The sequence below is a fragment of the Meles meles genome, chromosome 6 (assembly GCF_922984935.1).
Source record: "Meles meles chromosome 6, mMelMel3.1 paternal haplotype, whole genome shotgun sequence".
Taxonomy (NCBI): Eukaryota; Metazoa; Chordata; class Mammalia; order Carnivora; family Mustelidae; genus Meles; species Meles meles.
In genome coordinates this window covers 87,569,735-87,641,263 of record NC_060071.1, presented here as the reverse complement: position 1 = coordinate 87,641,263, position 71,529 = coordinate 87,569,735, and the positions used below count along the sequence as shown (strand labels likewise).

Sequence of the window (71,529 nt, the reverse complement as noted above, 5' to 3'; positions counted from 1 at the left end):
GCGAAGTCACTCGACTTTTCTTTGCCTCAGTTTCCACAGCCGTAAAACTAGGATCATAATTTGTAACTTGGAAAACTGCCATGAAATGAAATGAGGCAAAAAAATGGAAAGCACTTCCGCAGTGTCCAACCTGCTCTCTCTTCCTCCTTGCCCACTCCCCTCCTGGTCCGCTGCACTTCCAGCAGTGTTCTGAGAAAAGTGCGCTCTGTCCTCTTTTCCTTATTTTCCTCCCACCTCAGTTTCGGGCCCATCTTGGCCTTTCTCCAGATCTAGGATCATGTGATATTGTCTGCCTCAAGTTTTGAAGGTGTTCCTTTGCCAACCATCCTATGGACGTAGGCTTTGTTTTCTTGTCCTTCTGCACCTTCTCAACTGCCTTCTGATGTACTGATCCCATCTTTAATTATGGCTTTGTCTCTTCTATAGGGAAGACTCTCAAATCTGTTTCCTGTAATGACCCCTCAGACCAGTTTTTGCCCTCAACTGTTCCTAGACCTGAATTGTTAAGAGGAAGCCATACTATCTGCAGTTAGCCATTTTGGAGACACGGCCCATGAATGCATAATAACATCACCTGCTTTTTGTAGACATGGTAGATTCATGTCTCTACGCCATAATACAATATAAGAAGGAAATGGTGTGGTTCCTGTCCTCGGGGACTCCTGGGGCAAAGAATGTTCCCATGTCAGTTACATGCATAGTGTCGCTATAAACACACGTCACTGAAAATAGAGAGTTTTTTCCACATAAATGCTGTCTCACCTTGTCCCTTAATGCTGTCAGTGGGGTCAGGAACAAAGCATTGGCTGTACTATCAAGTGAGAGAGGAGAAAGGAAAGGAAGGAAAGAAGGAAAGATGGAAGGATAAAAGATTTATGAACAGAAAAGGGGAGAGCCCATGAAGGAAGAGAAAAGTTGAGGAGGGGAGGAGAGTATAGATGATATACCACAGGAAATCTCAGAATCCCGGTATTCTTGGTAAAGAAAGAAATGTCACTGAGTCGAACTCCCACCAAATGCTTCAGTTTCCCCTAGTGTTTCCACCGAGCTGTGTTATCCTTCTGCCTGAAACTCACTGATGAATACTCCTGGAGCCCAATCCATGCTGCGCTGTGAGAATTATTAGAATAGTCATCTAATAATATGTAGAATCTAAAATGGCTTCCTATCATTTTTCCCCCCATTGATTTTGGTTCCCCTGTGGGGCCTTAAAGCTAACCTATAATCCTTTCCCTGACCTTCAGAACCTTTATGATTTGGGCCCTGTCTAGCTCTGGTACTTCTTGTTGCCTGTGTTTGCTAACACGCTGTGCACAGACCTTCCTGAGAGCCTTCTGAGGAGAGCGCCTGATTCCCGCTCTTTGCATGAGACCCCCAAACAAATAGATGTACATACGATCTTTGAGGGTTCGGGTCAAGGGCCACCCTTCTGGAGGAGCCTTCCCACAGGGCCAGAGCTAAAATAGCCCACGCCTGGGGTGCCTGAGGGCCTCAGTTGTTAAGCATCTGCCTTTAGCTCAGGTCATGATCCCAGCATCCTGGTCCTGGTATGGGTCCTGCATCAGGCTCTGTGCTCAGCAGGGAGTCTGCTACTCCCCCTGCTTGTGCGCTCTCTCCCAATCTCTCTCTCTCAAATAAATAAATAAAAATCTTAAAAAGAAAAATAGTTCACTCTTGGAAGTCTAAATTGGGTAACTTTTTTTTTAATGTGATGATAAAGTCCCTAGAAGCCAAGTCAAAAAACCAACAAAAAACTGGGAAAAATATTTGCATTTTACATATTACTGTGATAGTTTTCCTAAAATATGAAGTGTTTCTACAGTTCAGTAAGAAAAATACCAGTTAGGTTATTGGTCTACTGTAAACAAAACAAACAAAACCAGGCAAAGGATACAAACAATTCAAGTAAACAACCCACATATGCTGCCCAAATATATGAAAAAGTACTGAAAAAAAAAAGAGAGAGAGATACAGTTTTTCATCTATCACATTGGCAAAGATAAATCAATACTATTCTTATGCCAGCAAGGATGTGAGAAACAGGTACCCTAGTATCCTACTGGTAACAGTGTAAACTGGAACAATTTTTATAAAGGTGACTCCATAATATTTATCAAAATTAGAAATGCACAAATGCACTTTCCGCCCTGGGATTTTTAGTTCTAGAAATCTGCCCTACAGATACGTTCCTGAATGTGGGAATTGATGTATGTACACAGGTGCTCATAGCAGTGTTTTATATAAGAGCAAGAGGCTGGAAGCCACATATGGATCTATCAGTAGAGGAATGGATAAATAAATTGTGGTGCATTCATACAATAAAATAGTATGCAGTTATTAAGAAGAAGGAGGCAGATCTGTCTGTGGTACTGGAGTGCTTTGAGTGCATTTTATATTAGCTTACAGGCATTTTCTATCGGCTGTTATGTATTTTGTTTAAAGAGAGCCCCTAAAACTGTATCAGCTTCAGATCCCCCCAAATCTGGATACACTCTTGGCCCCAACCCACTTGGGAGACAGACTCATTCCTGTGAGTAACCGAGGTTCATTCTATAGTGGTAAGGGGGAAAAGGAGGATACGGAGGTATCGATATGGGGCTTGGGGGGCATGGTGGACAGGGTTGGATCAAATTGATGAGTTTGAAAAAGTTTCACAGGTGGTTCTGATATGCTTCCCTCTTTTGAGATGCATTCTTACTGCGTGTTCAACCCACAGACCCCCAATCCTGCACAGCCACGCCATCTTCCTCTGCTCCTTTAAGGCTCTAAAACCACTTTCACTCTCAAATGAGGACTAACCTCGCAGCGAAAGTCCAAATGTCCTTTGTCCATTTCACTGCACCTCCCTGCCTTTGTCAGCCTCATTCTCTGGGTCCTGGAGGTGCCCGAGGAAGGTGGACCAGCCATGCAAACTCCGGAATGGTTTCCTCTCTCTGGCTTTTCTGACCTCTGCCTTGAAACACAGCTACTATTGGCCTCATCTTTCTCGAAAACGTGGCAATGTACTGAAGTTCCCAGATCCTTCTGTAAGCCACTCACCTTTTTGGAAGCAGGCAGCCTCAGAATAGTTCTTTCTCTTTAAAATCACCTGGGTATTCACTTTCTGTTTGTCTCCGTTTCACCAGTTGTCAGACAAACACCTGCTGCTGGGGAGGTTTGGAGAGACTTTGAGGAGGGTGGGGAGTAAACCAGGCTGGCAGGAAAGACTATAGTCTCATAAATCAAGAAATGAAGTTATGTGGGGTGTTTTTTTTTAAACCACAATGTTTAAACTTTTTAAAAGACTTTATTAATTTATTTTTTAGAGAGAGAGCGAGCACAAGCAGGGGGAGCAGGAGGCAGAGGGAGAAGCAGGCTCCCTGCTGAGCAGGGAGCCCAATGCAGGGGCTCGATCCCAGGACCGTAAGATCATGACCTGAGCCAAAGGCAGAAGCTTAACCCACTGAGCCATCCAGGCACCCCACATTTTTTTTTTAAGTGAATGAGGCATAGAACTTTGAAAAATGAAGGGGCACTTAGGACTAACATGATTCCATGTAGTTTCCTAAATTTTTCCCTTTCCTCCTTTCCTCCCTTTCTGTCTTTTTAATGAACAAAATGAGCTAAGAACACTCTATAAAGGTTTATTTTTGTTGTTGTTGATATTATGTTGTGGTACCTCCCAGGCTCTGCGTTCATCTGATTTGCATTTGGACTTGATTTTGAAGATTCCAACTCAAATCTATAATAGTTTGAGAAAAACAATTTGTTTTTTAAAAATTGAATTGGGGTGCCTGGGTGGCTCAGTTAGGTGTCCGACTCTTGATTTCAACTCAGTTCATGATCTCAGGGTCTTGGATTGAGCCCCGCATGAAGCTGTGCACTCAGTGGGGAGCCTGCTTGAGTTTCTCTCCCTCTCCCTCTCCCTCTGCCCCTCCCCCCTCAAAATTAATAAATAAATAAAAATCTTTAAAAACTGAATTGGACCTGAATGCAGTTGAGAGTGAACAAATGAGATACGGCAGAAACCAGCCTCTCAATCAGTCCAGGAAGTTTTGTCAAAAACTTTAGCTTCCATCACCTTCCACAGCCTGCCCTTGCCAGGAAGAGCCAACACTCAGAAGAAAGCAGATCCAGAGAGCCCCCAGACAGGCAGCAGATGCAGAGTTCTCAAGTTAGAGAAAAGAGGACACATTGCTCTTTGTTTTCTTAGAGAAAGAAAGAGACGCGGGCCTGCATCTCAGCTCTTGAGAAGGGAAGCCCAGGCAGGTGGGCACATCAGCAGAGCCCCAGAGAACGCTGTGCCCTGTGAGAATGACCGGAGAGGAGGACACAGCATCAGGACTCTGTCATTAGGCTGCCCCAGTTCTCAGCAGCTTGTTTCCAGGAGAAGCTGGAGAGTGACACCAACGTCCACACTGTTTCCAATGGCTCAGGCAGCTGGCAGAGGCCCTGGGGGACTTCTGAGGCATCTGGGAATGAAATGGGAGGCCAGAATCCAGAGGTTCCTGTGAAGGCCTGAAATGGGCAGAAGTACATCAGAGGCCTCTCAAAGAGGATGAATCAAATGGGACGACTCGAAAGGCAACTTTTTCGACTGCTAAGAGCTACACTGGGAAGGATACATTGAGCCCTTTCCAGAGAAAAATAAGCCCATTTGTAGATACAGAAGGATTGGCGCTCCCGGAGACTTGATGCCTACCGTTCCTATGCAAGTCCCAGCCCCAGGGGACTTGACCCTCACCATGAGCCCCCCATCCCTGGGGACTCACCCCAACTGCTGCCAAAGCTTCTACCCAGTTCTGCCATGCCCAGCCTCCCGCTCACAGGTTCTGCAGAGTGGCTATCGTCGCCTTTTAAAAAAGGGAAAAGAAAATCATGCTCCCACTGCAACTGAAAATTCCCCACCAGTTCTTGATCTTATTTCATAAATTAAAAAAAAGAAGAAGAAAGAAAGAAAAAGAAAATCCATGGATCAGCAAACTTTTTTGGTAGCGGGCCCCTCAGTACTTCAGGTTTTATCTGACATGGTAGCTGTTGTATGCTGTCGTCCTGGGGTGGTGGGCCACACTAGGGGGAGCCAGACAAGTGGCCTAAGGGAAAGAACAAAGTTAAAGGAGATAGTCCCTCTTGGTGGCAGTAGACTCAGACAATGTACAAAGAATGTGCCAGTAAAACTGTATTCAGCCCACAGGCTGGATACACCAAGATCTCAATCAGTGGCTTTGTGGTCGCTCTCCCTTCGCCCTGGAATACTTTCTCCTCAGGTTTTTGCATAGATGGCCCTTGCTTGGTACTAGGTCACTCAGTAAACAGATTAAAAGTATACTTTGGAGACTCAGCCAAAAAAGAACCCTCACGGTGAGAAAATATTGTGGAATGAATTTGATTTTAGATATTTTCCCCAAAGTCTTCAAGTGGTTGTCATTGTTGGGGGGCAGGGGGCTGAGGGTGATCAGAACTTTGTTGACCTTCTCTGCACTTATTTTAAGCCTTGGTTGGCTTTTTAAATTTTTAATTACCTGGGAGTGGAAAGGAGAGAAGACACCATCATTTTGGTATGTTCAAGTCTCAGGGTAGCCTTGTGAGTGGGGCCTTCTTACGGAAGAGTTCTCCGACCAGAGACTCACTGGTGCCCCTCTACCATGTTTCACATTCTCCTGTTGTATTTTCCCATAGCACTTCATCACTACCTGAAATTATTTTGCTTTACTTACGTGTTTTCTTGTTGACTGGCTGTCTCCCTTTTGCATGTAGGCCTCCAAAGCCCAGGAGTCCCCTCTGTCTTGTTTACCTCTGTATCCTGCACCTACTAGAGTGTGTGGCACAGGGAAAGCAGTCAAGAATGTATTTGTTGACTGACTGACTGATTCAATGAATAAGCCCTGACTGAAGGATGTAAGAATGCAAGAGCTAAAAGCATTTTAAAAATGAGATCTGGGGGGCGCCTGGGTGGCTCAGTGGGTTAAAGCCTCTGCCTTCGGCTCAGGTCATGATCCCGGGGTGCTGGGATCAAGCCCCGCGTCGGGCTCTCTGCTCAGCGGGGAGCCTGCTTCCTCCTCTCTCTCTGCCTGCCTCTCTGCCTGCTTGTGATCTCTATCTGTCAAATAAATAAATCTTAAAAAAAAAAAATGAGATCTGGGGGCGCCTGGGAGGCTCTGTCATTAAGCATCTGCCTTTGGCTCAGCTCATGATCCCAGGGTCTTGGCATCGAGCCCCACATTGGGCTCCTTGCTTGGTGTTTGGTGGGGAGCCTGCTTCTCCCTCTCCCTCTGCTGCTCCCTCTGCTTGTGTTCCCTTTCTTGCTATCTCTCTGTCAAATAAATAAATACAGTCTTTAAAAAAAAGAATGAGCTCTGATCCTATGTGAAATTCTCTGCTCAACCTTCACATAGCCTTAAAAGAGACTCAGAACCCAGGCTGGATAACTGAATAAGCTTTAGCTAATGGGCTTAAATCAACTCAGGTAAAACCAAATTTGCCCACAGAAGAGTTTGGACCAAATCAGATTTGGTAGAATGTTTTGCAACTGCATCATGGGAAGATTTTTCAGCTCTATTTATCTTTTGTCAATTTGTGCTGTTTTTCCAAAAGTTTGTCAATTCGGCCTGTTTCCCCATTTTTTTTTCTTTCTACTTTTTAGATTTTCATTAACTTTTGGCTTATTCTCTATAGAAACATAAGGTAAACACTCAACAATGGAAAAAAATTTTTAGAAGATCAGATTTCCTTGAGTTCTGAGTGTGAATTTAGGACCACACTTAAAAATGCAGCACAGTCACTCAGTGGATAGCAGACATCTGATTTGTTTCAGGCACGGTGCTGGGCACTGGAAAACAGTGTGGTGAACATGTCCCTGCCTCCAGACTTGTTGGAGAAATAGATGTAAAACAGACCAAAAAAAAAAAAAAAAGTCAAGTTTTGACAGGCACTATTGAAGGAAATGAACAAGGAGACGAGATGGGCACAGTCTATTTTCATTAGGGTGATAAAGAAGGCCTTTCTGAAGAATGAAAATGTAGGATCATCAGAAGGAGCTACCTTTCGTAGGGTAGAGAGAAATGTATTTCAGAGTGAAGATATCACGTATGCAGTATCATGAGGTAGGAAAGAGTTCGGCTTGTTTTAGGAACTGAAAGAAAAGTGTGACTGGATCACAGTGAGTGAAAAAGACAAGGCACGATGACGACTTGGTCACCGGGGCCTCCTAGACCATGGTAATGAGTTTGGACTTGATTGTAAAGGCAAGGGCTTCACAAAGGGGAATGATGCCAACTTACTTATGCCTAAGGAAGATTTCTCTAGCTTCTGTGTAGAGTATGAATCTTTGGAGGGCAAGTGTAAAAGAAGGGAGAGCCGAGAGAAGGTTGTCATAATGTGCATAGGAGATGATGGTGGTCCAGACTGGTCTTGGCAATGGAGATAAGGAGCAGACGAGAGGTTGGAGTTATAGTTTGGCAGTAGAGGAGTTATCAGTGAATTTGAGGCAGGAACTGAGAGTTCGTAGGCATAACTGTGAAAACAGACGTCATTCTAGGTATTTCAAACAGGGAGTTTAGCTTAAGGAATCAGTTACAAGTAAATGTTGGCAAGATTAGAGGAAGAAAAAGGGGAAGGTATGGTAACCTGGAGGTAAGCATCTGCAGGAAGTCAGGACAAGTCCTAACACTGGAGGAGAGAAAGGGAGGTGGCCAGGGCCTCTGACGTTGTGAAGTTGCTGATGTTGTTGGAACTGGCCACTGCCCTGGCCATTGATGCTGTTGCTAGAGCCCCTAGCTGCCGGTCATGGCCACAGCCGCTGCCAGAAGCTTTTAACAAAGGGGGAGATGTCTCTCCATCATTTCATCCAGTTTCCCACCAGTGCTTCCCACTGGTAGGATCTAACTCAGCCAGCTGGCAAGGGAGTCTGGGAAATGCAATTTACAGGATTCCAGCCACCTCCAACAGAGCACAGCACAGAATGGTGGGAATGGTCCTTGGCACCAACAAGCCAATGACCAACATGTGGAAGAATTAAGGATTAGTTTTCTGTAGGAAAAACAATCCCTTATCCTTTACAAATATATATTATGTTGTTATTACAAAAACAATATGTGCTCATTACAGAAAAATTAGAACCACAGACAAATAATACAACATAATAAAACTTTCATATTCACACTTAATCAGAAATAATTATTAATAACATCTTGGTCCCAGTCTCTTTCTTTTTCTCCCTCAAAAAGTGACTTTTCCTCTACTTTTCAGTTTTGTAACCTACTGCACTAAATTTATGCAGTAAACATTTGCCGGACACTTACTTTGGTCTAACTAGCTCCCAGTGTTGAATATTTGTTTTACTCATATTTTCCTATTATAAATATAAAAAAGGAATTATTGCCTGAAAACAAATTTGCAATTTAAGAAAACAGCTCATGAAGCATACAATTATTACTTCCAGTTTGACTATTATGAGATAATTTGCTTAGGTAGGTAGAGAAAACTGATTATTTTTAACAAAAGGTGAAATGAGGGGTCTTTTCTCATCCTGTTCATTTCCTCTGTTGGGGACAGGACAACAAAATTACAGAGATGGAAACATGCAGTCTGGAGAGGGAGAGGTGCTTAGCCACAGACTATCACAGAACTGTCCTCTACCCCATCTGTTTAGTCTCCATGAGTCAGATTTCTGACAAGGAAACTAGTCCCCTGGAGTGTACAGAGGGGTGACACTAAGCCAGAGTGTCGTTAAGAGTAGATGCCATTTCTGATGGCCATGGCATGACCATTTCTCTGGGATCACCTGTTAGAATGCTTCTCAGTACTAGTTGCTGAAAACTGTGACTAGAATTGGTTTTTAAAATGAGGAAATGTGGGGCGCCTGGGTGGCTCAGTGGGTTAAAGCCTCTGCCTTTGGCTCGGGTCGTGACCCCAGGTCCTGGGATCGAGCCCCGAATCGAATCGGGCTCTCTGCTCAGCAGGGAGCCTGCTTCCTCCTCTCTCTCTCTCTGCCTGTCTCTCTGCCTACTTGTGATCTCTGTCTGTCAAATAAATAAATAAAATCTTTAAAAAAAATAATAAAATGAGGAAATGTGTTATCTCACGTTCTCACATAACTAGAAATCCAGAGGTAGGACAGATTCCCAGAACGGTAAGATAAGCCTCTCACTGATGTCACCAAGGTCCCAAGTTCTTTCAACACTCGGTTCTGCCTTCCTCAGTGTTGGCTTCATCCAGACCCTGGCTCCCTTGGTGGTAACTAGAGGGCTGCCAAGGGCCATAGAGCTGTCTGTTGCTTTTCTCCACATTCAGCATGAAGAAAAACAGAGAGACATCTCCCTCCAATATAAATTCTTTTCAGTTCAAGCCAACCAGTGATTCTCAATACTGCTACAAATTACAATCCTCAGGAGTGCTTTATTATTTATTATTGCTATTATTTCATTTTAATGGACTAATTTTAAAGTCAATTTATTGTTTAGTAATTGGTGATGGGGATGGTAATGATGATGTATTTTTTATTTACTTGCTATTTTAATTTTTTTAAGAGATTTTATTTATTTGACAGACAGAGATCACAAGTAGGCAGAGAGGCATGCAGAGAGTGGAAGCAGGCTCCCTGCTGAGCAGAGGGCCCAATGTGGGGCTGGATCCCAGGACCCTGAGATCATGACCCAAGCTGAAGTCAGAGGCTTAACCACACTGAGCCACTCAGGTGCACCGCTATGTTAATTTTTAAACTGCTCCATACATACCCCTTTTTGCTGGAAATATTAATTTATTAGTCTGGGATGGGCCCTGGCTGGAAGTAGTTTTTTAGGAGCTCCGAAGTGAGTCTGAGGTACAGTCAGTGGAGAGAACCCCTGGATTAGGCTGGTTAAGGTCACCTGCCCACTCCTTGGACTAACAATCGCCAGGGTGACATCAGGAACGGAGTGGCTTAGAAAAGTGGATCTCAGAGTGTGACCCAGACCTGTAGAAGCACCTTCATTTGCATATTGTATATGCATATGCATCCATAATGCAAATTATTGGGCCACACCCAGACCTGCTGAATCAGAAGCTCTGCCTATGGATCTGTGCTTTAGTACAGATCTGTGCTTTAGCAAGCTTGACAGGTGATTGGGATGGATGCTAATGTTGGAGACATACTGCCTTAGACCAATCAGACTTTTTCTCTGGAGCTAGGGAGGAGGTGTAAATATGTGAACAAAATCAAGTTCTGTTAAACAGTGAGCCCCAGGTTTCTGGAGCCTTTAGTATTCCCCCTTTCATAATCAGGCCGGAAAAGGGAGGAAAGGGGAGGGATTAGTGACCTGAACCCCAGAGATCCCTGGTTGTACAGAACTATCTCTTAACGGTTCCACCAAGGCTCAGCCACCACCATGGGCTGTTAGGATGGGAAGAAGACATGTTCTATTGGTATCCATTCCTTCCTACCTTGGGGAATCCCTGGAAGTTTCTGCAGGAGCCCAAGGGCTGAAAAGACTCTCTTGGTCTAGACTTTCCTGAAAACACTGTGAACTCATTTCAACCACTGTACAGTTTCAGCAGGATCCTGGAAAAGAAAAAAGGCCTTTAGATAACACAGGAAATGTGAGTACAATAAGGACTGTTATTAAAAATAATGTATCAGGGAGCGCCTGGGTGGCTCAGTGAGTTAAAGCCTCTGCCTTTGGCTCAGGTCATGATTTCAGGGTCCTGGGATCGAGCCCTGCATCGGGCTCTCTGCTCAGCGGGGAGCCTGCTTCCCTTCCTCTCTCTCTCTGCCTGCCTCTCTGCCTACTTGTGATCTCTGCCTGTCAAACAAATAAATAAAATCTTAAAAAAAATAATGTATCAATATTGGTTCATAAGTTGTGACAATATACCATATCTGTAATCAGATATTAATTAGGAAACTGGGCATGGGGCATATGGGAACTCTGTATAAATCTTCACAATTCTCCTGTAAATCTAAAACTACTCTAAAATACAAAGGGTTTTGAAAATACTGTGCATTAAGGGACACTTGAGTGGCTTAGTCAGTTAAGTGTCTGCTTCCTGCTTGGGTCATGGTCTCAGGGTCCTGGGATGGAGTCCTGTATCAGGTTCCTAGCTCAGTAGGGAGCCTGCTTCTCTCTCTGCCTGCTACTCCCTGACTTGTGCTCTCTCTTTCTTTGACAAATACAATCTTAAACAAACAAACCAAAAAACGATACATTAAGATGTGAAATTCTAATGGATAAAAACATTTTGGAAAAGGCTTTATGAAATTAAGCATAAATCATTCTTTAAAATACTCCACGTTAATATAAGCTTGATCCTGTTATATTTTTATGATCAGTGTCATGTTTTTAGTCAGAGCAAATGCTTTTAAAACATTTTCGGCTTTAAGCAGGAGTTGACTTGGAAAATATTAATGAAGATTCCTGATAGTTCACACTTCTCAGAATCTGCACATGGCCTGAATTATCAAAGAGCAAATGAGAGAGGCTTAAGTTTGTCCATATGTTAGAACAGTTAAGAACCTATATAGGGGCGCCTGGGTGGCTCAGTCAGTTAAGCCTCCAACTTGATTTTGGCTCCGGTCATGATCTCAGGGTTGTGAGATGGAGCCCCTGTTGGGTTCTGCGCTGGGCATGGAGCCTGCTTAAGATCTTTCTCCCTGAGCCCCTATCTCCCTCAAAAACAAACAAACATAAAAACAAAACACATATTGAAAGTTGCTTTCTTTGCTATCCCGCTAGATCTGGAAAGGAGTAGGATAGCTTGACTCACAGGGAATGGCACATAATCATATGCATCTTTCTTTAAACCCAATTCATAGCAGTGAGCTAGAGCATAGATTCCCTTCAGGCACTCTCCTCTTGTTTCGTGGGCTCCATTTAAATTAGATGCACTTCTGTGTCCTGATTGGCAGTCACAGGACCCAATGGACTGGGGTGTGGCTTATTACCAGGGACTACTTGACTATTGTCAACAGACTTTTTATCTCTGGATTTATGTGGGATTTCTGGAAACTGGGCCATAATTGGTGGAAGGGAGCAAGGAACAAATCCTAATTTGTAGTTTGGAGGTTTGGAGGATTACTCTCAATGCAGTTGACTAAATAATTTATGGTAAGTTTTGTTTACTTCCCTTCTGCACCAAATATCAGTAAGGGAACCAATAATTAAAATTGTCATTGAGGAGTATTATAACTAAGATTTATAACAAAAAAACAGTATTTAAGGGTGAAAACATTGCCATGCCAAGCAAGTGGCTCAAAATGACTTTCCCCCTGATCTTACTACATTGGAATCTCTCTGATTTTGTCCATTGTGGTTATACTCTCTTACTTTGTGACTTGGACAAGTTCCTTAGCCTCTCTGTGTCCCATTTTCATCATCTTTATCATGTGGAATAATAACAGTACCTTTTTCTTGGTAGTGTCATCAGAATTAATGGAAGTAACATTTGAAACACTTCAGCACAGTGCCTAGAATGTGGTAAATGTTGCAAACAAGATAACCCTTGCCCATTTTCAGGTCATTCAATGTAATGATCAACCTCTTGATGTGTCATGGCAAAAACCCAAGGAAGAATGGTAGCAGCTAGAAGAGGGGAAACCTCAGGCATACCAGGATACTGAAAGGGCAGAAGAAATGTAGACAGTGTTCATTAGAAACAAAAAAGGAGGGCACCTGGGTGGCTCAGTCAGTTAAGTGTCTGACTCTTGATCAGGTCATGATCTCAGCGTTATGAGATTCAGTCCTCCTTCCTCTCTCTCCCTCTCCCTCTGCCCCTTCCTGCCCACCTCTCACTCCCTCTTTTAAAAAAAAAAAAGAAGAAGAAATAGAAGAAATAAAAAAGGATGTGTTGGAACTCTCCCACTCTTCCATGTTGTTGGTGGGAACGTAAAAATGGGGCAGCTGCTGTGGAAAATAGTGTGGCAGTTCCTTAGAAAGTTAAACAGGATTACCCTATGACCCAGAAATTCCACTCCCACATATATACCCCAAAGAACTGAAAGCAGGTTCTCAAATACTTACATATGTATGCTTGTAACAGCATTACTCAAAATAACCCCAAAGTGGAAACAACCCAAATGTCCACTAGCTTATGAATGGATAAACACAAGTGGTATAGCCATACAATGGAATATCATTCAGCCTCAAAAAGGCATAAAGTCCTGACACATGATATCACATGGATGAACCTGGAAAACATGCCAAGTGAAAGACGTGAGTCACGAAAGATCCCATATCCTGTGGTTCCACTTATGGGGACTATCCAGATTGAAAGCAGACTGGTGGTGGCCAGGGGCTGGGGGGAGGTGGGAACTGGGGAGTAACTGCTTAGCGGGTACAGGGTTTTCATTTGGAGTGGTGAAAATGTTTTGGCACTAGACAGAGGCCATTGTTGCACAACATACGAGTGTACTAAGTGCCACTGAATTGTTCCCTTTAAACGAGTTTATTTTATGTTTTGTCACTTTCACCTCATTAAAAAGCCAAACACAGAAGAGGATGAGAGTGAGCGCTCTCTCTGTTCTAGTTGAGAAGACAGAGGCATTCCAGGTTCCCTCTCCCACCTACTGGAGACTCCTTCATGAAGAGCTGATGTCCAGCCCCGCGGGCCTTGATTTTCTCATCTCAAGTGTAGTGTCTTGTAAAAAAAGTGACCATTGGGGCGCCTGGGTGGCTCAGTGGGTTAAAGCCTCTGCCTTCGGCTCAGGTCATGATCCCAGGGTCCTGGGATCGAGCCCCACATCAGGCTCTCTGCTCCGCAGGGAGCCTGCTTCCTCCTCTCTCTCTGCCTGCCTCTCTGCCTAGTTGTGATTTCTCTCTGTCAAATAAATAAAATATTAAAAAAAAAAAAAAGTGACCATTAAGATCCCTTCCAGCTCACATTCGAAGGCAAAGAAATTCACCACACTTCTTTCTCCCTGACTCAACCACGTGCTTGAAAATGACAGCATCTGTCCACAGATGGACCCTGGAAGACAATGTTATTGTAACTAAATGACATGGACATTAATTTGTTCTAGTTATGAATATGAAAAGTATTTTAATATTATTATAATGCCACACATTAATGGACAAATAATGAAAGCAAATGTACTTTAATGCTTAGCTTGGGGTTTGCCACTCTGAGGCTCAGCCTCCGAGCCTGCCCGTGGCTCCAGCCTGTCTGCCCCCGTCTGTGTAATCACACCGAGTGCTTTTTGCCAGGCACAGTATCTGGGACTCCTTTGCCAAGTGTGGAGCTGGCAGCCCCAAGTGGATCGGGGGCCCTTGATTGATTAATAGGCACCCTAGCTGAGCAGGAAGGGTAGGAAGGGATTGAATCCTCTTCCATACTGCCCACATTGTGCAACCAGATCATCTAGAGCATTTGAAGGCTGTCAGTCGCTAGAACTTGTTTATAGACTATTTTTCTAGTTACAACTAGACTAGTTACAACCATTGAAATATTAGCTGCCTAGTAAGCCAAGTTTACCCAGTTCTGGGATTTAAAGTCCTGGGTCAATACGTGCATTCTGGGAGATGGGTACGAATGCGGTCTTCTGTGTTTTGCTGATAGCTACTTCCCCCACCTGCTCCTGCAGATTTTCAGCCCTTTGTAAGTTCCCTCCTAATTACTCCTCTGAGTGTCAGGTGTATCTGCAGAGAAGTTTTAACCAGCAAAATTTCAGCCGGCTACCAAGAATTATCTGTCATTTCCTCCTTTTTTTAAATCAGGTATCAACTTCTAAGGTCTACAGCAGACCCCAAAGCTGCAAATGCTACAAGCCACAGCCTACCAGGGCCCATATTCAGGCCACCTCAGACCATATCTCTCCTGGGTATGCCGTTATCCCTAATGTCCCTGGAGATTCCTGAATGGACCAGAGCAGTTCCTGGCTATGTGGGGGATCCTGCTGAAGTGAGAGATGTGCTTTTCTCCCTTCCAGCATGGCATCTCCATTTCCCTCCTTGCACAGATGAACAGTCAGTCCTTCAGCTTTCGCTTTAGGTCTCCTGCTCCCAGGGCTTGACCATTTACCATGGCTGGATGGGGAAGACAAAGCCAAGAGACAAATACCTTGCAGAGTGCCCAGCTGCCTCCTTCACTGGCCCCTGCGATTTGGTTCCGGACCAGGCTAATCTGCCAGACCCTCTTCCAGTGGCTTCCCTTGGAGCAGGTTCCCCAGGTCTTCAAGCAAATGGACCTTTCTTGTAGCCTTTCAGACAAGTCCAGATGTGCCCCAAACCCTCGTGGAAGTTGCACACCAGATTCCCAGTAACTATTTATTAGGCACCCTGGGGGGTCCCAGGAGGATGGTCTCCTGTCATCAAGAAGCTGCTGTGGACATTTGGACAACAGCTCGTTGAGGCTGGCGGAGTCAAGACTTTACCCCAGTTGTTGTGGCTCCTGTTGAAGGGTCATGCGGACAGAGCCAACTAATCATCTTGGCAGAGAACCTCCTCTCAGGATAACAGAAGTTCCACCAAAGGTTTCTTATTGACTGCTCCTCTGGAATATTCCTCAGGTTCTTACTCCACCAAGTGCCCTTGTCTGCTTCTTTCCATCGTGTAGCAGCAGCCCCTTTCCTATTCTACTCTTTGGTCTTGGCTTGGATTTCACCATTTCTTCCTTTCATATCTCTCCCCTAGCCTAGCAGAGAGGGCTATCAAAGGAGAATGAAAGTGAAAAAGCTGTAGAGGATTGTGTACAAAATACACAATACCTGTAAAACTTGTACATTCTTTTGTTCCACTTAGATGAAGAACCTGAATGTAATCTAATGTAAAATTTAAAATATGGAAATAACTTTGCATGCAATTTATGAACCTTTTCCCCCTGATTCTAATCTCTGGTGTTTGGTAGGAAAGGGAATGAAAAAAATCCATAAAGCAGTCAGCTTACCTTTGGATAACTAAAAAGTTTTTCAGGTGGTGTCCATCCCTCCTGCGTAAGTGTAGTGTCTTGTAAAAAAAAAAAAAAAAGTGAGCTTGGAGAGCTAGATTTAGTCTGTCTTTTGGGGGATGTACTTAGATGGTCATTACATGAGCATGTGATTAATTCTGAAGGCCGACTTTCAAACACCCTATTTGAGTAAGCAGCTTGCAAGAGAAGTCGATGAAAACATCCAACAAAGGAAAATACAGCATTTTCAGGGTTCAATCAGGTAACATCCAGCATTTCTTCATTGTCCATCTCTCCCCCTACCCCCCTTTGAGAGGGCACAGGGCTTTGGGGACACAGGGGTTAGGGAAATGTTTGAGTTCAAACTGGATTTCTCCCAATTCTCAGTGGCTTGAGTCTTCTGACCTGGGTCAAACAGCAGAATCAAGGGGAATAGGAAAGGAACCAGGTGAAGCTAGTACCAGATCATGGTTTAATACACATACTTGTTCCTGAGTTTGTTATTCTGTTCAAGAGGTGACCAGCCCAGAACGCGGCCGTGAACTGTGCTAATTTCATTTACATTTCCAGAGCTGGGATCCAGGTTTTCAAGTTTGCGATGGGACTTTATGCAAAACATATGCAAATCGATCACAGTCTAAAAATTCCGTCTGCTCTCCAGCCCCTCCTCTAGTCACAAATAAGCGAGGCTGGCGCAGGGCGTCGGTAGTCGGGGAGCGGGTGGGGGACGGGCCCGGGGAGGGCTGTCCCGGAGGCGGGCCCGGGGCGGGGCCCGTGACGCGCCGAGTCGGCAGGCTTGGGGGCTGGACCTCAGCCTCTCCCCGGCTGGGGCCGCCGCGGCACCAGTGGTGGCTCCGCATCTCCAAAAGGGGCCCTCCGACTTCTCGTTGGGCCAGTCCGGTGCCGGGCCGTGGAGCCCCGCGCAACTCCCACTGACCTCTCAAGGGATACCTCCTCCAGAGTTTAGAGCAACTTTCCCCTCTCCCCCGCGCGGCGGCGGCGGCTCGGGGACAGTGGCCACCTTAGGTAACTGAACCCCGGGCCACGCTCCCCGCGCTTCGGCTGCGCGCGCGCGCGTCGGTCGCCCCGGGTCTCCGTGCACGCTGGGGATCCCCGAGCTCGGCTCTGAGGGCGAGATGCCCTTGGGACACATCATGAGGCTGGATCTGGAGAAAATCGCCCTGGAGTACATCGTGCCCTGTCTGCACGAGGTCGGCTTCTGCTACCTGGACAACTTCCTCGGCGAGGTGGTGGGCGACTGCGTCCTGGAACGCGTCAAGCAACTGCACTGCAACGGGGCCCTGCGGGACGGCCAGTTGGCGGGGCCGCGCGCCGGAGTCTCCAAGCGGCACCTGCGGGGCGACCAGATCACGTGGATCGGGGGCAACGAGGAGGGCTGCGAGGCCATCAGCTTCCTCCTGTCCCTCATCGACAGGCTGGTTCTGTACTGCGGGAGCCGTCTGGGCAAATACTACGTCAAGGAAAGATCCAAGGTAGGATGCGCTCGGGCTCCCCGCCGCCGCTGTAGCCCGCCGGGACTGGGGACTTGCGGATCCCGCGGTCTCTTGCCTTCGCGGGGCTGCGAGTGAACTTCAGTTTTTCACCTGAGAAGCGAGCTGTCGGTCTGCCTCCCCCCCCTCCCCCACCCTTCCTCCGAGCGAAAATCCAGACTAAGGGACTCAGGTGTGTCGTTACGGTGACCTTCTGTTAACTGAAATAATGGGTCCGGTGGGTAGTGCGAACCGGACAAGCTGTGGTTTTTTTGGTCTGATTGTAACACGTGAATGTTCTCAAAGGTCCAGATGAGGGACAGGTTTTTGGAAATATTGCGTATGATCTGAGACACGTGCGAATTCATGCTGTTAAATGGCCACTTTAAAGTCATCTACTGTTGTACTTCATGGTGTTCAGAGGGTATTTCGAAAAAAGAGCGCGCTTCAAGGCTTCTGGAGACAGTTGTGATTTTTCAGTGTGGCATTTGGTGTGTGGAGTTTGGCAGGTGGGAAGGAAGTTTGCCCCGTGAAGGAGTAAAGCTGCTTTTCCCTTTTGAGAGGTGCCCTTGGCTTGTTGCGCCCAGGACGCTCCTAGATCAACTGCTTGATTAGAACATTCATTCTGTCCTGGTGCTGAGCCCTACACCACCATCACCTTCCTTTTCCTAACTCTCAGATCCACTCAAAACAGCAGGTTAAGTGATGGGGAGTACACCTTGGGAAAGAAATCTGCATTTTTGTTGTTCACAGGGCCAGAAGTGACTCCTTGGGTGGTAATTTATCTTGGAAACATTTACAGGTAGATTGGCAGAACTATGGGGCTGTGTGGTACCCTGATGTTGGTCCGGTACCTTACCCTCAGATAGTCCAGCTACTCAGTCTTTTCTACAGATGGTAATTCGGCCATTTCCGATGGCAGTTCTGAATGATTTGCCCTTTTATTGTGGACTGGTCAGGGGGCACGTGGAGCTGTGGAAAACTTTTACGTTAACACTAGTGAGGCAAGTGTGTGCTAGCACGAGAAGAAAGGCGCACCATTCTTCAACAATACATGTAGTATTTCTCAGTTCAAGACTGACTCTTTGATAAAACATACCCTTATCGTCTCATCTGTCTCATAGACTCACGACAGTTTAAATAAAGGGCAAGTGGTGAAGCCTGGAAATGTGTGGAAAGGAAGAGGTTGGAGTGGGGGAACCCAGTTGTTGAGAAAACACATTGCTGTATGCCTTTCAAGCCGGGAGGACATGAATAGAATGTCTGAGAGCACTTACTAATCAGACACAAATAAAGTAAATCTTGGGAGAAAATGCTGCTTTCTAAATTTTGTTTTGATTTGGGGAAAATTCGGTTACCTGGACTCTGGAAGGTTGACGTTGAAGTGTTTCTTTGCTCCTTTATCGTTTGGGTGATTAGAAAGCCATTTGTCTCGGTTGGTTTTGGTTTTGCACAGAGTGACCTTGCCTCCCTGGGGCGGGAATGGGGAGGGGGAAGGGCCGGCCTCAGTGTTGCAGAAATGGGTGTTGCTTCAGTCTGGAAGAGCAGTTGGCTGCCTTATCAGTTTTTCAAGTTTCATTTCAACTCAGGTGCTAAGATTTTACTCCCAGCATTCTGGGAACGTAATTTGCTCAGAGGGAGGGCAGCATTAGTTGGTGGAAAGATGTCACGAACAGATTTGAAAGTTAAGTGTTTGTATTTACCTGTGACTTAAAGGACGTCCGTGCTAGGGTTGTAGGCTAGAATTTGACTCGACAAATTGAATGAGAAACACTGTGTACGCCTGGGTAAGGGAAAAGAAAGATCTCTAGGTAAGATTCTTCAGTTATAGATTCTCTTCTGGAGAGAACAAAAACCTTCTCAGTTAACCCTTTCAGAAGGTGACCAAAGTGAAAAGAGAAATACATATTTTGTCCCTAGCTAGATCTCCAGCTTTTCTTTGGTTGTTTTGGCACAAAGCTCTTCATTCCAGTCCTTTAGAAAAATCACCTCTGGGCTGGGATATTCCGTGGCCAACTGGATTATTAGAGTCAAAAATAAAAAAGGCTTGATTGGCTTGTTATACAGTTGTCCTTAGCTTTGTGGCCTTGGGTCTTATTAAAGCATGATTTATAGTAGTTTCACATTAATTTAACTTTCTTCTCTTCCCTCATCTGAGTGCCTTACTCCATGCTGCTTCCCAGAGTAGAGATGTAAACCCAGTTTCCAGCTGCATCCTCCAAGCAGGTTTTGAGTAGAAACTAAATTTTCGAAAGGTAGGATGTATACATTTATCTTCAAAAGTTATCTTATTGAACATTTCAAACATACATATGAGTTACAGAGGTTAGTGTAGTGAATTTTGCTCCTATGACCCATTTTCAGCAATCGCCAATTTATACATTTATTTTAGAGCAGTTGTTGGTTTTTTTTTCTTTTTTTTTGGATATTTCTTGGGGTTTCATCTGTTAACCCACTCATCCTAATTAAATACTTTTTTCCCTTTGACTTTTCAAGGTCATTGAATAATGCAAGAATGCCCTTTATCTCAAAGAAGCAAAAGCAAAAACAAAGGCATTGGGAATAAAATGGAAATATATACGTTGGACCTAAAGTTGAAATTGTGGAAGAGACTGGAAAGAAATGTTAAAGGCTTCCTCCTTACTGCCAAAAGGGTGTTACCAGTCGGAATTTATCTTCCTCCACTTTGTTGGAGAAAAATCCAAGGGTGCTGGAGACCCTCTGGGGAAGGAGTTTCCTAAAATGCACAGCGGCATGGCGCCCCCTAACTTCAAGCATGGTCATTGCTTCCAGGCTATCAAGAGATTTCTTATCTATTACTCCCTTTTGGAGAATTCAGACCCCATCCAAGATAAATAGTGGTCATAATTTGCTCCTTTTGCTTTGGCTGCCTAGATCTTGGAAATGGCTGTTTTCCAGAGAACGTGTAATTTATGGAACCAAATGTTCTCCTGCTTGAAGCATCTCACTGTAGGCTCACTATTTAGTCACTTTAAGAATAATAACTACTTTTTATTGAGCTGTTTGCCCGGTCTGGCACAGCACTTTATAAACACTGTCTATCTGATTTAGTCTTCAGAATCACAGTCTTCAGCAAACCGAGTGATTAAATCATTTCCCCAAGGTCGCAAATCGAATGGTAAGCTGCAGTTTATCTATAGGTGTTAGGGACTTAGGGGTGGACTCGGGAACTTTGTGGCCTCACATAAGTTGTGTACTTTTCATAAAGTGCAAAACGAGGGGTAATAATACCTTAAAGCTTTTTGGGGGAAGGAGCATTAAATAAGATAATGTACATAAAATTCTTAGCGGGATTCTGTACCCCGGTGAATGTTACGGGGCTGTAAGTGGAGGATTTAGAATTCTAACCCAGATCTGACTCCAGAGTTTGTGTTCTTGACTATTCTCCTTTTCGTCCTTTGATTTGTTCAGTGGCGTTTGCTCCGTGTGGGGGGCTCTGCAGGGCCTGAGGACACCAAGGTAAACAGGCATCATCCCTGCCTCATAGAGCTTCCATTCCCATATACTTTCGAATCGTAGGATCCCGTAGTTCCCACTGGATTAATTCTCAAGCTTAAAACAACAAAAAGACAAAACCTAAACATTGAAGAAGAAAGTGGAACGCTGGGCTAATGTTTTCCTTCTGTTATTTGCGGGGAAAGTGTTTGCTAACAAGGTTGGTTGGTAGGATCCCCTGCCCGGTGTAGTTCTGGACAGTGGGGTCACGGGAGTTGTATTGTGAACAGATAGATCAGCCCTCCTGAAGCAGCACAGACAAAAGATGACTCAGTGATAAATTGTGAATAAAAGAAAATGTGTTGCAAGGTAGTAGACCTGTTCCTCTCCAGCTGAGCACTGACAGTTGTGGCCCACCGTTCTCCGGTGATATCGGGAATATCTTTGCCTCAGGGGCGCTTCTCATGGTTGCAAAAATGGCATAATATACGTCAAAGATTAGGCTATGTCTCAGGACCCAAGTGCAGGAAATGCGATCAGGGTTCACAGAAAACTGGGGCCATGAACTAGGAACCTGAAAGTCCAAAGGACAGCTGGTGTGTTAGTTGTTTTCTCTGAAGGTTTATGGCCCTCATCTTTGCTTCTCTGAGTATGCTCTTGAATTCTGCCCCAGTCTACTTACCATCTAGCTTTGGCTCCTTCTCCATGCATCTGGCTCAAGATGGCTGCCTCACAGGGGACACCTCAGCCTCAGTCTGAAATCAACAGCAACTTGACGAACATTCTAGAATCCTTGTTTTCATTCTCTGGAGGAAAGCCTGAGGGTTTGACCTTGGTCCTGGGGACCTGTCAGTCTGGGTTGGGGTGGTAGTGGGAATGTATAATCATATGAAACCACAGTTGCCAGGCCTGAAGAAAGGTCCAGTTCGTAGAGCATGCTGTTTGAGGACTAGACACCGTGCACAGTGTCTCTGTAATTAAGACTTTAAAAGTCTGTCTGTGAATAAGATATTTTAGGGGGAGAGTCACTGAGTTTGAAGCACTGGAATATCTTCTAGTAGGGATGTGACAAATGTCTAGAAAAGGTTTTTATTTCAAAATAATTGAGTTCCTGGAGGAAGGATATTAATTCAAGGAAATAATTTGTAGGATACAACCTCAGTGACGGGAAAGCAAGTTTCCCCATTGGGTGGGTTTTCATAATATTCTTGGTGAATTTTGTTGAATGACACTTAGGAGCAAGGAAAAGACTTGGTGTGTGTGTGCGCGTGTGTGTGTGTGTGCGCGCGTGCGCCTGCGCAGACGTGCGCATGCGTTTACCTTGTAATTTCTTTTGCGCAATTTTGGGCCCCTGGCCATTCCACCACAACTTATCTGCTTGCACTGAAGTTGCAAATCAGTGGGTATCAGCTTAATTTATTCGCAAAACATTAAATGCCTTGCACTGTGGTGGACCTGTACACGGATATGCAAAGGGATGTGGATGGTGATTATAAAACTACCTACACAGACATTAATAAGAGGTCTTTAGAGCTAGAGAGGTATGAGAAATCACACCTATCCAGTCTGTCAGTCAGTCAGCAGGTAAGGTATTTTTATATTTGGAGAGATGAGCTCTTTCGCAAGCCATGGGGAATGGATTAGGGTGTGCCTTGGACTGGAGCAAGGAAAGGTGTTTTAGAGAGGGGCTGGCCTCGTGAGTCAGGTAGACTAGAAGACAGGGTCCTTAGGTTAATTCAGCCACATCAACATGCAACTGGGGAATTTTAAAATACAGTGAAAACTTAAAATTGATAGACACCCTTAGGTGGAATCATGTGCGCTCAACTTTTGTATATAATGAATTATTTCCCTTTCTGAGCTTGTTCAGCTCGGGCAAAATTTGTAAATTCCTTCCTGTATCCTGACTCTGGCTAGAAAAATTTCAAATCTGTAAATAACAAGCAGCCTTGCATGTTACACCACCATTCCGAAGACACACCAAGTATAGACGATTTCTCTGCCGAAGCTCTAAAGCGGGGTGGTTTAACCCAGCAGGAGCGGAGGGCGTCTGAGAAGTATCTCCAGGCACCCCAGCGCTGTGCCCTTCAGGATGAAACGTGGAGGACCTCGCCTGTGGGCCACGTTTTTTCCATTTGGCAAGACCTCTGCCTCTGACACACTCTTGTGGCCTTGGGTACATTAAGTGACATTTCGACCCAAGTCTATTGAGCACCCAGGAAGCAGTTTGCTGGCTAGCTTTCTAGGCTTTGCAGGTAACCTTCCAGGGAGAAGGTTCTTCGTTCCTTTTTCATTATTACAGCAACAGATTTGACCATTCCTTTGTAGTATCACTTCATAGTCGTTAAGTAATACTCCTCTAAGAAATGGGTGTCGTTTTCCTCTAGTGTTTGTCAAATGCTGACGTTCTGACAGTAATGATAGTTCAGATGTATTCTGCTGGGCCCCTGCCAGGGGTGCCCAGCGGGTAGTGGAATCCAGAGGCACTGGAATTGTAAATGCGACAGACAAATCATTTTATGATGCCAGACTAAGGAATTCGGTTTTGGCGGGTGGCCAGGAGCCATTGATTTGGCTCAGATTCAGAGCCCTGTATCTGTTTGCCCAGCGAGATTAGTTAGCTTGGTTCATTATACATAGAATTTATACCCTGTTTCCCTTGATTATCTCAGTCTTAAACCAGGGTGGCACTTACCTGAATTTCGTATCCTCTTTTGATCATGATTTGTGAGTTACATTCCCATTCTCAGTTTGGTGAGTTGGGAGGGACTGAGAGTTGTTATTTTTCGCTGTCTCCCCCAACTCGATCCCAGCCTTACGGACCTGTAGTGTTCGGGTGTATAATGCAGGCTTTCAGATCCGGGACTGGATTCAGTCAGTACCTCCTTGCTGGGCAGCCCTCATGTTCTGTGCCACAGGAATCCCTCCTTATCAGGCCACGCCAGGTTTTCATCCTTCAGGAGATAGAGTGATCAGTGTTTCTCAAGTTCTGGAATAAGTGTGCCTCTTTCATGCTAAATGTTATTTTTCCTTCCAAAATGAGGCCAAAATGCTATTACCATATTTAAAACGTTCCGAGCTACAAAGGATCAAAGAATATGATGGTAGTCTTGCTTATTTTTTCACTCGGAAGGAAACAAAATGACAGACTCAATTCCAGGTGTCTGTGACATCTATTTTTGGTTCTGCTGGGGGAATGTGAAGTTGTTTTGGAGTGTTCGGGATAATATTCTTTTGAGCATTGCTTGGAAGTGGTAAGGACCTACGGTTTTAAACAGTCTGAATTTCTCTGGGAGCTTTGCTCTGTGTTCTCCTGACACAGCACAGCACATAGAACAAAGATTCTGCCTGTGCCCCTCATTCCACGCCCCCTCCTATGTTTTCCCATCTTTCTAGTTAAACCTGAGAGAGAGCTCGGTACTCCACACAGAACTGACAAGGAGTCTTTGTGTGTGTGTGTGTGCTTTTGGGTTTTTCTGGATGGCTTCTTTTGGATTCATACTGTTCTGCAGGTTAATTTGAATTACTGGAGTGGGTGGAAAAACAAAACCTTTTCATTTTTAATTTTAATTATTTAATGATTTAAGATTTTATCTTCTAAGGAATCTCTGCACGCAATGTGGGGCTCAAACTCACAACCCCAAGATCAAGAGTCCCATGCTCTACTGACTGACCCAACCAGGCGCCGCCTATACAGGACCTTTTTAAAACACAAAATATTGGGGCACCTGGGTGGCTCGGTCATTAAGCGGCTGCCTTCAGCTCAGGTCATGATCCCAGGGTCATGGGATCGAGCCCCACATGGGCTCCCTGCTAGGCTGGAAGCCTCCTTCTCCCTCTTCCAGTCGCCCTGCTTGTGTTCCCTCTCTTGCTGTGTCTCTCTGTCAAATAAATAAAATCTTGTAAAAACAAACAAACAAAATATCAAACACTTGGGCAAGAACATGCAATACTATTGGTTCAAACTTGGCCTGTTTTGGATTTTTGTTTTTGTTTTGTTTTAGGTTCATTGTGGAACCTCAGGTTTTGTCTTTTTTTCTCAAACCTTTTAACTAAATTTTGTTTTGCTTTCCTGGTAGGAATCCCTGAGGAGGGAATTATTTTAAAGAGCTTTATTTTAACCATAAATCACCTGCCTTTGTTTCTTGCGAACGATCACTCCTGTGATCCATTTTAATGTGATTTTAATGTGGTTTTGCCAGAATGTAAGTAGTCCAAAACCCAACACTAATCATGTCATCTCCATGCTTTCAGCAGGCTAAACCACGCTCTCACCCCAGTGTCTATCGTACGTGCTGCAAACTTCTGACCGTGTTACTTAAGGTCCTCCATGTCTGACCCCATTTGACCCCATCTGACCCTGCTATGCTTAATCTCCTGCTGACCGACTTCTCCCTCCCACTCCCTGAAATGCTAGAAGCTGATTTGCCAGGCACACTGAACATCTCTGTCGTCTTCTACTGATCAGAATCCGTCTTAGTGACTTCTCCATGAAGCCATCCCTCCTGCTTCCCAGAACTCTGTGGGTAGCTCAGTCCAAGCCTCCCTGCTACATACAGACATACCTGTATTTACTTACTTAGTTACCCTACCCTTCATTTACTTACAGACTCTGGCAGAGACTGTTAAGCTTTATAGAAACTTCTAGTGCCTCGGAATAGTCTCTTAAAATTCATAGGTGCTTGACTTAATTTCATTATCTTCAAAAGGAACTTTGATTTCAAAGGATGTCAGGGTGTCAGAAAAGCTATAAATATTTTGTTAGGTGAAAAAAAGATTTTGCAGTGTGGCCCCTAATTTGATGTCAAAGTCTTTAAATATTTTATTATATTAACATGCTATGAAGGAGCATCTCAAAGACAAGACTTCGGCTTTATGAGGTTTTTTTTTTTCCCCCTCAGTTGTGAAATTTTACTCTTGGCCCCAGCAAGTACCGCCGGAGTCAACGCCTGCATCTTGGCAGCTCACACATTCTGACGGGTCTGGCTCTGGGAAGCAAGAAAACCCCGGACTGTGAGCTTAGAGCCCTGGCTTCTGGCAAGTTGTGTCTCAGGACCTTCATCTCCACTTCTTAATGAATGAGATGGATTTTTATTTTTATATAAAGTTCAGATTTAGTTGGTACCTACCACTAGACCCTAGGATGGGCATTTTACATTTTCATTCATCTCGCCTTGATTCTGGGCAAGCCTGTTTTCTGAGCCTTGCTTTTCTCATCTATACCATGGCTATGATACTATTTTTCTGCCTCCGGGATTATAGGGAGTTAAATGAAAATTGAGACTGAATTTCCATCTGAGAGGGCAGATGGGTGCTCTCAGCACTTCTTATTTGATTCCGGAAGTGACTCGTACCAGCGGTCACACTCCAGCGCTGACATGACAGTAATCCTCAGCCATGCCACCGAGTTACAATTGGAATGTTTCCTGCCAGCTTTAGGAATCACACTGCCAAGCCTGGGCCAGAAACTGCCTGAGGAATTCCTCTCCCTTCCTGCTGTTACCCACCTCCTCCGGGTACCCACCACCCTCCCCAAATTAACAAGCGCCGGTGATCGGTGACTCTCCACCGTCTAGGGGGAGGCGTTGCTCAAAAACTCTTGGTTTGGTTTGCATAGTGGGGTGGTTGGGTCAGCTGCATCAGCCTCTTCTAGAAACTTGCCGAAAATGCAAGTTCTTGGGCCTCTCCCCAGACCTCGTCAGTCAGAAGCTCATGAGCCCGCCAGGTGACTCTCACCCTCGCTCAAGTTGGAGAAACAGTGAAATGAATCAGAGGCGGCTGAACTGAGGTGGGGCTGTATCTTCCTACACGTTCCCTATTCGTGAGAAAATTAAGAGTTCAGTCGTTTGCTCAGATCTGAGTGTATTTATTGCTAAGACGAAAACATACAAATATGGGAGGCTCATCTGGGAGATTTCTGAGAAAAACCCACCACCTGTGAATATGTTAGGACATTTTTTTTCTGTTGTTTGTATCAGTAAGCTTAAGTTTTCTAGAGCCAGAATAGGAGCGCAGCTTGGAACTGATGGCCTCCTCTTCCTGTGAAATGGCGGTTGGGGGTGGTGGTGGTTTGAGAATCTTGGTTAAGGACTGCAGGGTGTGGCCGCCCTCCACGTGCCCAAGAGTGTCATAAGAAGTGGGAGCTGAAGGCTCCACGAGGAAGGGGTCAGGCCCCTCGTGATTTTGGATGAGCGCAGACCGCACGCGCAAACCACCTGGCTTAGATGCTAACTGCCTGTGCTCCCTGTGAATCCCACACAGAAGCCTAGAATGGTCTCTGACCCTCCAGGGTTGGGGATGGCTGCCCCATGGGAGACCTGAGAAGGAGGACGGGAGGAGCTCTTTGGGGATGGAATGAAAAACTGACAACCAAATCCATCTTGATAGGACCTGGAGAAGGGCAGGCAGGAGCAGCTGCTTGGCCTTTTCTTCCTTCTGCGTGGAGGCCTTTGAATCCCCAGTTAAAGGTTTGAGTCTGCATCTGGTAAGTCAGAGTCATCTGAGAATCAACCTCCTTGCTTTATCTTGGAGTTGAAGCGGTTGCCCTGGAAATAAGAGCACCTGTTTTCAGTTAACAAATGCTTCCTGATATTTTAGAAGCGGTGTTTAGTGGTGGAAGGACCATGCTTAGTTCTACAACGTTCCATGAGTTACTTTGGGTTTCTCCCCCGCTATAAACCAGGGCTTTGTATAGGTCTTAAAAGAACACGGGGACACATAAATGAATGATCCCTGTCCCCCAGATTCAGAGCCAGCCACCCCTTTATTTCTAGTCTCCTTCCTGCGCCCCCAAATAGTATATACTTTGCTCTCAGAGGAGCCTTTTACTTTCTCCTCCTCTAAGTTACCCCTGTGGGTCTCACCCCTACTCTGGGCTTCAGTGGGCCTGTAGCCAGCGTATTTTACTTAACGTGCTTTTTAAGAAAGTTCTGTGTACAGTGAATTCCAGTTGACACGGTACTGCTGGAGTTGTCCCTGAGCAAGCTCGGCTCGTGAGTAAGGACAACTTAATCTCATCTCTGGCATTCCTTTGTGTTTACCAGGTGCCGCTCCTTTGACAAAAACACTTTTGTATTTCCTTGAAGATTTTTTCTTCCTTGGTCATTTATCTTCCGACTTGGAAACGAGTGTGAAAACCTTGGCAGGTGTTGACCTGAGCTAACAAGGAAAGGTCCCGAGTCGCCGACCTCCTCCCATGGAACCCCAGGCCTGGGAGCAGCCCCTGGGGGCCCGGGGTTTAGAGTGGGCGTGAGTTTGCCCTGCAGTGGGAGGATCTGAAGCAAAGACCCTGTGGATAGCTGGTGCTTTCCACCAGGAGTGAATCAGTCTCCTTTACCCCGTGCTTCTGTTAACCGCTCTCCTGCCTTGAAGGTTTCGTTCACAGACTCAATACGAGCGCCCTTTTTCATATTTTTGTCTTTTTTTTTTCCCTTTTACAGTTTTCTATGATTATGGAATGGGTGCTAGGCAAGGGTGAGAGGGATTTAAATGCTTCAAGTAGAAGTGAAGATCTCTGTTCCCCCCCCAAACGGGTGACTCGGCTAGTGTTGGGCATTAGGTAAGCCGTACTGATGAGGCAAGGCTTGGTGATGGAGACTTCACACTCCGCAACCAGACTGACTGGGTTCGAAAAGGCAAGGGACTGAAACTCCTGGTGTCTCAGTTTCCATTCTGTAAAATGGTCCTGAAGAGGGCTCCTGCCTCATGGGGTTATTTATGAATATTGAATGAGGGAATATTCATGAAGCACACGGAACAGTGTCAGGCACGTAGTAAGCACTATACAGAACGTTCAGTAAATCAGTGTGTCTCCTCAATGTCGTAAGTTCTAATTCCAGCTGATTTGCTGTGTGTCATTTCTTTAATTGAGCTGATACATTTTGCCAGGTGTTGAAGGGCACATGTAAATATAAGATCTGGCTTCCTAGAAAATTCTCTGACTTTATTTTTTCCAGCATAGCTGCATTGTCCCTAGAGAATTGCAGGTAGTGTTTTGGCTGGTTTCTCTTAGCTTAAGAAGATTATTTCAAGGCATTTTTCATGATGTGTTTTGACTGGTAACTTTTTTTTTTATTACCCATTTATAAAATCTTGTCTTTCCAATTACATTTGAGTTATGGATTCCCTTAACGTATTTGAGGATTCATGGCTGAAGAGAACTTAAGGACAGCCACGTCTAGTTTTCTGACAGTCCTGCAACCACAGACATTCCTGTTTTCTTTTATTTTCAGAGCCTTTCTGAGAGCTGCAGGTAAAGTTTTGTTCTTCTGATAAGCCTATTTCTAACATCAAAAGAAGTTAAATATTGTGAGTCCCTACCCCCATACTGCCTTAAGGATTAGTCATGAATTTGTTTTTCTATACAAAGAAGATAACTTGGGGGGGTGTGTGGTGGTTAATGACTTCTACTGAGAACTTGGGGCAGGGAGACTCCTGGCCGAAGGCTGCTGCTCATTGTCCCTATAATCAGGAAATGAAACAGGATGGTGCGTGGAACGTGCCACCCCAGAGGGCCACCTGGCTACACAGGTCCTCAGGAAATGGCAGCTGTTAAAGTGTGGAGAAAGGCTTTGGAAAGAATATGGTTAAACGCCTCTCTTAATGTCCTTCACCCTGAGTCTGGCTGACTTTTGCTGATTTCATAAGTGCAAGGAAGCCCTTATTCAAAACATTTCTCTGGTGACTGGGGGAGCGCCGGGGGAGGGCTGTCCTCTGCCGGTTCCCTCCGCAGTCTGCCCTGCGGTGTGCTGGGGTGTGCTGGGGCGTGGGCTAGCTGCCACCCTCACGCAGCGCACGTAGCCCTGTCACTCAGCCCTCACCCTGCTGGCTGGGAGCCAGGCGGGGTTGGGGGGGGCGGGGAGGGCTGCCTTTCCAAACCCAAACAGCCTGTATTGATTTGTCGATGTTCCCCAGCCTGTTTACTGTGTTTAATTGCAGAGCTCTGGCTGAATCCTCTCCAAGGAGAGGAATTAACCACAATTCAGAAAGGAATGACAATAGTTTCTTAAATTCTTGGCCTCACAGAGTTTCCATGGCCTCTCCAGGGAGGGTGATTCACTCAAGTTCATGCCCGAAGTGCAGGATTCCCTGGAATAGAATCTTGATGTAGTGCAGTCAGACTTTACAGGCCTGTGAATCCCCTGAGATTTTATGCAGACGTGTGTGTGTATGTGTGTGTGCACGTGCATTTCTGGGGTGAGGGTGGGAACCTAACTCTTTAAGGAAGAATTTCAAGGAACTTTGGTGTCTGGTAAAACTTGCCCTCATTGAGCGAGGAGAACTAAATCGAAGGTTCTGGAGTCTGGGTAGTTGTTGGTGGTTTGGATGATTCCAGAGCTAGGACCAAATTCTTACTAGAGTTGAACAAGGGCATGGATGGAAAAGTCTACCTGGGGACAGGTTTTCAAGTGAAGATGGTAAATTCCCTGCTTTCACATCCATGATGCTCTCACCTGACCTGAAAGCGGTGGATAGACCCACATCATCAGAGCAGCTGAGAGTCAGTTTGGCCTTCTTACTTTTCATTTTCAGAATGACCAGTGCTCTTGCATTTCAACAAAATCCATGAGTGGGGGGCATGATGATTATTGCTCTAAATTGAAGGTGAGGTTTTTCTTTTTTCTTTCCTTTCCATTTTTTTTTTTGTTTGTTTGTTTGTTTAAAGTCAACTTAGGGCTTGAACTCAGGACCCAGAGATCAAGACATGAGCTGAGATCAAGAGCCAGATGCATAACCCACTGAGCCACCCAGGCACTCCAGGAAAAGGTATTTTTAGTGTGGATTTAGAACAGATGAGGAAGGCAGAAGAGGTTCTCATTGTAGAAATAGAATAGCAGAAAACATTTGAATGAACAACTTGAGGTTTGTTGAAAGGATTACTTAGAGTTGTAGATTGTCTGGTGTTCTGACTCCTCTGAATTGTCTGGTCAGATACTGAATCTTTGGGAAGAGGAACATGGTAGGTAGTTGGCCAAAGCTCATGTTACTGCCCACCAAAAGCCTATTTCCTATTTTTTCCTCATTTTGTTACATCAGTCTTTAACTAGAAGCACTAGGCGGAAGGAAACGGCTAGGTTTGCTCTTAACCAACCAGATAGACAACAAGCAAGATGCCAAGATAATTAATTCGTGACACTTTGCAGAGTTTCCTGCTTTGTTCTCAAAAATGCCTACATTATCTACAACTAATTTCTTCATGCCAGTCCGGATGAAGTTAGAGTGAGTGTAAAAGGTTTCTAAAGTACTTTTTATGTTCATGAGCGGTTTGCCATCACCTTGAGAGTTTGCTTTTTTGGTTGTTGTTCAATTCCAGATGATGGCTAGAACTGTCAGAAGTGTGAACTTTGCAGAGTGACTTTTCTGGAAACTCTTTTGGAGGAAGCCGCACATGGTTGCCTTTATCTTGCAAAGATGCCTTATGAATATTGTACAGTAGGAATTTAAGTGACAATAGTGGGTCCCATAAGTGGGTCCTTGCAGATTACATACCCCTGAACAAAGAAGATGAGGAAAGGCTAATGCAGTGATCCCACCATTTGCTTTCTTGTCCTCTGGATTTAAGTTCCTTGCCCTTGCAAAGGATTTTTGTAGTTCTCTTCTCAGTCCTTGTCAGAGCCAAGTGGAAAATGACATTTTGGCTTAATTTATCTTTAGTGTTTTGTTTTTCCTTTTTTTTTTTTTTAAAGAAAAAACTTGCAAAGATATGCCTCTTCCAGTTTCTCTCTAGCCTTTCTTATGGTTTACCTGCATATAGCAGTTTGAATACTTAAAATTTTTGCTTTTCTTTTTAAATAGGAGAACTTCAATTTTAGAGCTAATGTCTTTGTTGTAGGGACCAACACTCCCTGTACCCGTCCCAAATTACCAAATGGGACCCCTTCCTCAATGGGGGCCTCTGTGAATACAGGACGTAAAGTATACAGCCACAGGACTGCCCTGTTCACTGTCCCCATGAAATGTGTGTGTTTAAATATGTGCTGAACTCCAAGCACCCAGAAAAATGACCCTGGGAGTATATAGGCTTCAGCTTCTTGGACCCAGAGCTGACTAGGAAAATTGGCAGGTTTATCGCCTTGGCGGTTGTCACCCAACTATAAATTGGACCCATTTCTAGCCAGAAAGTTTGAACTCTTGCCTTTTCTTCTATGGTGGGCTGCTTGGCTGTTTTTGCAAGCTAACAAAGCTACATGATCTCCTGTATTTCTTCTCAAGTCTTCACACACCTGAGTTCTCCGTGTGGTTAACTGTCTCATGGTGGAGAGAGGAAGGACCGTGTCCAGAGCCCACATGGGGGAAGGACCAGAGGAGGCCCATGGGATGTGGATGGCATTGAAGGATGAGGCTTGCGTTTGGACAGGGTACACCTAGGCTGGGGGAGGAGAGATGGGGGAGTGCCCCCCTGGAGCTCAGGAGCTGTCCCAGAGTAGCCTGACTTCTTAGGAGACCACAGATAGCAACCTCAGAGTACAGCCTGATGTAATTTTTTATGACCGTGATTTAAAAATTGGGATAAAAACCTTTCAAGAGGGGCGCCTGGGTGGCTTAGTGGGTTAAAGCCTCTGCCTTCGGCTCAGGTCATGCCCAGGGTCCTGGGATCCAGCCCCACATCGAGCTCTCTGCTCAGCAGGGAGCCTGCTTCCTTCTCTCTCTCTCTGCCTGCCTCTCTGCCTACTTATAATCTCTGTCAAATAAATAAATAAAATCTTAAAAAAAAAAAAAAACATTCAAGAGAGTTTATCTGCAGATCTGCTTTGGTTGCCCGTGTGTCTCCAGAAATCTGCAGATTTGGAACACTGGGCCCTCGTTGCAAAGACCTGCAGATTTCCTGGTTGTAGGCAGCAGAGCACACATTCCCGAGGTCACACATTATATTCCTGATTAGCTTCAGTCATTTCTGTTACTTGGAAGCACCAAAGGTATTTGAGTCAGCCAGTCCTGGATTTGAAGCTGCAGAGTACTTAAGTAGAATCTGATCCTTGGAGGGGAGACATTCAGAAGCCCTGGCTGAGGGGAATAGCAAAATATATAGTGAAAGAAGCAGTGTTTAGTGTATGCCAGGCCTTGAGCTCAGCATTTTACAGGGCTTAACTCCTTCAGTCCTCATAAGCCCATTTTACAGATGAGAAAACTGAGGTAGGAAGAGGTTAAAGTACAGGTTATCCGGTACTTCGGTTGCATTTTATTCCACATATGCTTGTGCTCAAGAGCATTCATAATTGAAAGCAAATCCTTACAAAGACTGACTGGTATTTCTGTTTAGCAAATGAGGGGGGTCTAGCATTTGGCAGTGGACCAAAATACGGGCTTGAAGGTCACTCAGCCAGGCAGCTTTGAAGTTATGCTATTCTTGACACTTTTTTTTTACAGTGGATTCACATTGATTGCAAATTTTATGAATAAAATGAGTTGATTAATATTTTGATGTGCTAAATGTAATTTTACGTAAAAGACCACTTTATAACTTGTTGAAGACCAAGTCATACTAGTGAGTCTGACTCCAAAGTCATGAGCAATGTGAAGTATGTTTCTCTAAAAATCTAGGTCGTTCTTAAGGAAGTAGTTAGTCTAATCGGAGGCTGGATGGGGCAGATGTATCCCCTTTCCACCTATGGGTCTAAAATGATCGTCACTGCTGAGTAGACAATGTGTGTCCGGGCCTGAATGTGGCCACCCAGATGTCTAGAGCACCTGGTCTAGAGCCAGCCTGGGAGGGTTTCACCCCTCTGCTCATTTCCTTCTGCTACAGAGCTCTGGAAAGGCCTCCAGGGGTGGTGGGGGGGTTGTTGGGGGACACAGCGGGGTCGGAGGAAGAAATGATGAATACATAAGGGGACACGGGGATTCATTTGCACATCCAAGAATGCAAATCTAGGGCTGTATTGTATGACCTACTGTGGGCCACGCTAACATGTCACTAAACTTCTATAAATTTCAGGTATCAACCTAGTCAGGAAGTTTTGGCAATAAAAAGTCTGCCATAAATGAGTCGTTGTCCTGGTCAGTGCCAGTGTTACTGCTTGGCATGTTGGTCCCACGATAATTCAAGTGCCCTGGCCCAGTGTTTACTATTCCGAAGCGTCATACGTTATAAATCCCTTCCCAGCTTCGATGAGGCTTAGATCGCCCTGCAGTTGAACCGATCTGTTTCCGGGGTTTGTTTCTCTCCCGTGCACAAGTTGGCCCAGAAATGCATGCCCTGTTGTTGAACGGAGCCTTGCTTCTTAGGACATCCTTACCTTCTGGTTCTAGACTATATCAGAGACCAACTAATAGCTGGGAGCGTGCCCAAGCCAAGACCTATCGCCTGTGGCTCATGTCCAGAAAACACTGATAAAATTGGCCTGTGTCGTTTCGACAGGCCCACTGAGGCCCACAATAATTTCCTTCCATTGTTTCAGACTTGATGCTGTGGCTTCAGAAAGCAGGAGAGAGGGTGAAGATTTGCTCTGGCCAGAAAATTTCCCTCTGCTCCCCTTCCCTAAGCAATCAGATACTCTGCTGACACTTAGGGGTTTTGTCCTAATAAGTCCCTGGGAAGGTCTAGCTCTTTTTCTGTGTGTGTGTGTCTGTGTTTTATAGATGCAAGTATTTGTAAAGGAGGTACTATTGTGAGTTTTTATCTCTTTTTTCAGTATTTACAGGAGACTGCATTCTGAGGTAGACAGGTGTTTCATAACACCGTGAAGAACCCCAGTGCTCCTTCTAGGGCTGCTACTTAGCTGGAGTCTCAGACCTTCAGAGGCCCTCCAACCTGTGCCCCTCCTTCTAGAAAAGAAACCAAGCCCGGGATCACATAATTAGTTGCTGAGTGAACCAGATGGCAGGCATCCAGACCACTGACCTTTTCCGTAGAGTGGGGCTGTTTAAGAATATAAGATTATATAGCATTGACGGAATGCTGCTTCTTTTCAGGGCTTCACAGTGGGGAGAGGCTGAGATGGTAGGGAATCTCGCCTATAATTGTTTGTGGCTTAAGTGACTTTCATTATTGGCTCAGTGGTGGTTCTTATAATCTTAATAGCTGCTTCCAGGGATGAGTAATTCCCTAGTCATTATAGGTGACTTCATTTATCTCTTCTTCCCAGCCAGGCCCATCATTTCTGCCTGCTACATATCAGCTTTCTCCAAGCCATCCTTTACTTGATGGTACCATCATTTGTTAAATCTTGATTGCAGTGGCCTCAGAATTCCACTTTCTGGATGAGGTTCAGGCCAACAGCCTCACGTCAGCTCCAAGATACGACATTGCATCAACATTGTAGATGGTCAAAGGCAGGATACAGGGATCGATAGGCACATGAGGGATAGGGTGATTTCAGTGTTAAGATCATTGTAAAGCCAAGTTACTGTTGAGCCTTACTCTTCTAGTATGCAGCGTGTGTGATGCCTTTAAAGCGACACGCTTTGTTCATGTTTTCATGCTACTGCTCATGGTGGCTTGGCAGCCACAGCATGGAAGCTGATTCATTGAGCCGCTCGTGCATTAATTTGGACCTCTACCTGACTGATCATTTTACCAGCAAAACAGCCCTGCCCTTTATGAGGGACAATACCAACTGATCAGTACATGTATTTTGAGGATAGGTTTTTAAAATGATGGAAATCTTGGGGCAGCTGGGTGGCTCAGTCAGTTACGCGTCTGCGTTCCACTCAGGTCATGATCTTAGGGCATGGGATGGAGCCCTGTTTTGGGCTCCCTGCTCAGCAGAGGAATCTGCTTCTCCCTCTCTCCCTGCTCTTTCATGCTCTCTGTCTCTCAACTAAATAAATAAAATCTTAGAAAAAATAAAAAAATAACAGAAATCTTGGGGCACCTGGGTGCCTCAGTTGGTTAAGCATCTGACTCTTGATTTTGGTTCAGGTCTTGATCTCAGGGTCTTGGGATCGAGCCCCATGTTGGGCTCCATGCTCAGCAGGGAGCCTGCTTGAGATTCTCCCTCTTTCTCTTCCTCTGCTCCTTCCCCCTACTTGTGCTCTCTCTCTAAAATAAATAAATCTTTAAAATAAGATGACAGTTTCTCTCTGTTGATCTAGGTAGAACGTAAACTTACTCTGTAGAGGACAGAGCCATTTGCTAATTTATTTACTTAATCACATTTTAAACAGACACCTTCCATGTGGCAAGCACTGTGTTAGGCACTAAGAAGGCATCAGCCAATAAAATAGGAAAAATATCCCGTTCCTCATCTTACGTTGCCAGTTCCAGTATCTTTCCTGCATATGTCTCATCCCTATGAAAACATTTTAGGAATAAAGGCAGTATCCTGTGAAGAGAACTAGTTTTTGCACTTTGCCCATTGTTTCTACTCCTTGCTATAATCTTCCCATGGAACAATTAGAGGTTTGGTACCTGCATAATAGTAATTCTCTAACAGTAATTTTTAGTAGGATTTGTTGGTATGACTTTCTACTTTATTCCTCCACCTGGCTGATACAGGTAGTGCCTGAGCAAAGGAAGAGAAGAACTTCGGGTTCTTGCCTGATGTGATAGTTATCAGTAGGCAAGAAGACAAGCATTGAGAAACATACCAGATGTTTCTGTGGCTTCATCTATGAATTGGACCTGATTACGCTGCCTGTGGTAACAAATTTGGGCACAGCTTCCTTCCTTCCCACTGACCCTTCCCTCTTCTTTCTGTCCTAATCATTTTATTGAGCAAGCCTGATCTTTTCCTTCTTTGTGATTGGTTCCTGTTTCTTGGTCAATGCAAGGATCTTTAGCCATTATTCTAAGACAGCCGGTGATTTGGTGAGATTTGGTGACTCAGGAGCACATCTTATAAGGCATAATCCCTAAACTCCATTATCTAGTGCATCTGATTTTGTGGGTCTAGGATGGGAGCCCAGAACCTGCTTTTTCAAAGAGGAGGATTAGAGAAAAGAAGGGCATCCTCATGATGCTATAGCTGGGTTACTGTCTAAAATATTCTAGAACTGTGGGAATATTGCTGAACCACTTTCCACTTGGGCTGAGCCATAAGGTATCATGATGTTAATCTGACTGTTAATCTTAACTTGATGTTAATCTTACATGATGAAGGATCTCGATTTATGTACTGTCCATGCAATTAAGGAGCCCGCGGCTGCCTGTAATGTCACATAGCACCCAAAGAGACTGCATTACTCTGCTGTTCCCCAGTGGGAGAAGGTGTCTCAGCTGTGTTAACCGGCTTTCTTGGGATGTCTCCACAGGCAATGGTGGCTTGCTATCCAGGGAATGGGACGGGTTATGTTCGACATGTGGACAACCCCAACGGCGATGGCCGCTGCATCACGTGCATCTACTATCTGAACAAGAATTGGGACGCCAAGGTACGGTGGAATAAAGGGAGTAGAGGAAGGGGCTAGAGAACTCTAGAGAAAAGATTCAGATGACTTAGAGGAGGGTTGGGAGTTCATGATTCCCACGGATGACCCTTTTCTACTTCACCATTTCCTTTTTTTTTTTTTTTTTTAACCATTTCCTTTTTGTCTCCTACTGTGGTGTTAGTACTTAAATTGACCAGATGGAAATAATGGATATGAAGTTAATCGGGAGGGGTTGGGGGCGTGATGGGGTGGGCAGTAGGAGAGGGTCATTACTAGGTTATGGGAAGGGTGGTTGATAGGAAGAAGGTAATTTACTATTTCAGGAATGGCGAATCAATTTTTTTTTTTTTTTTTTTTTTTTTTTTGCCTAAACCAGAGCTGATAGGACTTTCAGTGCACAATAAGATACATACTTTTTCCTTCCAGCAGTAACATTGACAGAGTCCATAAAAATAGAACTAACTGTAGGATATAAAACCGGCCCCAAGTGAGGTTTCCCACACAGCCCTCTTGGGGTGACACGTCTCATTGGTGGCCGCTTGCCATGGCTCACCGTGGTTTGTGAATGTCAGAGGCATTCTGGTTTATTTTTATATATTTGAACATATAGATAGATAGAGATATGAAGTCTGGAATTTGTATGCTTTCCGAAACTTAGGGATGATTTAGGAGTCTGAGAAGTCAGAGAACTTTTCAAGCTCATTTGGCTTTTGAACCTTCTGCATCTCCATTTCCTGTTCATTGGGGCAGATACTGGTCATCCTGAAGCACAAGGATATTTTATCTGGTGTCAGGGAAACAAAACCTGGGAAACCAGTGAGTCAGATGTCTCTTCCCCCTCTTTGGTAACATGACTGGAATACATCCCTTAGTTGTCTTTTAAAATCTTTAAAAGGTAGTGTTATAGGCAAGAGAGTAAAGTTACCAGGTCAGTGATAATAAATCATGAAGTATGAAATCATGCAACAAATATATGAGTGCCCATTAATGCCAGGCCTTGTGCTGTGCAGAAACATTGATGTGTGAGGCCTGGATTCTACCTTGATATGGTTATCCCAGCAGGAGATTCAGGTGTACATCTTTTTTTTTTTTTTTGTCAGAGAGAGAGAGAGAGGGAGAGAGGGACACAGGCAGACAGAGTGGCAGACAGAGTCAGAGGGAGAGGCAGGCTCCCCGCTGAGCAAGGAGCCCGATGTGGGACTCGATCCCAGGATGCTGGGATCATGGCCTGAGCCGAAGGCAGCTGCTTAACCAACTGAGCCACCCAGGCGTCCCAGGTGTACATATTTTTAAGAAGAAATTCAAGGAAGAGAGTGATGCATGTACTAAAAAGTGTAGATAAGGTAGTCTGAGTTCAGAAAAAAGAACATGGACCTTCCAGCTGCTGAGATCACATAGGAGCTGGAGCAGTTCAAAAGAAAGCTGTAAATTCTAATTGAAGGAGATGTTATGTGTGATGACTGTCCTAGGACATTCTTAATATTAGATGGAACCCTGTGAAATTTCCAGTGGGTTTTTGTAGGTCAGAAACATTCAGATGTTGACAGTTTTGTGTGATTGGACCTAATAGCACTCCATTTTGTGTCCAGGGGTTTCATGACTGGGGTTAGGAAGGCTTCATTCCATGTGAGGTGGATAAGGAGAGATGACTAGCTAAGTTGGAAATAAAATGAAGGACAAGGTGTAAGGCTGTGGAGAATTTTGGGAGTAATGCGCACCCGGACTGGAGGTTGGAAGATAGCATTGTCTCCAGATGAGGCTGAAGTACTATTGGTAGTTAGTTATGTGTGAGGCTAGGAAATAATCCATCTTCTTTGTGGCCCTCAGCTACACGGGGGGGTCTTGCGGATATTTCCGGAAGGGAAGTCATTCATAGCGGACGTGGAGCCCATTTTTGACAGACTCTTGTTCTTCTGGTCGGACCGCCGGAACCCGCATGAAGTCCAGCCTTCTTATGCGACCAGGTAATAGCCACAGCCATGATGCCTCCTGAGAAACTTCTGTACAAAACCCAGTTCGCAGAGGAGTCCCTAAACTCGCGTCCCATGCATATGAAGGACCAACCGCTCTCCAAGGCTGATAGTTAACCTGTTTGGAGGCGATCACAGTTGAAGGGGAAACTAGATTCCTTAGGTCAGCTGAAACTATTAACATATTGTTTTCCATAATGTCAGCTGGAACTAATAACAAATTATTTTCCATTAGGTGAGCATGGTGGATTCCCGATTTCCCACAGTGCTTTTCCCTTTCTCCTTTGCCACTCCTCCCTTAAACCTGTCTAACTTTGAAGTAGCCCTAGAGAGTTTTGGTCATCACAGATCAGGAATTCTGATGGTTAACTCTGGATGAATTTATAAGTTGCCTATTGCAGACAGAGAGAGAACCTTGAGAAAAGAGAGAGGAATTCGTTCTGACTTCTTTCTCTTTTTACCCTTTCCTTCCCTTCAAGTTGGTTTGGGCCCACTGTACCCATCATGTCCCAGTAATGGGATTTTTAAAAGCCCCTTCTTTAGTTGAAGCATGAGAAGATTTTCAGGGGAACATGACAAACTTGTTCAGTATTAGTCTAGAAACTGTTGATGTAATCTTACTTTTGGAATATACCTTTCATTATCTTTGTTTTACGGCCTGAGCTGTAAGCCAGGCGGTGGCCCGGTGCTGTGGGGATGCAGCCCAAACTGGGAATCACAGTTGGGGGCAGGAGGAGACAGCTACGGTAGAATAATGACTGAACCTTAACAAGCCTAACTAAATTAGAATCGCATGTGTAAGTATTTAAGATTTATAGGTGTTGTGCTCGCTTTGGCAGCACATACACTATAGGTGTTCCCCTCTCCCTCAAGGAATCCCAGATATGAGCCCCACACAGAGTTGCATATTAAATGTCAAATTGGAATGCGCCCTAGGTGAGCAGGTAGCTGATTCTCCCCCCAGAGCCTGGTTCTGGCTTGTTTAATAGGGTACGATAATTGGGTCCTGTCATTTGTGCCAGCATTCCCTCGGTATTCCCCAATCTCTTGATGACCCAAGTCACAGGAGAAACATTAGCAGATGTTGATGGGAAGCCCTTGGAAAAAAAAAAAAAAAATCAAGGGCTATAGGAATTGCAGTAGCTAATAATAATTAGTAAATGAAACTTTCTGAAAACTCATGCATGAAATGATTCCTATTGCAGTCTATCCCATAGATAGGATAAAGCAAATTAATGGAAACACAATAGAAGGCTTGAGGGCATCATTATTCTGTTGCATCCTTGCCTCAGTATCCAAAACCAAAGAAAGCAGGTCAAGAGTTTTAAGTTTCCTCTTGTTTAAATAAGTTGCTCTTAAGAGCTTTATGCATCTGTCACCTCCCCTTCTCCGCCCCCCAACAGCTTGGGTCTCTCAAGTCTTGAGCAGACTTTGGGAGTGCCTGGGTAGCTCAGTTGTTAAGCGCCTGCCTTTGGCTTGGGCTCAGGTCATGGACCCAGGGTCCTGGGATGAAGCCCTACATCAGGCTTTGTGCTCGGCAGGAAGCCTGCTTTTCCCTCTCCCCCTGCTTGTGTTCTCTCTCTCTTGCTGTGTCTTCCTCTCTCTGTCAAATAAATAAATAAATAATCTTAAAAAAAAAAAAAAAAAAAGAATGACTCCCTTCTAGTCCTTTCTGTGTAGATCATCTTGACCTGTTAGATTATTCGTTAAATTGTTTGTCTCCCCTATGAGAGCCTGAGCTCTTTGAGAAAGAGGCAGATTTATTCACAAAGATCATTTGAATTCCCATTGCTCAGGATAATGCTTGCTTCATACTTGGAATTCCTTACGTGTTTTTTTACATGTAAATAGAATTGAAACCAGAGAAGTTTATTTTAAATTAAAATTGGGATGGAGTTCTAATAATAGGGAGAATTTAAATGTTGGCTTTATGAATGACTCTGATGTGAGATTTATAATAAGTATTTTTTATTTTTTTGGTAGTATTTCTAAACTTTTCTTTTATCTGCTTATCTTTCACAGATATGCTATGACCGTTTGGTACTTTGATGCTGAAGAAAGGGCAGAAGCCAAAAAGAAATTCAGGAATTTAATGAGTAGGTGTTTGAAATTTTTCTGTGACTTTTAATGGGGTCAGTCTGTGACTTTTATTTAACATTTGTCTATGTATTCTAATAAATAGTTGGCCCTTGAAAAATGAGCGTGGGATTAGGGGTGTTGACCCACCCTGTCTCTTCGAAAAATCTTCGTATACCTTTGGACTCTCCAACACTTAACTAATAATTGCTTCCTGTTGACAGGAAACCTTAAATATAAACAGTTCTATCAACACATATTTTATATGTTCTATGTGTTATATACTGTATTACAATAAAGTAAGCTAGTGAAAAGAATGCTATTAAGAAAATCATTAGGAAGAGAAAATATACTACTGTACTGTATTTATTCAAAAATATCTGTGTAGAAGTGGACCCATATAGTTGAAACCCATATTGTTCAAGGGTCAGCTCTATTCTGTTCGGTCTTGACTGGGCCTTAGCTTCATATGTAATGACATCTTGGTGGGCTAAATCCCGAAACCCTGGCCTTAGCTGGGCTGAAAAAATGAGGAAAAATGCAAAGGCCCTCCCCTTGTGAATGTCCACTGATTGTGTGACAGTAAATAGTTAACTTTCTCTTATTAATGTTCACCCATCAAACATAACATTCAGTTTGGCCCATGATTTTGGCACATTGCATAGGGGATACAATGGAGCCCAGCTAGAATGGTTAATACATTATATTGGTGTGGGACTGTGACTCTGTCTACAAACACTCACGTAATACAAACCGAATATGTCCTGTTCAATGTTAACACCATTCCCGTTCTGTGTCCAGCTGTAAGGCAGCATTTCCCAAAATATGTCGTATTGAAACACTCATCCCGCTAGTGGTCTCACCATGTTGGTTTGTAAAGGGAAAACTTCTGGCCCCCTAAACGTGGGAAATGGTACATGCTGTATCCTTCTCTCGAAGACTTAACAGCGGTCATTGGCATATTAATCAAGAGAAGTTAATCCAAGATTGAAATAAAGATACATGCAGCATTGCCTGTTACCCATTTGGAACCAAAGAAAACACATTGTGCTAAGTCCTATGGGGGTGGGCATCGTGCTCAGCTTTGGATTATAAAATGGGAGGTGTTCACTGGAGGCTTTTTTTGATGCCATTTGTGGCATGAAACTCATCAGATCTGGCTCCTTACCCTCTTCATTTTCTCTTCTGTCCCCAACGCAGGGACGACTGAATCTGCCCTCACTGAGGACTGACTGTGCTCTGAAATCCGCTGGCCTCATTCATTTTGGTAATGGTTCCTGAGGTCTCTTGAAGAGTTGAGATCCAAAGAAGGCCTCTTCCGTGACTCGGTGACAAGAAGCCCCCTACTGCTTGCGTCATTCACATCCCTGTCTTACGCATGGTACTTTGTGTTTTCTTGCCATGACTGCATCCACCTTCAGACACTCTCTTTGCCAGATGAACTCATTTGCTAACTCCAGAAATACCTGCGGATGACCTAGCTGGCCAGCAGTTGAACTGATAGATTTCATAATACTGGCTACCAACACAAGATCCTGGAAGCATGGGCAAGGGAATGACTCTTACTTGCACTTTATGTACACTTCCTGGTTTGAAAGGAGGAGGTTTGCAAAGAAAAACAAAATGGCGACAGATGCCGAGAGGCATTCATGAAGCCTTAACAGCAGGAAACAGAAATCTGTGTCATCTGAACAGTTTGCAGATGTTCTTAATCCCGGGCTTTTTTGGGGGGGGTTTCTGGAGAATTATCACAACCTAATGACATTATTACCTCTAGAAAGAGCTGCTGTCATTGTCATCAATTTAGAAGTATCCTGTGGGTGGACACTTTCTTTTTCCTGGTCCTGTAACCTGGATTTGCTGCCTATGCCCCATTTTGCTGAAAATAGAGTTTTCTGGTCAAAGGTGATCTACTATTTTTTATTTTCATTTGTTAGTTGAGAACCTAATTCCCCAAAGGCAAAAACTAGACCTTAATTGTTTGGGTTACTTCGTTGAAATGGAATTTGAATTTAAAGCAAAGGGGAAAAGAACCCACTTGGTAGGGTAGTTCAGAGGTAGCAACCTCTGGGAGCTGATATCAAAAGATGTGGGTCTGCTAATACACTATAAACCTGTGTGCATCTTGGATTGTCTGAGAATGGCAGTGGGGTTGGAAATGTAGGCGCTCCCGCATTTCAGTTTTCCTTTTTAATGAGCTCACCCTTCTTGTTTAACAGAATGAGCATAAGAAAAAAATGGGGTGTTGTGTTTTAAAAAGGAAAATGAAAAAAAAAAAAATCCCAGAAGGTTATTTTCTGTCCCTAGTAGCCTTTCTTCAACAGAATTGACTCTCAGATCCACTGTGGTTGGCAGTATGTCCGGAACTATGGAATTTACCAGAAGTGGGGAAGGTCCTACTACTGCAGTGAGCATAGGTCCCACTGTCTCAAGAATCCTGAATTGTGCACCTATTTTATGAAAGTTAGTCTTCCTAGTTTTCAATTCCATTCTCATGTTTTTAACTCCCATTAATTTCTTGCATACAAATCCCATGAACATGAAAGAGCTAGAAGTATATTCTTTTGTCATTTATAGATATATATACTTTCCAAGAAAGAAGTTGTGTTGTTGTTCCCCCCCCCCCCCCCCCCCGTTTCTGGTTTTGGAAAGTTCCCAGATAAGACTTGTCTTCATTCTCACAACTGCTCTATTTTTTTGATAGTGCTTATCACCTTCTAACTTCCTCTGTAATTTACTTATTTATTATGTTTATTGTCTCATTTTCTTTCTCTAGAGTGTAAGCACAATGAAGACAGGGATTTTTGTATGTTTTTAATTAATGGAATGTACTCGCAGCACCTAAAATAGTGCCTGGCACATTAAGGGCTCAGTAAATACTTTGTTGAATAAACTTGCTTTCCTACCTTAGCGTGTTCATGGTTTGATTCATTTCCTCCATCTCTGGCAAAAAAGGACTGCTGGAACTTTTTATATACCTCTCTCTCTCATTGACTTACAGATTGAGGCTAAGAGTATTAGGAAGTTTTGGTCATAGTGTCATTCTGTATCTGTTTCCCTGTTGGAATAGGTCTTTGACAACTAGGAATCTAAAAACGGAACAACGAAAAATTCTGCCCTTCAGCAGCTTGGGACTTCAGGAGGAACTTAAGAACAGCTTCAGATAGGACAGAGTACATCCCTCCTTTGGAACAATTTTGAAACACTTCAGTAAGAGAGGAAGAAAGAATGTTGTTCACCAGGAATTTTATATGCCATTAAATTGTAATCAAGTTTTTCCCATGGTTCCTGATGTTGTGATGGTGCTCGTGACAAGATTCTGAAGGAATATCATATCATTCCAATAGTATGTCTTATATCTTTCCCTTGAGACATTATTTTGACTTGCACAAAGATCTGACCTCTTGGGCCTTGTTTATTCCTTTCAGACAAAAGTCCTATAAACTAATAAACTAAATACCAAATCAATTTTTAATGCACTGATTTTTCTCAGGGTGGGCTCTGAGCCTTGAAGGTTGAACCTAGAAAATAAAACTGTAATAGCGTCTGCTTTTTGCTCTTCTCTTTGACAGCCCACTTAGGGGAGGACTCAGCCCCTACAAAGAAACATTATTTGGCAAATAATCTGATCAATTTTCTTTATATTCCTGGCAATGAAATGTTAAGAGCGCACCTCAGTGTTACGTCACCTAAAAAGTGCAGAGTCCTTGGCAGGAGATTCAATTTTGAAACAAAGATCCAATTTCATGGAAATAAAAAGTCTACCTAAGTGCATTAAATAGATCTTTAGTAGAGTAGTTAATACCAATTAAATGCTGGGCTGTCTGAATCATGAATTACCCATTCAGACACGATTTTGTTTTTCTCCTTTAAATAACTCTGGTTTTTTCCGAGGCTGGGTCATCCTCATTTCTTTCGGCCATTCCATCCTGAAATTTCCTGTGTTTCAGAGACCAGTGATGGGAAATGCCATGCTGTGTCAGCAGCTTGTATTAAAGAGGAATTTGGACATGTCAGGTACTTTCATATTTGATTAACTACAAGGACTAGCCCAAAGGATGTTCTTGGTCAAGTTATTTCAAGTAAAAAGAATACAAGATTGACCTAGCTTCAGTCTTCAATCCTTTGATATGGAAAGACTTCTGCTGGTCAGCGAGGTGGGTTAGAGACTTGTCAAAACAGTAGAGAGAAATAGAAATAGTTTTTCTCAAAACAAAGCTGGTTATAGTTGAGCTCTTTTGGATCATATATGCTGGTTTGTATTCAACTCTCAGACCCACTCCACTCCCATCTGAATGTGATTTTGTAAGTATGTTTCTGTTTCTCCACATTGACAGATTAGGTCCTCAGAGAGGCTGCGTTTACTAAGGCCTGTCTTTACCCTTGCAAGCCCAGGGTCAGAGGTCAAGGAGTCTCCACAGAGAACAACTAGTAAACTGACACCCGTGTCCCCAAGAATACGTCTATGCCAGGCCTGTGCTTCGTTCGGGCTGTCACGGGTTTATTCTCTGCAGCTGCTGTGACACAGCTCTTCTCTCCACACAAGGACACGTTCTCAGAACAGTGAGGTGGCTCCTCTGAGATGACAGGGTAAAGGAGCAGCACCCAGGATTTGACTCGGGACTTGCAGGCTCCTCAGTGACTGTGGCCTTTGGTGGTCTCCGCTTCCTGTGGAGGAGAGGCCAGACAGAAAAGTAGGATTAAGTGGATTTGAGGGAAGGGGAGATTAATGCTTGGATTTTTACATAATGTTTTGGTTATCCACGGGGGTCTCCTGCCCAGCCTCCTAAAGGAATGCCAGTTATTCAATGTAAAGGACAGGAGCAGAAATTCCTTGGCCTGGTGATGGGATCTTTTCCTCCTGTCTCTCGGGATTTGGAGGAACTTTGGGTCTCTGTCCAACATTGGCCTCTCAGGCTCAGGCTAGACAGGAGCAGGGCGGGGCCACCGGAAGGGAAAACAGATTGGATTTCCTGGGCACCATTTGGAGGCCTCCCAGCAGACCATGGTGCCTCATCGGGATGTCTGGGCAGTGTGCAAAGTGCTACCGCCTCTTGTCCCTGCTTTGATGCACTCTGGGGGAGGAAAGCAGATTTTTCTTTTTGATGCACCTACCTTCCCAATTTGGGGTTGAGGTACGGCTGAGATGTCAGCGTAGTTCTGTTACTGATGATTCTCCATCTGATAAGTAGAAACTAAGGAAGAAGGGGTGCCTCGGTGGCTCGTTGGTTAAGCATCTGTCTCGGGCTCAGGTCATGATCCCAGTGTCCTGGAATTGAGCCCCGCATCGGGCTCCCTGCTCAGTGGGGAGCCTGTGCTGCTCCCCCTCCCAGTCCCCCTGCTTGTGAGAAAAAAGAAAGAAAGAAAGAAAGAAACTGAGGGAGAAGACCAAAAAGACCCTGGCATCTTCAGCAATACTTTCATCACCTCTGAGTGACATTGAGTGGGGATTTAGAAACATTTTTAATTCTCAAAGGTACTTGGGCAGTCTCTGCCTAATCTTTTTAAGGTGGCTTGTAGGAGGCTGTCATTTTAATTTCTTTAACACAGCTCTTTCGCTTACTTAAATGCTCTGAGTGACGAAAAAGCACCAGATTTCTTTCTTGAATCCTGTTTGTTTGACCTTTGATAAACTTCGCACTTAGAAAAGTCAGCTTTTTTTTGGAAGTGGTTGCTGCTCATGCTCCCGGGTGCTGAGATTTTTCAGCAAATTTACAAAGACCATTTTGTGATTCTTTTTTTTTAAAGCTAGAGACTGCGTTCAGAGAGTGGCCGTTGGGTTTTATTGTCACGATTTCTCATCGCAGATTTAAGAGCAGTTGCGGAATGAAAATTCATAATTTTAGGATTGGATAAACACTGGGTCATTAAAAATTAATTTAACAAGTAGTCTTTGTTTTGTGCCCCCCCCCCCCTTTTTTTGAGGGAAAACAGCATCACCCTTATGACAGATTCCTGGCGGGCCTAGAGGTAGAAGGTGACTTGGGACGGAGAAATGGAAGGCGATTTTATGGATCATTTGTGAGGTTCCAGGGAAATGGGAATTAAAAGGGAACAGGAGCCGGGTGTGGTCAGCCCCTTGCTACGGGAGCTTTGGGAGTAGCCCAAATTCCTGTCAGGTGTCCCACAAGCTGTGGGTGGGTGGTGGTGGGGAGGTGGGCAGCTGTTCCCTGTGCCCAAAGGCTGGGCCAGGATGAAGGAAGTGGTAGCAAGCAGCTGGGGAAGGCTTAAGCACTTGCCAACTTTTGAATCTTGAAAAATTCATTGGGGACAAGGTTACCTGCCATAAAAATGCTGGTAAGTAGGAATTCCCCAAGAACCTTTTCATAGACCTTTTATTTTCTTTCTGAAAAGATAATTAAGGCACATGGCGGTGCAGCGGGGGAAGGGAATGGGTTAAAGCAATTGGTTTGAAAAAAGTATAGAGGGGGAAAAAATCTATCTCAGCCTGAGAAAAGGTCCACTGGCCCGTTTCTTGGGTACCCCTTTAGGGTTCCTGGCCTGTCCTGGAGTGTCAGCACCTCCAGAAAGGCCCTCCTCCAGCAGAGTTGGCACGTTCCCTTGGTCATTTCCGCCTATTTTTATGCTTATTCATCCTGTGGCCTGTGTTCTCTTTGACATGCCTATTTTTTTTTCCCACCCTCCTGTGGGGAGAGATAACATTCTCTGGACTTAATTCTCATCTGATAAGTTTTATTTTTAACCAACCTCTACATCCTTTCCTCTTTGCTTCTTATTTTCCTGAGCCCACGTGTCCCTTGGCCTTCCCCAGCTTTCTCAGAAGGTGTGAGTGCGGCGTCTGGTGACAACGGACCGACCGTACTGGGCTGGTGGGTGTCCCCATCTTGGAGCAGGCGCTCAGGGTGCTGGGAATCTGGCTTAGCTTCCAAGGGGAGGGAAACTTTCTCCTCTGCACCCGTTCTTGTTTTTAACTGGGCAATTCACTCTTACCTCCCGCTTCCCTTCTGGGCTGTCTGTAAGTTTCCTTTGTCAGTACATTTCTGTTATCTTGATGAAGGAAACACGCTTTAAAACAAAACAAAACTAAACAAGACAGCTGTGACGTGCGGTGATTAGCATGGACTGTCTTCCTGGCAGCCACTTAAGGCTCCCACCTTGTGACAAAGCCATGACTGGACTTGATGATTCTTGGATTGAGATGAATGAAAGCAGCCAGTGTCCACCCAACTGAAGGGAAAGGTTTCTCTTCTGGTTGGCTTTGTTGGCTACTTGACCTCGGACTGAGGCTTTCCCAGACAAAGATGCTAGGAGTAAACTGATCTCAGTTATGGAAGCGTATATACCTTCTTTATTTTTCCTTTTAGCTTTTAACCTGCCCCTCCCATTTCCCCAAATATGACTGAATATGGTTATGGCTGAAAAGTTTTCCAAACAACACCACCAGGGTGAAGAGGAAACTTTTAACCTGGAGAGGGGAATGGGCTCTGCAGCTACTGTGACTGCATTCCCCAGAGACGGCTGTGCCTGGGAATGCCGCTCAAGACTTGAACTTCATGGCCTCCAACTGCATTCTGTTCTCGGTAGACCAGTTGTGTCTCAAGTATCACGTAGCTCCGTCATGCATTGTATCTATAGTCTTTGCATTTCCTATAACACCATCAAAGCCCTGGAAGCGAAAGCTAAAATAAAAACAATCTGTGATTTATTAAAAAAAAATAAGAAATAAAAACAATCTGTGATACAGTTATATAATTTCACAGGATGGAAGACAATTATTAGAAGATCCAAGAATAGGACTAATACAATGTAAACACTTTATCCTGGTGTACCAAGCAGGGTCTCAGTGGAAACAGATGACCCACACGAACTGAGATGATTGGAGAGGAGTTAAGTGAAGGGACTTTTTCCCAATGTGGGGAGGGTGTAGGGAAAACATAAGAGAGAGAGTGAAGTACCCAAGGCTATTTCAGCAGGTGGGCTCACCCCAGGCATGAAGGGGTGTGGGAAGTGGGAAGGCAGGGCAAGAAAGTGGTATACAGAAACAGAGGCAGGGCTGGAGAGGCTCCCTGGCAGGAGCTGGGATCTTTGCTGGAGGAACCTAACTGGCTCATGGGACCCTGCAAGAAGGGAGCCAGGAGAATAAACACCCCATCCTCCTTCTTTTTCCTCTTCAGACCTGCTGGAGCACACCCTTGGTTAAACGCATCTAGAAGTCGCCTGTCACCCAAGTCCACTGACAGAGACACATGTCAGGCTCCTGAGGCCCAGGACAGGGACATAAGGGTGAAGAGTATGGCGGGCAAAAAGAAATCAGCACAAATGGCCTTCAGAATTCTACACAATCCAGCCTATGGCTATCCCCCTGTCTTACAGCCTCTCTCTTGCTACTTTTTTCTTTGTCTGCTCTGTGTCTGCAGCACTAACATTGTCCTGATCTTCAAATTAATCAGGTTTGTCCCTGCCTCAGGACCTTTGCACTTGTTTCCTCTGCCTAGAGAATTCTTGCCCTACCACTATGCCTGGATACTGATCGTCTCAGCTCCATAAAGAGGATTTCTCAGCCTCCCATCTCACCCTCCAGTCATATTCTATCTCACTATCCACTTCTATTTTTACATTTAAGAGAATAAAAAACAGTTTTATTTTGAAATGTCAACATTTATTCTGTAAGTGACATTGTTTGCAAACTCAAAATGAAATACTTAGATATTGGCTTAAAAATATGCAAGGGTTACCTATTTTTTTTAATAAGTTTCTTCTGGGTCTATGCAAAACCGGACATCACTGGTAGAGCTCAACAGGGATCATGTGAAGGAGTGAGCCGTCCTCCTCTATGAGAGACAGCATGCCTCTGCTTTTCACCAGGGCCACTAATACTGTACGTCTTTAGCCACAATCTCCCCCAAGAGCTTTGGCGAGATTCTCTCCCTGCTCTGAAGGCCATACCCTGCCTCATTTGAACTCATGTGGATACAGAGCAACCAAATTTTGAAGTGACTACTTGAGTTCTACCTAAGGATTTGGTCTGGCCACCAGACCATGGAGATTTTCCCTGTGTTTCTGAAGGGTTCCACGCTCACTGCTTTCAAGCACCATGGAAAGAGGGGTGATGCTGGAAGGGCGGAGTCTGGTTGGGAGAAATGTGAAGACTGTCTCACACTTGCTAATTTATGGTAAGCTCTTGAAGCATGATCTCATTTAGGGAGGTATGAAGCTGTTGTGGATGGCCTCCTTTCAACTGTCGCCACCCGACCCACCGTCCCACCTTAAGCTGGAGGCCAGCACACATTTGCCAGCGTCTGACCAGGCAGACCTCCATTCCCCATGCAAGGGGCCTCTGCGCTGGGTATTCTCACGATGACCCTTACTTTTGAGGATGGTTTCATCAGTTTTGGGTTGGAGGCCAAGATTTTGCTCGGAGCTCTGTGACTAACTGATAGACCCCTTGCTCACCAGCTGTCACAGTGTTGAAATTCAAGAGGAAATGTCATGGACATCCAAGAACAGGCCAAAAGAAGAGGCCTCTTTGGACTTGTTCTGGAAGCCTAGAAAGCAGCCACGGACTAAGGAAACTCTCAAGGCTGCCACCCCCTTCAGTTTCTCTCTCCTGTCCCCCTTCTCTTGGCTGGACAGTTTCTTCCAGACCATGATAGCCTAGCTACCTGCCATTCTAACTGCCTCCAGTTTTCCAATTTTCCAGAAAAATATGATTTTCAGAGCTCACCAGACCAGAAGCCTGGACGACCATCCTGCAGTCAGGTGTCCACCAGTGCTGTGGCTGGAGGGGATGGTGTTCCCTATGAGGCTGTTTCTTCAGAAAGAGGATGTGGGCAGTGCGGGCCCTTCCAGATCACATAGGGTCACTGACATTCCCTCTTTCTTTTCTTTTCTTTTTCTTTTTCTTTTTTTTAAGCAGAAATGAAGTCATTGCAATCACTTGTCACTTATGAGGTGAAAGCTAGATTTTACTACACATCTACTTAGATGATGGTACATTGCCTATTTGTCATTCACACGTGCTCTGATCTGTGAATCAGATTTACTGCTCTCTGCATCTGGGGTCTGAGAGATGCAGGAAGTAGGTTGCAGTGGGGGGAAAGCAGAGCAGAAGGGGATTGGGCTCCGGGGAACACGGAGGGAGGAATGCAGGGGGTAGGCAACGGCAGGCACTTCTTTACATTTCACACCATTTTCGGAGGTGGCCTCTGCCTTGTCACTCCCTGGACTCGGTGGTAAAATGGAATGAGTGGATGGATGAGTCATACCAGACCCTGGCTGAGAACTTAGAGCCACACAAATTAGCTCGTGTTTCTAAAACCCACATCGGAGCCTGGTCTTGGGGGTGACCCATGTGCTCCAAAGTTATATTAGTATGAAGTTCCATCTTCAAGGAGAATAGCTACATCACGGTCATTTCTTTCTCTATTAGATTATGGCCAGCTGCTTCTAAAAAAGAAGAAGAAGAAGACGACTCCGTATTAGACTCAGTAGGACCTATAGGATCTAGTTCGTAATTTTCCCTAAATCTGAGCCATGTGTTTCTCTGAAATCATCATAAAGCAGAGAGCTTGAGGCTGTGTCAGTCACGCCCAGCATCTCCAAGGAGAGGCATTAGTGACTGCTAACCACCTGGAAGGGCGCCTTCGCAGCTATGACTCCTTCCCCCAAACAGCCAGGCTCGTGCTTGGAGGCGTTCTTAGAGGTCAGCGGTTCCTCGTCCGGCTCCTCTGGGTTGCAGGTTGCGTGCTTTTTCTCCCCTGCAAAGTCACTGTCGCCACCCTTGAGCCAGACTCTGTGTCCGCTACCCGCAGGGTCGGAAGGGTGGTGACACAGTGGCTCACCGTCCGGACCCGTGAGCCCGTGCCGCTGTCGTGCTTCCAAGCTTGGAGCGAGTTGGGAAGAGACCTCTGGCTGCACGGGTGGGACACCAGTTTCAACGTTGTTGGGGGAAATGCTGTTTTTCGGGTGATGAGCAGCATAGACCCCCAGGGGAAGCCGCAGGCAGCCAGGCACGACCATGGGCGTTGTGTGTCTGTGAGATGTCAGCGATTCTCCTGGGTACTGAGACGGAGCCCGGGAGGCTGGGGTGTGATGTCGTGGTCATCGCCGATACTTCACAGCAGCCCAGCAGACAGTGGGGAGGCCACATGGCATCGTGGAAACGACGTGGACTTCGGAGCCAGGCATAGTTTTGAATTCCTGATTAGCAGTCTGTAACCGTGCAGCCTCTGCCAGGTACCTAAGCTCTGTATGCTTCAGTTTTTTTCCTCCGCAACTTTCCCTCTACTCCTACTGATGATAGGATAACTCACTTACAAAGTGATTCCTGTCCCTGTAAACCTGGGCCCAGCGAGCTCTGAGCTGTTAGTGCCCGACGGCCACAGGCTTCCTCTAGGAGGCACAGTGATCATGCCCTTGAATTTGGACGCTGAGAGAGCCACCTGGCTGTCCTGGCTTCAGGACTCCTACCTGGTACATGGGCAACTGTGAATGATAACAACATGACCCACTGTTAACTGGAGCAATTGATTAAACTATAAGGGGAGTTTCCTTGCCCAAGGAGGATGCCGAGAACTATGGATGACAGACACCTAGGGCTCCCCCTGGGTTCTGTCCTGGGACCACTAGGTCCATAATACAGGTTGGCAGATGGTTCTGCACTCTTCAGGCAGCACTGCCCAGGGCTAACCCCACTGGGAATGAGACGTGAGGGTACTGAGCCAGGTCAAGAGCCCTGGGACAGCAATAGAGCTGGGTGAAGGAAAAGGGGCTGCATGGAGAGTGAATAAGTTAGTTACCAATTTACTGTCTCCAAATGTACCCTTCTCTGTAGGGATAGCGTAGACTCTGCAAACCTTTCTCCTTTGCCAGCCGGCACAATGCCAACCTTTGTCGGTAGAGGGTGCTATAAGGACGTTGCAGGAGGCAGGGGCACCTTCCCATTGGGCTTGTCTCTGGCAGTCACGGGACTATGTAGGACACTGAGAGAGGCTTATCCTCCCCCAAGCTGTTTCCCCAGCCCCCAGACCATCTGCTCGGCTTGTGGGCACCCAGCTGGAGGCTTCCTGACCCTAGCCTCAGCTCCACCACGGACCAGGTCTGGCCCGAGGCACCTAGAATGCTCCTCCATCATCCAGTGGGCTGTAGGCTTGTCCTCTAACAAGAGACCTGAATCTGGGGATCCTTAGGGAAGGGGAAACCCGTTTGTTTTTTCCTTGGTTGCTCTTCCTCAGCCCTGTTCTCTATTACTATATCCTCCCTATAGAGAGTTTCTCCTATTAATCTTCCCTGATCAAATTCCTATGCAGTTTGTCTCTTGCCTGGACCCTGAGTGATAGAATTGGTACTGGGAGTGGTCCCAGAAAATAAATCTCTCCCCCCACCACACACACACACACACTCTCTCTCTCTCTCTCTCTCTTTGGTCTAGGCTTAAGTGCAGTACTCTGCTCCTTGCTAATGGGAAATGGGATGCTAGCAATCTTTGGCATGCCAAGGAATCGAGCTATCACCTGTGGTTACTTGTGATGCAATGTCATTGGAAGCAAATGTCTTGAGATCTCCAGCAACTGCTAGACTGGACTGTTAGATAAAGAACTAAAAGAACAGGACTAAAGAACAGAGCCATGGAAGAGGATTGGCCCGAGTCTACTAGAGCGTTTACAGAGAGGAAAGGACAAGTTCAAGTCCATTTGTTCTCAGCTCAGATCCTGGTCTGATTACAGGATAGCACAGAGTTTTTATTAGAGCACTTCAAGGATTAGTACTTCCGTAGTCACAGGGCTGATGTCGCTAAAAGTCAGGTACAAAATGTAATTGTGTGGATTGGAGAGTTAGGAGTGCTAAGTTCATAGTGTTGCCAAGTTTCTTTCATTCAAGTTTAGGGCATCGATTGGGAAAGGATGGGATTCCAAAACTAGGAATGGAAATGTCTGGTTAGACTCTGACAAAATGAACAGTCTTGAAGCCCCAAATCACTGCAAGCTTCCCTTGCCCACGGAAGGGTCCTGCCCACGGAAGGGTCCTGCCCACGGAAGGGTCCTGCCCACGGAAGGGTCCTGCCCACGGAAGGGCTTGCACTCCTTTGCTTAAAACCTACACGATCACGTCAGCTAGGGTAGATGTCTCGAAAGGGGATGTTCATTCTTCTGAAGACCCACCTAGCCATCCTTGTCACCTTTAGCTCTATCACTGGGGGCCATTCCTAGCAAACTCTGGGGACAGAAATATACTGACACCTGAGAAAAAGTGACTTACACACTAAAGAGCCTGTAAGAATTTGCTAAGAAATCAGGAGAAACCTGGAAAGGAATATAGGGGTGGATTCCAAGGATGTTAGACCTACTCCTGTGCTTAGGGATTTTCCTTTCTTATATTTTTATGAAGATTTTTTGCTTTCTGTACTTGGAAATTCTGGGGCTAATGCACAACTGTGTGTGACCATTAGGGTTTTTGTGGGCTGTGATTTTTAAGAAATACACACCTCTTTGTTTTCTGTTAGTGACTGTTGCCTCTAACTCTATATTATCTGAGATTACAGTATTCTTGTAAAATTTTTCTGATAGGTGGTGGGTTTTTTTTTCCCATTTCTTTATTTTTGACTTTGTGGTGGTGTTTCATTTTAGGGGTATCTCTTGTCAATAGCTCCTGGCTTTCTTTCTTTCTCTTCCTACAAGCCCTCCGTTGGAGTCCCTGATGTGTTTGGAGTGATGTACCTTATTTTACCCTGCTTAGTTTCTTGTTTTGTTACTTTCCTGTCTTTGATCAACTTCTAGTTTGTTTGCTTTTGTTCTTGTTCCTGTTTTTCACTGAAGTCATTCAGAAGCAATATGCTATATTTTTCTAGTAGTTAACCTTGAATTTTTGATGTGCATCTAAATATTTTCCTATCCCCTGGAGTTCATCAGAATCTGTAGCTTCCTCTTGTACAAAATAACCACGTCTGCACATCTTCAGATCCTTCTCGATTCCAGCCACCTCCCTATTAGGAAAATCTCAGATACTCGTTCTAGGGTCATTACTTTTTTTTTTTTTTCTTGTAATGAAGAATTTTTAGAGGGCTTTTGTTTGTTGGTTTTATAATTGCTTTCTCGGTTGCCATCGGTTTCTATGTCTTCCTTTTGGATTTATTTTTTTCTTTATCAGGGGATTATCCCATAGCATTTACTAATGAAGAACAGAGACCCAGACTCTTTTTTTTCTTTTTTTAATTTCCACCCTTTGGTTTTTTGCCTGTGTGTGTCTGTCTCTTGTTCAAGATCCCATCTCATTTGTTTTGCAGGCCATCCCTCTATTTGTATTTGTCTGACTCCTTCTCTGTTTCAGGTTCGGCCTAGGGAGATATCTCTGGCGGGAGTATGACCCAGACAATGCTGTGTTCTCATCAGTGAGTGGGTAAGGGGCACTTGGGAGGTTTGTCTTGTTATAATAAGTTTGATCCCTTTGCTAAGGTAGGTGTCTGTAGGGTTTCTCTACACTCTACTCTCCCGCAATCTCTTACCCCATTGTGTTACCATCCATTGGTGATTTTTATGCTTGCAAAATAATGATTTTCTGATTTTTGTCTTTCCTTTGACAGTCACTGGTTGGCATTCTACTCTCCATAAAAGCTTTCCCTTTCTCTCCTCTCTTGTGCCATTCCTTTTAAAATAAGGTTTTGCGATCAGGGTGGATTCGTGAATGATTTTGTTGATCTAGTGTTACCATCTCTTCCTGTCCTTTTTCATTCTGACACTTAAATTCCCCCCAAGTTTGGCCATCTCGAGCCCTTTCAAGCTCCGGTGTTCAGGGAGACTGTTCTTTTGAGACTTCCCAACAGGCCTGAGCGCACTTCTTCACTTTTCCTGGGCAAGATCTTTCCAGCTTCTTTTAAACTTACCCAGTCTCAGTCCTGCAATCTCTCCTTTTTCTAAGGTGTCCTAATGTTCCTTTAAAGTGGGGAGCTGTGTTCCAAACTAAGGTCTAGATACCACAGCACTCGGTACAGAGATGTAATTGCTTCTAGGCCTTTCTGTGGAAGGCTAAACGATCTCAAGTTGACATTGATGAGGTCTCTTAATTCTATTTTAATATCACAGGGTTTTTTCCTCTTTGTCCACCTTCGACAGTTGTAACTCTCATCTCCCACAACGAGAACCTGGGTTCCCAACAACAGGTTGGTTCCGTTCTGTGGTAAATTGACAATATTTCATAATGGCTTCATCAACAGCAAACTAAGTCACTTAAACATTTTCTTTGCAGCTTTCTTTCTGTCCTTAGACTAAACTGTATTCCACTGAAGGTGTATTGTCAGAGTACTGCGTTCAGAAATTATTTAGATTAATTTTTTCCTTCTGTGTAATTATGTGTAATTATGGATACAGTCAATGTGATATATGGTTGAGTTCTTTTGTTTCTATTTGCATTCAACTTCCATGTTTTCCTCATTCTTGTTTCAATTTAATTTTTGAATGCATAAAATATTAACATGGTTCAAAAGTCAAAACTCTATGAACAGGTGTACTTAGAAGTCTCGTTCCCTCTCTACCGTTTCTACTTCATAGATGCTAACGGCCTCTTACCCCACAGGCCACTGATTTTCTCATTTATCTTTGGTTTTATTTTGCAAAAATAAGCATGCACATTTCCATTTTTCCTTTTCTTCTACAAAAGGTGACAGGTAACTTTTTTGCCTCTTGCTTTGTCACTGATGGGGTGATTTTCAGGATATATTTTTATCAGCTCGTAGAGATGTTCCTCATTCTTTTGTTTATGTTTCAGTTAAATGAAGTGTGATCACTTTTTTATTTGACTTTAATCTTTTTTGTGCTTTATACTTTTTCCTCTCTTGAATCTTTAAAATTTTTCATAATTCCACTTTTCCCCTATTAGTTTAGGCATCCTACATTCTTTCTCTATTCCTCTTATGTTATCCTGAAAAATCACAGGATGTATCGAAGTCTAAAGTTCATCGGTAATTCTACCCTTCTTTTAGAAAAGGTAATGACTTTTCTATATTTAGAAACCACAAGATCTACTTGATGCCTTCACCTTCAGTGTTCGTTTACACGAACTCACAAATCCTTTTCATTTCTGATCAACAGTTTGGGTCACATTTGCTACTGCCCGAAGGGCATTTGTTAGATTTTCCCTTGTTTGGATAATAAACTCTTTTTCTGGAAATGTCTTTATTTCACCTTTGTTCTAGAACTATTTTCACTGGGAATGTTAGGTTGATGATGATTCTCAACGTACTAAAAGATTATCCTACTTTTTCTCTCTTGTTGCTGTCAGTCCAGCACTGTTTTTAAGAAAATCTTTTTTGGGGTACCTGGGTGGCTCAGTCAGTTAAGCATCTGCCTTCAGCTCAGGTCAGGATCTAGAGTTCCAGGACTGAGTCCCACTTTGGGCTCCCGGCTCAGCAGAGAGCCTGTTTCTCCCTCTGCCCTTTACCTTGCTCATAATCTTTTGATCTCTCTCTCTGTTTGAAATAAATAAATAAAATCTTGAGAGAGAAAGAAAGTCTATTTTTGGGGGGTGCCTGGGTGGCTCGGTGGGTTAAAGTCTTTGCCTTTGGCTCAGGTCATGATCCCAGGTCTTGGGATGGAGTCCCACATGGGGCTCTCTGCTCAGCAGGGAGCCTGCTTCCTTCTCTCCCTCTGCCTGCCGCTCCCCCTGCTTGTGCTCTGTTCCTTTCTCTCTGCCGAATAAAAGAATAAAATCTTTTTAAAAAGTTTGGTTTTTTCTCCCCTCAGACTTCATTAGAAGTATACTCCTTGTCTTTGCTTTTTAGAAATTTTACTGTGATGTGTCTAGGTATAGACTTATCTTTACTCACTGTAACTGGAATTCACTGAGCTTCTTGAATTACGGTTAAAGAAAATTCTCAGCCATTATCTTTTCAAATGTGGTCTCTGTCCTATTTTCTTCTTCGGAGACCCCGACTGAATTCCCTTGATCTTAGATCTGTACCTCTTACTTCTTACCAGTTTTTCTGTTTGTTTCTCTGGGCTGCATATTATGGAGAAATTGTTTTGATTTTTACACCTGCTCCTGAGTTTCTGTTAACTTCTCCATTGACTTCTTAACTTTGGCTATCACATCTTTTAATGGTAGAAGTTCTATTTGATTTTTTGGTTCTATTTGATTCAAGTGAATCAAAATCACTTGATGAAAACTTCTTGTTCCCTGCATAGGCATAGCTTACATATTTCACTAAACATAATCAGAATTCTCTCACAGGCCAACTCTTTTGTGGATTTGCACATACGTGTGCACGTGGGTGTGTGTATATATGTACAAGTTCCTGATTCTGCTTTTCTCCCTCAAGGTAACTTGTTTTTTTGTGGGTTTGTTTTGTTTTTTTTTTTTAGTTTTATTTTATTTTTTTCAGTGTTCCAAGATTCATTGTTCATGCACCACATCCAGGGCTCCATGCAATACGTGTCCCCCTTATTACCCACCACCAGGCTCTCCCATCCCTCCACCCACCTCCCCTCCAAAACCCTATGTTTCTCAGAGTCTACAGTCTCTCGTGTTCGTCTCCCCCTCCGATTTCCCCCAATTCATTTTTCTTTTTCTCCTAATGTCCTCCATGTTATTCCTTATGAAGGTAACTTGTTTTTAACATGCATCCTCATCACCGATTCCGGACTATTAGCCTTGGGCGATCTTTAAGAACCAATGGGGAACTAGAAGAAAGCTACAGTGCTCCAGAGGGCATTCAAATTTGCTTCTGCTTGGGACCTGAGGGAAATTCTAGTCCAGGATTTCCCTAATCCCAGTTTGAGCCTGAGTTCGGAGTCTGTCTCGGATGGAAGATCTCACAGAAGGCCTAGATTCCTCTGGTTCATCCTCAGCTATGGGTCCTGGCTTATTGAGGGGAGCATCTCCCGTTAGACTTCCCATCTCGTGTGAGGGAGGGACTTATGTCCCTTTTGTGACCAAAATTCTTTCCAGTGCAAGCTCAAGTCTAATGGGAGCAACAGATCTCCAGATATAAGTGGTTTCTGTGCTCATTTATCTCCAGAGTTCCTTTTCTTCTGGTTATTTCTCTGTTCTTAGCTCCTCCTGCTTTTAAGAAAGATGTGTCTGTGTTTTATTTTTTTTTACATTTTATCAGGTGACTTTAGGTTTGTTTTTATTTTGTTATCAAGAGGGCCTTGCCCAAATACCCTAGCTGATCATTATGGAGACTCTGAAGTCTCATGGTTTCCTCTGACACTTTATTTCTGTCCACTCTGACTTTTGGAGGGTGGATATTCTTCAATTTTTGGTCTGCTGATGGCCGTTTATCTGCCAGTGTTGTGCGCTCTCTCTCTCTCTCTCTATCTGTGTGTGTGTGTGTGTGTGTGTGTGTGTGTGTGTGTGTGTGTGTGGTGTAGAACACATATAATGTGAGAGAACGAAGCTCTTCTGTGCCAGGTACTTTAGTGTTTAGAATTAGTTCTTACAGCTTTAGGAGATGGTGTGGTGGTGGTAGCTATTGTTTCCCCATTTTTTTATATAAGGGGAAAGTGAGGTTCAGTAACTTTACCAAGATCCTAAGACCAGCAGGTGGCCAAGCCATAGGCTCAAGGCAAGATCTGATACCACAGCCTGGGCTCTTAACCAGTTCATTCTGGAAGGTCCCCATTTGTAGCAATTTAGCGAGTGACCGCCATCAAGATCATTAGAGATGTCATCACAGAACTCAATTTTGGCTCCATATGCACAGAAACAATTTTGGCTTCATATGCATGGATGCAGTAATCCTCACGGGGTTGCTAGTCAAAGCCACACTCTTATCCGTCCTTAGTTTGTGTCTTCATGTCTCACCTCCCCACCATCACACAGACACGGACAAATCTTCGGCCCGGGCAGTACCATTTCCACTTTTTTTTTTTCTTTCCTTTTTCCTTCCCCTACACATTTAATGCTGAAGGAGGCAACAGGCTCCTTTACTGAGTTGGCCATCGTGTTGCGATCTTGTCTCCCCCAATCTGTTTTTTAAACAATAAAAAGCTATTGAGGATATGCATTTCCCTCTTTGTGACTTTGGCCATTCCTGTGGGGTTTTATGAAATTATACTGTCTAGTGGTTAAAGATGTGGGCTTTAGAACTAGGATGTCTGTTTTTTTTTTTAATTTTATTTATTTATTTGACAAAGAGAGAGGTCACAAGTAGGCAGAGAGGCAGGCAGAGAGAGAGGAGGAAGCAGGCTCCCTGCAGAGCAGAGAGCCCGATGCGGGGCTCGATCCCAGGACCCTGAGATCATGACCTGAGCCAAAGGCAGCGGCTTAATCCACTGAGCCACCCAGGCGCCCCGGATGTCTGGGTTTAAGTTCTGATTCTGCCACTCGACACCTATGTGACCTTGGGCAAGCTCTTTGACCTTTATGTGTCCCCATTTCCTCACCTGAAATATAGAGTAATAAGGTCTCCCTCATAGTGTTAAGAGGATTAAGTGTAAAGTAGTTTAAAAAAGTGACACAGGTAACAATTGAATGCTTCTTCCTACTAAGAGTTTCCTTATTTCTGAATAGTCTAACTTAAGGTTTTTTTGTTGTTCTGAGCCAAGAATTTTGTTAAAATTTTTATATGTGAATGTTTTTACTTATTTCCAGTCTTATTGCATATTCAAAGTCTTAAAAGCTTTCAGGAATCTAATACCTAAACAAGTTTTGTTCCAGAGGTATTTGAGAATGTCTATTTTCAGAAGACTACAAAGTTAGCAGTATGCCTACAAATCGTTATTAAATCCTCTTTGTTCATGTTAATTTTTTATATTCCTTAGTCTACTAGAGCTGAAAATCAGAAATTCTCCACCAGATCTCTAGGTACAGGTGGTCTGGATTTAGATCTGTCTCTGCTTTTCTGACTCTCTTTTAAATACTGCTCTCTAATTGGTGGATTTTTTCTCCTCTCTGCTCAGGGAAATATTTTCCTCTTCAGTTATTCTTTTTCTACTCGTTCCTTGCTATTCTCTCAGAACACCTGAAAGCTAAACTTGGCTTAAAATTAGGAAGGTCTGTGTAGCCGCTGGAGGAACCCAAGATGGAGGGAGCAAGCAGTAGGGGGATTGGCATCGGCAGGGATGGGGATTGTCGCGTCGAAGTAACCGAAGCAAGGTGGAAACTGGTGCTGCTAAGCTTCTTGCTCATGCTGATTTTTTAACCATAGGAATCTACCTCTGGTTTCAAATAATACGGCATCTTTGCCCTTTCTCCTTGTAGTCTGAGGAGGAGGCCCCAAGAACCAACGGGAAAGAAGATGGGAAGGGAGAGACAAGAAGAGATAAGAACGCTTTCTCAGACCTTATTGGTCAAGGGAGAGCTAGCTTTTCAGAGAGTGTGTCACTAAAAACCGTGCCCAGGTTGTGTTCCCCAGGCGCAGGAGCCACGTGCCTGCTCCTTCTGGGGCTGGCCTGAGAATATTCCCTCCGCGCGCTCTGCCTACGAGGGTAGCTAGGCAGCAAGGAGATGAAAGTGCTGGCGGATGTGACTGTGCCTTGCAACTCTTTGTCTCTTTCTGCCTACCCGTAGCAAAGCAGCTTTCCTGTGGGGATTCAGCTTCAAAAGCAAAGCGTTCTTGTCTCTGCTTTTCGGCCTACATTATTAGCAGTAATGGAATGGGTCTGTTTTCTAAGGCTACAAAATCAAGGGAGGGCGACCTCCGCATTTAACTACCAGTGTGGGGGGCCCGCTGCCTCGAGTGCCTTCCCCTTGAATCCAAGGACTTTCAAGGTTGCTCGGTGTGGGGTGAGGGGGGGCTGAGGGGGGTAGGGCTGGTACTGCACCCGGAGAAGGAGTTGATTCTACTGGCAGACTTTGTCTGGCGCAGCCCTTAACTTGTAACTTGTATTCGTACGTGGACACTGGTTTTTATTTAACAGTGCCATCCTTGGTAACCGCACCCTTCCTCCACCCGGCTCTGGATTTGGGTTTTGAAACTGTTGTTCCAGGAAGAGGGATGGCTTGCTTCCTTCCTTTCTTTCTTTCTTTCTTTCTTTCTTTTTTTTTTTTTTAAGATTTTATTTATTTATTTGACAAATAGAGACCACAAGTAGGTAGAGAGGCAGGCAGAGAGAGAGGAGGAAGCAGGCTCCCCGCTGAGCAGAGAACTGGAAGGATGGATGGATGCGGGGCTCGATCCCAGGACTCTGGGATCATGACCTGAGCTGAAGGCAGAGGCTTTAACCCACTGAGCCACCCAGGCACCCCAGGGATCGGTTTCTTTTGACTTTGCAATTAGCGTATATTTGAAAAACAATAAGCTAGTGGAAGAGAAAAAATCTTGACTCTCCTGTCCTTTTACCTGCCCAAAACTTATCTGTTCAAGGCAAAATTAAATACCACTCCAGTTTTATCCCGGGTCTTAATTTCCCATTACGCTATGCCACGAATTTCAAGGAATTCCTCACAGACTGCCTTTGTAGCTACTAATGAGCATGTTTTATTTTACTTGGTTCTGTATATGCCCTTGGGGAAACAAAGTACCTAGCTGAATTAGCTTTTATACAGTAGTTGCTTAATAACAGTTGCATAAGGGAGTGATGACGACTCTCCTGATTCCGCTTCTGATCTCCAGCTACAATTCTGACACCAATTCTAATGTGTTTGTATTTTCTTAACACACCACCAAGCAATTCTCTGACACCAGCGGGGTGTCTTACAATTGATCTCCATTCTGACGCTACCTGGAGATAGTGTCAGATCCCACAGATGGGAAGTCTCTGTCCTACAAGACTCCCCCTACTAGTGCCCAACTTCAGTCACCAGTTGTGGTCCAGGTTGTCACTGGGGCTCCTGAAGAGCTGTGGATAGGAGGTTTCAACAATCCCTGCCTTGGGTTTGACTGGTTGGCTAGAACAGCTTCTAGAACTCAGAAGGATTTTAGTAGATCACTGTTTATTATTATAAAAGGCTATATAACTCTGGAATAGCCAGGTAGAAGAGAAGTAGGGCAAAGTCAGGGGAAAGGGTGGGTAGCTCCCATGCCCTCTCTAAGCTCACCACTTTCCCGGCATCTCCACCTGTTCACCAACTGGGAAGCTCTCCAGACCCTCTCCTTTTGGGTTTTTACGGAGGCTTCATCACACAGGTATAGCTAAGTAAATCCTTGGCCATTGGGGGTCTCCATCTCCAGCCTCTCCCCTTCCAGGAGGTGTGTGTTGGGGGAGGGGTGGTGCAGTAGGGCTGAAAATTCCAAGCCTCTAATTGCTTGGTTGGCTCTGCTGGTGACCAGCCCCCTTGGGCTGGTGCTTTCCTGGAGTCTCTTCGTTAACCTAACAAAAGCTACCTTTATTGGTCTCATCACATGGGAGTCCAAAGGTTTTGACCCTCAACAAAGTAGCTATAGATGGAACGTACCTCAACATCATAAAGGCCATATACAAAAGACCCACTGCTAGTATCCTCTTCAATGGGGAAAAACAGAGTTTTCCCTCTCTGGTCAGGAACAAGAATGTCCACTCTTACCACTGCTATTCCACACAGTACTGGAAGTGTTGCCTCCGTTATCAGATAACAACAACAAAAACAAAAGGCATCCAAATTAGCATGGAAGAGGTCAGACTTTCACTATTTGCAGATGACATGATAGTCTATGTAGAAAACCTGAAAGACTCCACCAAAAAATTGCTAGAACTAATACACGAATCCAGCAAAGTTGCAAGATACAAGATCAATGTACAGAAGCCTGTTGCATTTCTATTCACCAATAATGAAGCAGCAGAAAAAGAAATCAAAGAAGTGATCCCATTTATAATTGTACCCAAAACAGTAAGATACCTAGGAATAAATCTAACCAGAGAAATAAAAGATCTGTACTCTGAAAACTATAGAACACTTATGAGAGAAATTGAAGAGGATATAAAGAAAGGGAAAAACATTCCATACTCTTGGATTGGAAGAACAAACATTGTTAAAATGTCTATGCTACCCAAAGCAATCTACGTATTTAATGCAATCCCCACCAAAATACCCCAGGGGTGCCTGGGTGGCTCTGTGGGTTAAGCCTCTGCCTTCGGTTCAAGTCATGATCTCAGGGTCCTGCCATCCAGCCCGGAATCAGGCTCTCTGCTCAGCAGGGAGCCTGCTTGCCCCTTGCTCTCTGCCTGACCCTCTGCCTACTTGTGATCTCTGTCTGTCAAATAAACAAATAAAAAAACTTTAAAAAAAATACCTCGGCATTTTTCACAGAGCTAGCACAAGCCATCCTAAAATTCCTATATAAAATTTTCTATAAATCACAGTATCACAGTGATCACATGGGAAGTGTTGTTGGTGCTCTTTTGTAAAGTGTTGTCCCCACTAGAGCTAAGGAGCCACTGAGCAAAATCAGGTATTTTCATTAGCTTCCCTCGTAGGGCTTCTGTGCGCATGCTGAAATCTTTTTTTTTTAAACATGATTCGGGATACCTTTCTCAGGTGTCAGAGAGTTTTGGAGGAGGGACTGCCACTCTCCCTTTTCTCTTTCCTGTGGTTTCCCCTTTATGGCGTGTTAAGTTGTAGCTACTGACCGTGTATAGTCATTTCCAATGGGCCCAAGAGCCATTCTATCACTTTGACCATCTGTCTCAGCCTTTTCTTTATTTTTAGTTTAACTCTGTCAAAGGTCTTCAGTGCTGGTGTCCTACAGCCCCCAGTAATAACCAGGTGATCATCTGATCAAATGAATAGACGGTACTCTCTCTTAGAGTCATTTCTACTAACATATATGGGATGAAGATTTTTCCTCCCCTTAGGCAATGACTTGGAAATCTTGTTCAGGTTTCTACTGGTTAATCACTCCACCAGGACTCTGAGTATAGTCAATACGCCTTGTACCATTATATACAGTACACACCATGGAGAATGCAGAGAAGGCTTGTTCCCTGAAGGAATGTCCAGTCTAAGTGATTAGGCAACATACACCCGTATGCAATACTGAGTGGTTTGGGATGGTCATATATAAATCAATATTACCAACTGCTCCGAAGAAACTCTTCATCAGTGCTCGTTACGCCTTAAGTCTTCACGAACAAACTGGGGTTGGGAGAGGGATAGTCTCTGCTGTCTTCCCGTGTGTATAGGAAGCCAACATTGACGGGAAGGCAGAGACAGAAAGACACGAGGGCGTAGGAGGCTCCCTTTGGGTAGACCACGAATGAATGGGGAAAAGGAGATGCACACCAGCAGGCGGGGGGATGACCCAGTGAATTTGGGGTATTAATGTTGCTTCAGTATTAATTGAGCCCACAGGGTGATGGGGCCTGAGGACAGTTGGGTTAAGATCTAATTTCTACTCCTTTCTTTTCATTCCTACTGCCACCATTGAAAAGCAGGCATTTACCATTTCAAACCTCCACTCTCCTCTCCATAACATGCTCTCTACCGGTCTCTCTGCCAGTCCCAATCTGTTCTGGTCCACTGCCAAGCTGGTCCCTCTAAAATGCTGTTTTTGTTATAGTGTTAGAGACTCTTGAAAATAGGAGGTGGAGACACTCATTGGAGCTTCAGGGCAGAAGAGATGGAGTGAAGGATGGGACAGGGATGACTGGGGGAGCAGGAGACCTTTTCCCTCCTGCTCTCCAATCCCGTCTTCACTATTAATTCACTAACGTATAAAAGGGAATTTGACTTTCATGAAAATCCTGGCATGCTAGTTGAGTTTGACCCCTCCTTTGTGGTTGTTGTTTTTAACCTCATTAAAAATATGCAATAGCACTGGGAGAAATCTTGAACTAATGCTATTTAACAGCCAGCCTTCTTAATTAAGGCAGAACCTTCCTAGAAATTGGTAGGAAAAGTTTCGTCTGTCCACAGATTTTCAAATAGGAGTCCTATCCCTATCACAGATGTCTAAGTTTGGCTATGCTTGAAGAAATTCATGAGACAAGGATTCAGATGCATGTATTTTATAAAAGGAAAAAAGAACAAGGGAGGGGGGTATAAGGAAGGGAAAGAGGCAAAGGATGAAATGTACTTTCAGGTAAAGTGTAGCTATTTGATGGGGTAGGAGAGGGATAGTCTGGAGCGTAAATGACATTGTCTTTGTTGGTAGCAGTGGGGAGGTGGGAATTGTAGCCTTCTGGGGAAGATAGTTGCCTTTGGTTGAAGACAAGGTTCCATAAATGGCATGCCTATGACCTATTATCAGGCAACACAGCAGCTGAAAGAACTGGGTACACAGTCCCATCAAAATGATTTGGGTGCGGGGCGCCTGGGTGGCTTAGTGGGTTAAGCCTCCGCTTTCGGCTCAGGTCATGATTCCAGGGTTCTGGGATCGAGCCCCACATCGGGCTCTCTGCTCAGTGGGGAGCCTGCTTCCCCCTCTCTCTCTGCCTGCTGCTCTGCCTCCTTGTGATCTCTCTCTCTCTGTCAAATAAAAAAAAATACACACATTTAAAAAAAAAACGATTTGGGTGGGACACTAACAGTATCAACTGAAGTCTACCCTATTCAGATTCATTGCTTCTCACATTAAATTCGTTTCATTAAAGCATAGATTCTCCATGATTTTGGTTGGTTATGGTTTCTAGAAAAAGCATACAAGAGGAGAGTTAGTTGAAATAGTGTAGCACCATGGATCAGCTAATCCTGAAGTCACAACTGATACACATCATCTCCTTTTTTTTTTTTTTCATTCATTTTAGATTCTTCATACCCTCAGCTATCCCTTCTTCTGGTCTAGATGTTTTGTTTGATGGGATGACCCAAACTCTCATCCCTGAGGAGTCTGAGCCCAAGAATCAAGCTCATGTTTTTCTTCTTTTGTTTATTAGCTAATCTTAGGGAACTCGCACCACAAGGTCTAAGTGTGAGCCAAGGGAGGGGCTCTGTGCATTACTGGTAGGTGTCATGGGAATCTGGGCTACCTGTTTTTGCAGATTCTTTGTGATCTTTGGGCCTGCTTTGAGCCTGATCCCAGCTATCCCACTTTAATTTTATGGTGGGTTGCTCCTGAGCCTGCATGGGTCATGATGGGCATTCACGGTACATGGTAACTTGATACTCCCTGATAAGATGCTCGATCTCTAGCATGCCAGGAGCTATTTTTCAAATAGTGTTTAATTCCCTCTACTCCCTATACATGTAGAACCCTAATGATCTGTGCTGTGTTCTCTACTTGGAGATTGCCCACGACTCCATAAGGTAACTTTGGCTACCCCTAGTACCATGAAATCTGCCCAATAGTGTGGCCCAAGTGTCAGAGTTTCTTTTACTATGGTCTGAACCCACTACTGATTCCTTTCTTACTCTGGGTGCCATTCAAAACTGGAAGCCTTCAAAATCATTTGATAAATGAGTCAGAGCAGTATTCTCAAGTATGGATGATACTGCCCACAAAAATCCAAAAGGGCTATCAAGCATTGGGTGTAGGAGGTACACTGTAAAATAAATTGTCCTTTACTTTGGAGGTGCTATCCTGGACTGGTCCAGAGCTTTGGATCCCAAAACTTTGGAGAGAACAAGACTCCGAATGTTCATAGGGTTTCTATCTCTCCCCATAAACCTCATATATCTTACAAAGACATCAAGAATACTTGCCAATTGTATAGCTCATAAAGACCCATTAACATGATGTCATCAATATGGCAGATCAATGCGATGTCCTGCAGAATGTCCAGATGTTTTAGGTTACTTTGGGAATATGATGCACCAGGGAGTAGGAGAGTTAAGAATTGAGGACAAGACCACACATGTACATTGTTGGCCATCACATGGGAATTCAACCAGATTCTGATCTTTCCTCTTGAGAGATAGGAGAAAGAATGCATTGCTGGACCAATACCTGCATGCCCCATTCTGTAGGCTGTATTGATTTTGTCTAGTACAGATGACCGCATCTGGCACAATAACTTCAGTTGAGGCTACTGTTTGATTGAGCTTATGGCCGTCCACTGCTATCCACAATGATACACCACGTTTTTGTAAGAGACATACTGGTAAATTAAAAAATCAATAAGGTTGTTGGTCATCACCACTGTTCCACTTAAGTCTAAGAGTGGCCCTAACCTAATTTTCTCTGGAAGCAATATTGGCTTTTAATTTATTGGTTTTTCTAAAGATAGGTCTAGTTTTAGGGGCTCTCATTTGACCTTTCCTACTATGATTCCTCTACTGTTTAAGGAACGAATGTCCAATGTGGGAGGTTTATAAACTAGTATGTCCATTCCATTTACACATTTAGGAATTGCAGAAATGACCACCATGGACCCAGTGGACCCATTGTGAGATGGCTAGGATTAGGTTTGAAATGCACCTATTACCCAATGCCAAATACCTCTGCTCTAGCAGGAGGTCTGAAGAGTGCTTCAGTCTTTTGGGTACCAAAGACCCTGTGCACATCAAGCCTTTAAAGATCTAGGTCCTCTACTTCTTCCCAATATATGGTTATCTGAGTACATGGCCACAGGCCTCTTTCAGAAAGACTTTGGGAATCATTACTATGTATATTTGTTGTGGTATTAAAGCATTGTTTCCTCTCTATATAATTTTTACATTATTTAAAACTTACAGAAAAGTTGGAAGAATACAAAAAAAGTCTGGCTATCTTTTATCCAGATCTCTCATGTGTTAACTACATTAGCTGCATCCTTTTCTCTGTACATAGATGGATGTTGTGTGTATGTGTGTTGTATACATACAGACTAACCTGAAACATGAGTGCCTTTTGTTTCTAAACACTTTAGTGTATGTTTTCTAAAAACAAGGAATTCTCATAACTGTACTACGATGATCAAACTCAGAAAATTAACACTGATATGATACTCTTATCTATACTTGCTAGGGCTGTAGAATTCATCCTGCTAGAGTTTTGGTGTTCTTACGATTGATTTCTGAGCTTGGGGGCAGAGAGACCACAAAACAAAATAGCATAAGGGTGTTGGAAGTTAGGATCGGGTGTCAGTAATGGTCTAATCTCAGAGGTTGCATGACTAGGTCTCTGGTCAGTGCATGGCTCCAAGAAATCAGCACCCCCAGGAGCTACAGATTAGATGCTGGCTGAAAGGCCTGCCCAGAGCTGGCAGACTCCTCAAAGTGGACTCTGGCTCCTCGTGTATTTTTACCCCCCCCCCTCCCCCCCCCCCCCCCCCGAGCTAGTAGTCCTTCAGCCAAGCTGAAATCCTCAGGATATGGCCAATTGCCATGGGTGTTACTGAGCGATTTCTTCTTTCATGCTGCTCTTTCTTTCCAGAGTAGTTTGATTCCCCTCTAGCCCCCCCAGCCCCCCCCACTCCCCCCCCCCCCAGCAGGCATCTGAAATCCAACTGTGGTTTTATTTATTTTTTTTAAGATTTTATTTATTTATTTGACAGAGAGAGACCACAAGTAGGCAGAGAGGCAGGCAGGGAGAGAGAGAGAGGGAAGCAGGCTCCCTGCTGAGCAGAGAGCCTAATGCAGGACTCGATCCCAGGACCCTGAGATCATGACCTGAGCCAAAGGCAGAGGCTTAACCCACTGAGCCACCCAGGTGCCCCCCAACTGTGTTTTTAAGCCAGAAACAAATGGACCTATCTGTGGTTTTTTAAAGATATTGTTCCTAGCTGGGCTACATCTCGCCCACTGAATTGTGAGCTTTGTGGCCCATCATTTTCCTGCAGACGTAAGAGTTGAGCAGAACAGTATTCCTTCCACCTAGCCAGATCCCAGTTTGCTCAGTTTCTCTTAAGTTTTTTAAAAAATAAGACTATATTTGGGGCTCCTGGGTGGCTCTGTGGGTTGGGCCGCTGTCTTCAGCTCAGGTCATGATCTCAGGGTCCTGGGGTCATGCCCCACATCTGGCTCCCTATTCGGCAGGGAGTCTGCTTCCCCCTCTCTTCTGCCCGCCTCTCTGCCTAATTGTGATCTCTCTCTCTGTGTCATAAATAAATGAATAAATATAATAAATAAAATCTTTATAATCTTTATAAATAAAATCTTTAAAAAAGTAGGACTATATTTAATTGATTATCAGTATTTGGTCAAATTGTCCTTCCCCATTCACATTTGCAACACGTAATCTTTTTTTTTTACTTCTAAAGCTGTTCCTTTGGATATTTACTTTCATATTTCTAGGTGATATGTTTATACTATTTCCTATTGTTGGCTTCATACTTTAAAAAAATGAGGATTTATATCCTTCTTCACCACCAACCATCACTATTATTCCCCTTCCTTCCTTCGTCATCTTAATAAATTTATACCATGCCTTTTGATTAGTCTAATGTTCAGGGTTTTAATTATTAGGCCTGTGGAAATGTTACTTGGGACAAACCATGCCGTGTTCTATGATTACATTTTCACGCTGTATAACTGCTTTCCCTTAAGGTTAATATTTGTTATTTATTTGAGAGAGAGAGAGTGAGAGTGCAGGCAAGGGGAGGGGCAGAGGAGAAGATGAAGCAAACTTCCTGCTGAGTATAGAGCTTGAAGTGGGACTCCATCCCAGGATCCCATGATCGTGACCTAAGCTGAAGCAGATGCTTAACGGACTGAGCATTCCACTTCCCCCTCACCCCCATCCACGGGGCTGAGTAGCACTTTTTTTTTTTTTTTTAAGAGTTGAATGGATGTGAAATCTTTTCTGAGCTTATCTGAGGATAGTAACTGTACAAATTTAGACTTTTTTTCCCCCTAGCTCCCTGCATGATCTCCTGTTCTTCCAAGTCTCTTCTGCTTGACTGACTCACTTTCTTTCACATGGAAGTCTTCCTGAAGTTTTCTGCTGATTCTTGGGCTATCGCTTCCTATTTACAAGTGAAGCCTGTCAGATCTGTCAGAAGCTCTATTGGCGGGTTGTGCTTTTTGACTCTCAGTCTCCTTAGTTCTTTTCCATGGAGTGGCCATTTTCTCCTAGTGGACAGGGTTAATCTCTTGCCTTTAGAATATTGGCTGCTAGGGATCTTGGAGATTTGAGATAAGGGGACTGAGGTATCTGATCTGATATGAAGATTTGCATGAAATATACCTGGTGTCGTAATGCTACCCCTTAGCTCCACTGTGCTTGGTGTATCTGAGTTCAGTGTGTCAGACCCCACAGGGGAGGGAGGGACAGTTGCATGTGGTCAGTAATGAGGGTGGGGTCAGGCTGCCGCCCTTAACATTCAGTCTGTTCAAAGCACTCCTGTCTTCAATTCTACCATGCCATGATTTGAGAGATACTTGCCTTCACTTTCCTGTGCGTGTGTGTATAAATATTTTACTAATTTTTTAAAAAGATTTATTTATTTGACAGAGGTCACAAGTAGGTAGAGAGGTAGGCGGGGGGGGGGGTGGAGCAGGTTCCCCGCGGAGCAGAGAACCCGATGTGGGGCTCGATGCGGGGCTAGATCTGAGGACCCTGAGTCCACGACCTGAGCCAGAGGCAGAGGCTTTAACCCACTGAGCCACCCAGGTGCCCCAGATTTTACTGATTTTTTGAAAGAGAGAGAGTGAGGTAGCATGAGTGGGAAAGGGCAGAGGGAGCAGCAGACTCCCTGCTGAGCAGGGAGCCCAATACAGGACTTGATTCC

The 71,529-nt window shown here is 44.4% G+C and overlaps 1 protein-coding gene across 1 annotated transcript; it reads left to right on the top strand.

Moving 5' to 3' along the window:
• The first annotated feature begins 16,646 nt into the window (after nt 1–16,646).
• EGLN3 (egl-9 family hypoxia inducible factor 3) lies at nt 16,647–44,431 on the top strand. Its single transcript, XM_046010014.1, has 5 exons — nt 16,647–17,324; nt 36,969–37,088; nt 38,913–39,049; nt 41,078–41,151; nt 42,332–44,431. Exons 1-5 carry the CDS (start codon nt 16,968–16,970, stop codon nt 42,361–42,363), a joined length of 720 nt encoding a protein of 239 aa, XP_045865970.1. The 5' UTR covers nt 16,647–16,967; the 3' UTR covers nt 42,364–44,431.
• Nucleotides 44,432–71,529: the final 27,098 nt, after the last annotated feature.

Bases quoted from the DNA above. Each gene is read 5' to 3' on its own strand.
- EGLN3 (XM_046010014.1), top strand. From the start codon at position 16,968: ATGCCCTTGGGACACATCATGAGGCTGGATCTGGAGAAAATCGCCCTG. The intron at 37,089-38,912 runs GTACGGTGGAAT...TGTGGCCCTCAG, and splicing joins ACAAGAATTGGGACGCCAAG to CTACACGGGGGGGTCTTGCG. The intron at 39,050-41,077 runs GTAATAGCCACA...TATCTTTCACAG, and splicing joins CAGCCTTCTTATGCGACCAG to ATATGCTATGACCGTTTGGT.